The following is a 60,948-nucleotide window of genomic DNA, read 5'->3' as shown; positions in this document are numbered from 1 at the left end:
CCACGCTCCTGTCACCGTCAAAGCTAAACTCTTCCACACCAGGTATGTGGAAATACACCTTTTTGTTCTTGCAGTCTAAAGTAGCATAATGAGTTGCCAACCAATCCATTCCCAAGATTACATCGAAATCCATTACTGGTAGAGGAACCAAGTCTGCTGGGAGGATCTTTCCATCCACTACTACTGGGCTACCCGGAAAAATCATATCTACATCTACGTTGTCACTAAGCGGGGTAGCAACAGACAAATGGCATTCTAAAGTTGTAGGGTTTCTACCCAATCTCATGGCAAACACAGGGGAGACAAATGAGTGCATAGCACCCGGATCTATTAAAACACGAGCCTCATAGGAACAAACCAGAAGAATACCTGCCACAACTGCATTGGAAGCCTGAGCATCCTGGTGGGTCAGGGTGAAAACCCGAGCTTGACCCCTACCCTGAGTGGCAGAACCCTGATACTGACTTCTACCTCCTTATCTGCCTCCAAATCCACGTCCCCCTTATCCTCGGCCCTGTTAGCCACTGAACTGACTGCCTGCCATGCTGGAAGCACCAGGATACAACTGTCGAGGAACATTTGCAACAGAACCTTGTGGCCCCATCTGTGGCTCGCTGAACACGGGGCATTCCTTAGCAAAGTGACCTGGTTAGCCATGCCTGAAGCATATTCCTGAACCCATCAAACAAGGTCCTGAATGTCCTCTTCCACACTGTGCACAAGGTGCCAAGGAGGATCTGAACTGGACCAGGCTGCTGTACGACTGTGACCCTGCTGGATCCAGTATCACGGTGCGAACCCTCGAGGTTTGTGTCTAAAACCACTCTTCTTGTTCCTACTCTTTCCTCTGTAATTACTCTGGCCACCACTATCTGGAGTACCCATTTGGGGAACACCGGTAGAACCCTCTACTCTGTTTTTCTTTGCTCTTCCGTTGTCATCCACAGCATAGCTAATCTCAATCTGTCTGGCTCGATCAACCACCACATCAAAAGACTGATCAGACATCATGGCCGGGTTCGCATACCTCCTGTCAAGCCCCTTTAGGAATCTCTTCACCTTCATAGTTTCTGTAGCTACTGCTGTAGGGGCATATCTGCTCAATTCCAGGAATTCTGTAGCATATTCATCTACAGACCTGCCATTCTGTCTTAAGGCCTCAAAGGCCCACTACTTCTGATTTCTGAAGCTTTCTGGCACAAACCGATTGATGAATAGTTCCACAAACTGAGTCCACGACAAACCCTCCATTCGAGGTAATATGTAGTCATTCATCCATTGTCTAGGCATAGGCCCCATAACATGCTGCATACACTCTATAAGTCTTCTATCAGTCAACTGTAACTCTGTTCCTGCCTGTCTGTAGGAATCCAAAAACCGATATGCATCGTCTGACACATCATAAGTACCAGGCACCAACTTCTTAAAATTGATTATCTGTTTGTAAGGTTCCCCTCTTGGTGCGGTGGACTGCTGCTGCTGTGGAGGGTGGACCATATACTGCGCCATCATATCGATGGTTCTCTGCAAACCAGCTAGAGTAGCTGCCATGGGGTCCATGGGACCCTGTGCCATAAAAGACTGATCCTATACTGGTGGCAGCTGCTCTTCTACTTGAGCAGCTCTAGGCCTCCTACCCCGCCTCCTCGGGGCAGGCACCTCATCCTGTGCCGACACCTCGTCAGGCACATCTGGTTCTAGTGCAGTGGCAGCTCTCCTGCTTCTACGCATTTTCCTGAAATTCAGCAGCATTAGCCCACAAAATTCAAAACTGCACATTACAAAGCTCTATAGACTCATATTTATACACAATATATGGAGCAGAAACTAGAAGCAAAGATGACAATGCAAGACGAATGTGAACCCTATTTTCCGCATGTGACTCCTATTAGACTCTTCTCAACATTTTAGACAAACATTCCCTAAGAATCTGGAGCCTAAGCTCTGATACCACATTTGTCACGACCCAACCTATGGGCCGGACCGGTACTAGGACTTGGGCCAGCCTAAAGCCCACGAGGCTCATAGTAAGCCTAACTATTTCTTAACCCAACTCTAAGGCCCATTTGGGCCCAATTTCAAGAAAACAATCGGACAGAGTCCGGCCATAAAATGGACATTCCAACGGGGAGTTTTTGACTCACCCGACCTGTAAACAAAATAAATACTCAATTGGGGAGCTCAGCTCACCCTCCACATACTCATATCAACATAAAAATAAATGGGAGCTCAGCTCCCTCATCCAATCCATCAAACATGCATAGAATATTAAGTTTACAGGTCCAAAATAACAATTTAGTTTACAGACCCAATTCAAATAATATTTCTATCACATGCGGAAATTCTAGAAGTTTATAGAATTACCCAAACATAAATAGATGACCTGCGAGGGAGAAAAGCAGGTTAACCTCAAAAAAATATCCTCCTGTGGCCTGGAAAAATATTGAACAGGAGTGAGCGTTCGACTCAGAGAGTAAAATATCAATTTTAACCATAATCTCTATAACTATCTAAAACTAATGCAACCTGTAGAATGAGATGCAACATCAACAATATTTTCACATCATAACAGCAAAAAGGTAATTTGGAGCACTCACGCACCCTGTAACATCAATCATACTATATGGGAGCTGATCCCCTATACAGCTCTCTTAAATCTAACCTGGTGCCAGCGAAGAACTCAAGCTCGACTTTCGCTTAATAAACCAAATCGGGGCTCCCAGCGAAGAACTCAAGCCGTGACTACCCCGAAGGATCGGGTCCTAGCGAAGAACTCAAGCCGTGACTACCCGTCCTATCCATAGTCCACACCACATCACACGCACGCCAACGCACGCACACTGCTTCAAATTACCACAACAACATCCATGGCACGTTAACAGTTATGAATGCAACATAAATCGTGCCTATAGTTTAACTACATAAATATATGCATATAAGTGATGCATGGGCATGCTTGAACATATAATAATATTGAAATTACAATTAAAATTAATATTTTACTCACAGACTTGACGGTGGTCACTGAGGCGGCTGGGCGGAGGAAGAAGGCTGTCCCGGCTCATCTGACAATTTTATTACAATCATTTAATAAATTTGACTCAATACAAACAAAGAAAAAGATCAAATACGTCCTAAGTCGTGCCGAAAATCCGGCAGAGTCTCCCCTATACCTAGGACCTATCCAACCTGCAAAAGGGCTCAAAACACACTTCTATATTCGCAACCCATATATCCACAACTCAATCACATCACACAGCCCCTCCTGGGCCCATCAAATCAGTCATCCATCACAATATGTAAAATTTCAATTTAGTCCTTATAATTGATCATTTTTGCAAAAATTGCCCAAATAAGATTTAAAAATTCTTAAACTTTGCCCCGCGGTCCTTAGCAATATTACTAAACTATTGCAAAAAGAATCATAATTTTCTAAGCTACCAAGAATATCTTTTGGATTTTTAATCCTATTTAAGCACTAGAAAATTACGAAAAAGCAAGGTTCGGGTTTACCTTTGCCGATTCCAACTTCGGGATGCGCTCGGGATGTTTGACAATTGGGGGGTAGCCAAAACCTCGATCCAATTCGGAGACTTTTCCGGTGGCGGGTCTGTCTGGCCGGAAATTCACAGACCCGGACAACTGTCGAATTTCTGCGAATTGAGGATACCTACACGAAGCCCATAACACGGGGGTTAGTACATAAATTTTTCAGAATTTTCTAAGCTCATTAAATGCTCGGAAAAACACTGCGAAATTTCGTGGGACCCACCGAAAAACGGTGTCGGAAAAATTCGAAATTTATGTCGCCGCGAAGCTCTCGACGAGTGGAGCGCGCTGGTACTCTCCATTTTCTCGTGGGGTTCACGGTTTGTGAGAAATCTAGCCCAAAAGTCAAAATGGGCTAAAATTTCTCGGGCAAAAATTGGACAAATCGCTCGATGGATTTCGATGTTCTTGGCGTCTATGGAAAGCTCTCGACGAGTAGATGAGTTTAGACACAAGACCCGATCCGATTGGTGGCCGGATCGGCTGGATTTTGGCCGGGAAGTCGAAGAGTCACGCGTGTTGCGCGTCGCTTCTGGAGCCGTTTTTCGGCGTTCCAGGCGGCGGCCGGCCGTGGGGGAGGGGTGAGGCGGCGCGCCGGCGAGCTGGGGTGGCAGGGGAGGTGGCGGCGCGGCAAGGGGAGGAGGGAGGAGAGAGAAAAAGAGAGAAGAAGGGAGAGGGGTCGGACGCGCGCGGGGAGGAGGAAGAAAAAGAAGAAGACCGGTTCGATCCGGTCCGGTTCGATTCGGTCAGTTCGATTCGAAATATAAAATTTTGAATTTTTACTCTGCCTCGGGACCAAAAACGAGGTCCAAAAATTCCGAAAAAATTCCAAAAAAATCAGAAAAATTCTTAGACTCCAAATATATTTTTAGTTTTGCCACGTGGTCTTTAAATTAATTTTTAAAAATCATCACAGTTTATATTTTCAGAAAATCGAACCCGATTTTTTTAAAATCCGAAAAATCTCAAATAATTTCTTAAAATTTAAATAAAATTAAAATATCAAAAATGCTCATAAAATAATAAAATTTAAAATTTTGGGGTGTTACATTATATTTTTTAAATTTATTTAAATATTTTCATTTAATTTCTTAGTGTTATTTTTGTGTTTGTAAACAATACTTGATAGAGTATTATTTGATCTAAATCTTCAAATAATTAAAGCAATAATATAAAAAAATTAATTTTCAATAAAAAAATACAAAAATAATACTTAAAAATTTGAATAAAATTATATTTAGACAATTTAAAAAATATAAATTCAGATTTAATATCTATATAATAAAAATTCTATTTTTCATCTAAAAATATTTTTCAAGATATTATATATTTTAAAATATAAAGATAAATTAATTAATTTAAAATATATAAATCAACTAATTAGTCACTAAAATTAAAAGATTAAACAGTGATTTTATTAATATTAAAATCAATTGACTAAAAAAATTATATAAATGAATTAAATAGTTTAATAAAAATAAAATATAAGTATTAAATAATATATTTTTTAAAATATAAAAATAAAATAATTAATTTTATTAAAATATATAAATTAAACAATGTTGTTTTCCTTAATATTTTAAATTATTTTTATTCTCATTAAACTGAATAAATTAACTTAATACACATACGGTAATGGAGTTTTAAAAAATTAATTTTTTAAATATATTAATTAGAAATTTTAAAAATTAAATATAATATATTTTAATAAAAATTACTTAAAAATAAATAAATAAAATTTTAATTATATTAAATATTTAAAATAATTTTTTTCTCACAAAAACCTTTTTTTAAATAACTTTTTAACTACACTCCAAACAAAAACCTTAGAAGAATCTTTAGACGCCACCACATCAAGCAATATCATTATCATAGTTACGTACTTAAGTTTATTTACACTCTGTTTGGTAACTTTGTTAGAGATGAAAGACAATAATAGAGAAAAAATAAGGAGGGAAAATAAAAATAATGTAAAAGTTATTTTTCTTTCTTTGTTTGGATATTAGGGTAAGGAGGAAAAATAATTTTTTAAATAGTAAAATATTCACTTTATTCTTTTTATTTAAAATTAAAATAAATAATTATAGAAATAAAAAAATAATTTTATAATTTTTTCATCCACTTTCTCTTTAAAATAGAGAGAAAATAAATATTAAATACATTTATTATTTTTCACATTTATTTTTCACTCTTTTCAATTTTTTCTCATTCTCAAATAAGAGAAGAAAGAAAATATATTTATTTTCCTTCATAATTTTCTTTCCTCCCTTATTTTCCTCCGATCCAAACATAGTTTAAAAATGCTGCGTCGAGTCGAAGCGAAGTTAGAATCGGATTCTTCTTCATGGGCACAAAAAGAAGAAGACAGACAGAAGCCAGCGGCAGTGGTTCGCTTTTTATTTATTTATTTTCTTTTATTTTGTAGATAAATGAGCGTTAATAACTCGAAACTTTTTATTAGAATGAATTAATAAGATATTAGATTAAATATTTATATTTAAATTTATATATTTTTTAATTAATTATTATTAAATAAATCTAATAATTTTTTAAAATTATTATTTTTTGAGTGACTTTATCTTACAGATATACTTTTCTCTTATTAAAAATGCTAAAAAAATAAGTTTTGAAGTACTGCAAAAATAAAAGCTGTCCAGATACCGAAAAAAATTACACAAAATTCACCTCCCTTAAAGATTTTTAGCACAAAAAAAAAAATTTCTAAGCTGTTTTTTTTTTTTAAGAAATAGAAGAAAAATAATATTTAAATATTTACTTTAATAATTATTAAATTTATTATTTTATAAATTTAAATTTATTTTAAATGCACCGATATGGGATTAAAGGTGAATAAATTTTGATTTTAATTAAAAAATTAAATAAATCGATTTTATTTTTTAATAAGTTTGATTTTATTTTCTAATTTTAATGAATTAAAATTCAGTTTAATTTTTTTAAAATGTATTAAATTGAAACGAATTATTTATTTTTAAAATTAATTATTATTTAGTTTCATATTATTATTAAAAATAAAAATGTAATTAAAATTAGATTTGAAATACGTCAAATTAACCAACAAATTGAATCTAATCAGTTTGATTTAATTTTATTTTATTTTTTTATTAAGTTATATTCAATTTTATTTAATATTAATTTCAGTGTTTCAAATTTTTAACTAAATTAAATCAACCGATGCTCATTTGTAGAGATAATTAAAAATTAATCAAACATCACCTAATTATATAAAATAATTAAGATAAAATTAAGCAAGTTGGGCTCAGCTCAACCTAACACAATTTTTTATATTAAAAATATATATTTAATATGAATAATTGCATATTGTAATTTTACATTAAAATTATTTTTTTTTAATTTTAAAAAAAAATTATATTAAGCATGTTGGGATAACTTCACTTTCATGAAGAGCCCTTTAAAGTCTAGACTCAACTTGAATTTATGCCATATTTTGATGATAAGATTTATTTAAAAGTTAAATATCCAAAAAGATTTATTTAGAAGTTTAGATAAAAATTTAATTTAGTTCATTAATTAAAGGGAAGTGAGTTTTATTGGATATTTGGTTTAATGATTAAATGCAGTTAATAATTAATAAAATATTTAAATAATTAAATTAACTTATTTGATAAATTTATTATAAATATTGTAGTTTATATGAACTCGTATTTTAAGATTTTTTTTCATCGGTTAGTGGTAAGTATATTTTATTTTTTTATTTAGATTATATCATTCTTTGAAAACTTATTAATTATAAAATTTTTGTATCTTTAAATTCATTTTTTAAATTAACAAATTATTTAAATTTATAAAAACATAAAAAAATATTATAAATAGTAATTAAAATAGTTATAGTGTTTCTTATACGATAAAAATATGTATTGTAACTAAAAAAATTTATATTTTTAAAATTATATTTTTAATTGTTATATATCTTGTACAATAAATTAATATTTTATGTCTATTTTAATAATAAAATAAATAATATGATATACTTATTAGTAATTTTACATATAACGACAATAGTCACAATTAATTTTATCAAATATTTATAATATATCAATTACAATTAATTATCTAATTATCAATTATATACAATAATTAAATCAAATAAATCCTTAATTTTAAATTATAATTAAGAAAAATTATATAAAAAAAATGGTTTGTGATTTGAGTTATTTTTAAATAGGAATTTATGGTTTGAGTTTTGATAAATCAATACCTTTGATTAGGTCTATTTATAAAAATGGTAGAAGTACCTTAATATTTTTAATAATTGCGATATTATGAGTATGCCAATGGTTAATTCGATTCCAAATCGAATTAAAAAAAAAAAAAATTAAAGTACCAAATTCATAGAAAAAAAATTAATAAAATTGAATTGAGTAAAAAAGATAAACTAAATCAAACCAAAACATTTTGATTCGATTCAAAATCGTCAATTTGTCATCACTGCCCTCAAATGTAGCCGTTTTTAACTTGTCATCACCTTCCCGTTCCCATCTTTCCTAGTTCCCTTCCCCAAAACCAAAGTTCTTTAACTCAAAATAATAAAACAGAAATCACAAACACAAATCTTCAACAATTGAATAAATCCCACAACAATAACAACACCCAACAAACAATCCAGATCAAGAACAAAAAATCAATAGCAAAATCTGAGTACCCATCAAAATAATAACAACCATTGCAGTTACGGAATGAAAGGGAAGAATTAATGCCAGCAATAAACCCAATATATCAAAAGGGGAGGGCTGAGACTTGAGAGTCTGCGATAGTTTGTTGGGATTTCAGTGAAACTGTGTCTTCATGAAGCTGTAATGAGGGTGGCTCCTTTGACATTGAGGCTTTATCAAGTTAGGCATCATCGTGATTTGAAAAGAAAAACTGAGGTCTGTTTAGTTAATAGTTAAATACAGCCGATAATTATCTGATAGTGATTATTAATAATTATTATTAATATATAAAATGATCAATAAAAATATAAATTATATAATTTATTTTATTATTAAAATAATTTATTAATTTATTATATTATATTTTTTATTATTAAAATAAATATATAATTATTGATTTATATACACAGCAATATAGCAACTCACGGCGAGATGTGCAATTTTCTACATGCAAATTGTTTAATTAAAAAGAAAAAGGGATTTCGACTATGACCTCTAAAGTCCACAGACAAAAAATATATCCAGCACACAGCACAATGTGAGCTTGATTGGACGGATGAGCTGAGGTTATTTTTGTCGTCAATCAATAAAAAGTTTGCGACGTTGTTTATCAACAGCTATATATAAAGTTGGTAGTAGGGGTGGCCACTATTTCATTTTGAATAGAAGCTGAATCGAAATTGATTTGATCAAAATTTGATTGAAATTGGTTAAAATTGAAATCGATTTTGAATCAAATCGAAATTGTCTTTCTACGATATGGTTCATGTTCATATTTTTTGGAAACGATGAATCAGTGAATTCAAACCGAACAAAATCGATAATTTAAATATAAAAAAATCAATAAATACCTAATTTCACTCATAATTCACATATATATATATATATATCAATCATTAATTCTCTACATAACTATTCTCTACACTCTCTTTAATTCTTAATACTCTTTCAATTTCTCTCAAATTTTCTAAATAATTATTTTCTACACTCCTTTTAATTCTCAGTATTTTCACAATTCCCCTACTTTATTATTTTATATGCTCACTGAAATTTTTAATACTATCTCAATTACTCTGTTATTATTTTATATTTTCAATAAAATTTTCAATACCCTCTATTTTGATTTTTTTTTCTTTTATATTTTTTTAATTATCAATTATCATATAAATTTTTAAAAAATGGCAAGTAATACTCAATTCAACTCAACTTAACTCAACTAAGTTTTTATCCCAAAAATTTATTTGGGTTGGCTATATGGATTTTCTTTCTCCACTCTAAACGATTTTGGGTTAAATCATTGGAAATGTGTAATGCTTATAGGTCATGTTGTACTATTCTCCTTCAAGTCAGTTTAGATCTACCTATTTTTTTTCTTCTATCCTATAACCCAATGTGCTATACTTGTCTAACTAGAGCTTTCCTATGTCTACGCTTCACATGACCAAACCATCTTAATCTCCATTCTCTCAACTTATAACTAAAAATTTTGATTTCTTTAAATCCTAAAGGGATACATAGGCAAAATTAAGTTTATGCACATTTTTCTTTTTTTTTTTAAATTAATTTTATCTCTAATTTTTTAATAAGTTCAAGTATTTGCTTATTAAATTTCTCTTAAAAATAAGTTATTTTTATTCTTTTTTTTCTTATTTTATTTTGATTGAAAGAGTTCTAAGAAAAATTAAAATATTTTTACAAATATAACTTAAATTTTAAATCAATAAAATTTTCCTCTAATTTTTTCATTTAAGTCACTCTTCAACCGCCCCTAAACCTCTTCCAAACAGTCATGAACTGTCATTTTTCGAACCGTCATTTAAATCATTTTAAACCGAGGCTCAAACCAGAACTCGCGGCTTAGGAATCGTCTTCCAAACCGTCCTATAACGGTTTGGTTCATGTTTATGATTTTATTGAACCTAAACCGACGGTTTAGAAGCCATGGCCACCCCTAGTTGGTAGAAAATATAGCTAATACATTCTATCGACCATCAGTTACTTTTTTAAAAGGTTAATTAAATATATGGATTTAACTATTTGAATCGCTATCAACTATTAGCCGAATCAAATAGCACCTAAAGACGCAATCGGGGTAGATACGGCTTGAGTTCTTCGCTGGGACCCCGATTTGCTTATTAAGTGGAAGTCCGAGCTGAGTTCTTCGCTGGCACAGGTTGGATTTAAGAGAGCTGTATAGGGGATCAGCTCCCATATATTATGATTGATATTACTGGGTGTGTAAGTGCTCCAAATTACCTTTTTGCTGTTATGATGTGAATTTATTGCTGATGTTGCATTTCACTCTACAGGATGCATTAGCTTTAGATAGTTATAGAGATTATGGTTAAAATTGATATTTTACTCTCTGAGTCGAACGCTCACTCCTGTTCAATATTTTTCCAGGCCACAGGAGGATATTTTTGAGGTTAACCTGCTTTTTTCCCTCGCAGGTTGTCTATTCATGTTTGTGTAATTCTATAAACTTCTAGAATTTCCGCATGTGTTAGAAATATTTATTTGACTTAGGTCTGTAATATAATTATCACGTTGGACCTGTAAAATTATTATTATATGCATATTTGATGGACTGGATGAGGGAGCAGAGCTCCCATTTATTTTACGTTGTTATGAGTATGTGGAGGGTGAGCTGAGCTCCCCAGTTGATGATTTATTGTGTTTACAGGTCGGGTGAGTAAAAAACTCCCCGTTGAAATGTCCATTTTATGGCCGGACTCTGTCTGGTTGATTTCTTGAAATTGGGCCCAAATGGGCCTTAGAGTTGGGTTAAGGAATAGTTAGGCTTACTACGGGCCTCGGGGGCTTTAGGCTGGCCCAAGTCTTAGTGCCGGTCCGGCCCATAAGTTGGGTCGTGACATTATATATATATATATATATATATATATATATATATATATATATATATATATATATATATATCCAAAACTTAATCTGATACGTCCATCAAGTATCTTTATACAATTAGAATTGTGATTTACTTTATGTAACATCCAAAAAAAAAAAAATGAATGACGGGGTTTTAGCGTGTGACAGTGGGTTTCCACTGTTACAGCCAGCCTTTTTAATAATAAAAAAAAAAAGTTCAAAAACGGGAGGAGGAACCCCCCCCCCCCTTTTCTCTTCTCTCCTCTCCTCCCCTCTCTTCTTCTTCTTTCTTTCTCCGGTGACCGGCCGGCGACTTCCCAAGCGGCTCCCCACCCAGCCAGCGACCCTCCGGCGACGGCCAGAACCACCAGAAACGGCGGCAAGAGAGGGAGAAGAGAGAGAAAACGCACGCACAGTGGGCAGCGGCTTTCCGACGCGATTCCGGCTTCATCCAATGTCCGATCGAGGCGATTCAGATGGCGTTGGAAAGCTTGTTCCGAGAGCTTTCTTTTGATACCAATTTTGCAGCAAATGGAGGTCGGATGAGTGAGATATGGAGGAGAGAAGTTTCGGGTTTTTCAAGCTTTTTCGTCAGATCTACGACGATCCGACCGTTGGATCGACGATCCGAGACCACCTATGGACTGAGGAAGAGGAGAGGAACATGGTGGTATGATCAGATCCGGCAAATGTCGCTGGCGACCGGCGGCCGGCCACAGTGCACGGTGGTTCCGGCGATGGCTCCGGTGGGCTATGGAGATAATTCAACTTCCAGAGGCTTCCTCATAAATTTTTGAAATTTTTGAGGCACAGATAAACTTCGGGTAAGACAATTTCTATTATTTCTCTGTCTGTGGAGCATAAATACAGTGTTTCTTAAACAGAAAAAATTAGAGAAAAATTCTAAGAAAAATATATAATGAAAGTAAAATTATTTGGAGATATTCTATGGTGTTTGTTGAATTTTTGAGTGATTGTAGAATATTTTTGAAAAATATAGATGGATTTTAGTTAGATTTTTAGCATATGGGCATATAAGATTATTTGAAATTAAGATAATTAAGTTTTATATAATTGGTTGAAGCCTGAGGATGGAGGTTTAAATATGTGAATATTTAATTAAGTTGAATGAAGAATATGTTAGATGTTGGAAACTTATGGAATCGAGTAAAATTCTTGAATAAAATATTCATGGGTGATTAGAAAATTACAATTCATTTTGCAATAGCCTTATAATATTATTAAGGACCGCGGGGCAAAATTTTAGAATTTTTAGAGCTTGTTTGAGTGGATTTTTGAAAAATGTCAATTATAGGGACTAAAACGTAATTTTTAAGATTTTGAGTATTGTCTGATTTGGAGGGTCCAGGAGGGGCCATGTGATATTGATGAGATGTGGTTGTGGAAATTGAGAACTTAGAAGTGTTATTTGAGCCTTTTTGCAGGTTGGGTAGGTTCCAGGTATAGGGAAAATTCTGCCGGATTTTCGGCACAAATTAGGCTGTCTATTGCCTCTTTAGAGTTTTATCTTAACTTAGTACTAATAAATTTATAATTTAATTATTAGGTGATCGAGGTCAGCTATTTTTCTGCATCCAGCAGCCACAATAGTCATCGGTGTACTGTGAGTAAAATATTAATTTTAATTGTAATTTCGATATTATTATATGTTCAAGCATGCCCATGCATCACTTATATGTATATATCTATGTAGTTAAACTCTAAGCACATTTAATGTTGCATTCATAACTATTAAAGTGCCATGGATGTTGTTGTGGTAATTTGGAGCAGTGTGCGTGCGTGTGATGTGGTGTGGACTATGGATAGGATGGGTAGACACGGCTTGAGATCTTCGCTGGGACCTGGTCCTTCTGGGTAGACACGGCTTGAGTTCTTCGCTGGGACCCCGATTTGGTTATTAAGTGAAAGTCCGAGCTGAGTTCTTCGCTGGCACAGGTTGGATTTAAGAGAGTTGTATAGGGGATCAGCTCCCATATATTATGATTGATATTACTGGGTGTGTGAGTGCTCCAAATTACCTTTTGATGCTATGATGTGAAATTATTGCTGATGTTGCATTTCACTCTACAGGGTGCATTAGCTTTAGATAGTTATAGAGATTATGGTTAAAATTGATATTTTACTCTCTGAGTCGAACGCTCACTCCTGTTCAATATTTTTCCAGGCTACAGGACGAGATATTTTTTTCAGAATAACCTGTCCCTTTCCTCTCAGGTTATGAAAAGATTACTTGATTGTATTATTATTCTCTAAATTTGTAATTTAGGACTCCGCATGTACTAGTAGTAGCATTAATTCTGTCAGAGACTGCATGAATTTATGTTTTTGTTAATAAATGAAAAATTTTTATGAGTTTTAAATAGTTTGTAAATGATATAACAGGGTTGAGCTGGGCTCCCCAAATTTTAGTTTCTGATAATTTATGGGCTAAGTTGACCCGAAATAAAATTATAACAGTTTAATTTAAATTATTTTATATGCATATTGGGCCTAAATTGTGGGCTTGGTTATGGGTTGAGGAATAGTTAGGCTTACTACGGGCCTCGAGGGCTTTAGGTCGCCTGTGTCCTAGTCTTGGCCGCCCATAGGTTGGGTCGTGACAAAGTTGGTATCAGAGCTTAGGCTCTAGATTCATGGGAAAGAATATACGTGGGAGTGTAAAAGGAGTCTTGTTAGGATGTTACATGCGGAGTATAGGATCCTATTTTGTCTTTTCTGTAATTCTTTGTTTTTAAATTCTGCGTTATACCTCGGGAAATATAAAAGTGCCTCAGTTAGTGTCTTAATTTTCGTGGAGTACATAGAAATGTGAAATAGAGTTAGCAGACATGTGGAGGTTTATCATGAGGATACGTACTCCAAGAAATGCTATGTTTCTGTCTGTATGGGTTTAAATGGTGTGCCCATTTCGTGCAAGGCACGAGTACATAAAAGTGAGTCTTGAAAGTACATTTACCCTAGACAAGGATGAGAATACCACTACTGGCAGTCATCAGTGGATGACCCAGTCAGAATAAGTTTATGATAATAGAAGATTCAAAAGAGATAAGAAATTAGGAGACCTAGTCGGTCAGGACGTATCGTAGTAACTATACAATGTTCTCGATATCTGCTCTGTAGTCGCAGACACTGTCTTGACATGAGATTATTGTGTAGAGTCTGTGCATCCCCGTGGTGCTCCATAATGAGGGTGTTTGAGATGGCTTCTATTTTGGTACAGTTATGCCAGAACAGAGTTCTATATTTGCAAAGGAGTTGGGAACTCCTGGTTAAGAGTCTAGAGTTAGAATATTGAAAGGTCACAGTTGGGTGATAACTAGAGTCAGTGACTCAGTTACCCCAGCACGAGCTAGAGTTACATCAAGAGTTGCCATCAGACCAGAGGTTTCGGATTAGTTGCAAAGTAAAGGTGACACTTATAGAGTGAGATCATCTAGTCTTCAGTATGAAATTTTGGATCATTTTTGTAGTACGGCAGACGTTTTGCTTATAGCTTAGTGAGAATAGTATACCTTGTGTGTATCAGTATGGAATAAAGTACAACCCTACTACCTAGGGAAGGTCGAAACTATGAATTGATGATTCACAGAGCTATGATATGATAGGAGAGTCATTAATTTGACATGTTTGGGCAAGGTGGTAAATGTAGTACCTTTGTTGCAGCAAGTTAGGGTATAGTCCTATCTTTTCAGAAGGAATCAAAAGTTATTACTAATAATGGTGACCAACAAAATAGTGCCCCAGATGGGACTGTAGGGTGTGGTAGAGAGTAGTTGGCTCGGGTATCTTGCAGAGGATACAAGTTTCATTATAGGAATTATATATAATCAGATCACGATGGATGTAAATCCTTTGAATTGGATGACGGGTTTAGGTGCCCGAAATCTTAAGTTTTGGCTAATTGAGTAAACATGAAAAATAATAATAATAATAATAAATAAATAAAATTACTGCAGAATCAGTTCTTGAGGTAGTAAGGGTATTATGTAAGCTATAGGATAAGAATAGAAATCATACGATAAAGGTATGACTGCAATTTCCTGTGTTCCTTTCTAACTTCATATTGTTCAAAACAATAGTATAATCTAATTATAATAGTGTTAAGAGTAATAAATTAGCGAAGATAAATTGTAGAAGGCCAATGGATAGAGAAAGTGCAGAATGAAGGCTTGGACAATTGGTGCCAGATGCAATATAATCTAAATGCCAGTAGAAGTACTAGCTAGAGTGGTCAAAGGACCAAATATGAATAGCACAAATATGTGATAACGTGGTAGAGACTCTGAAAGATATAGTTAGCAGGTACAGCTGTCATGTTAGGAAGAAGAATGGAACCAGGGATAGAATAGTTAAGTTCTATTTTGGGTAAGACAAAGGAAATAAATGAAAGGACAACCTGAAGGGCGCATAATAAAAGGAACAAAGTTAAGATATAGGGTAGGCTAAGTGTTATTCTTGGCAAGGTAAATGACAAGGATGGAGAACCCGAAATGGGACCATATTAGTGAGAATAGTGATGGAGGTATGGAATCTAGGAATGTGATACTCATAGCATGATGTAGTTGAGATTGTGACAGGGGCTAAAATATAGAGCTTGGAGTTACATGATTGGATCATACTTTATTTATTCCCTATTTCTAAAGTGAAGTGGATAGTAATGGGGCAAGATTCTTTTAACTTGTTAACAGTATCAAGAAGATTAGGCGAGGAATACAATAATAATGAGCAAAAAGTAGAAGGTGTGCGATGATATTGCGGACTATCTAATTAGGCAGAGAAAAAGAAGTTAGTAAGTAGTAAGTTGAATAAAAGTTAATCTAAGGGATCGAATAGGTATGATGAGTGGAAAGAATTATAGATAATGGCACATAGGCTTTAGGTTAGACTTTTGAGATAGTGAGAAGGTAGTTAGAGGTTCGTTATGAATGTCAGGCAAACGTCTTTAGTGTGATCAACAGAATCACTTTGCAGTGAAGCAATAACGACAGAACAACAGTAGCGGTAGAACGAGAAGTGACAAGTCTGGGTGGTTATAAATCACTAGAAAGTTCAAGCATCAAATTAATGACCATAGATAAGGGTGGAATTAGTGTTGGAAGAATCTATTAGTAAGAGAAATCTTTCAGGAATCAACAAAAGTTAAGGGCACAATATAAACGATGATAGATATGAATCATAGGTCGAGTATAAGTAAAGTTAATAAATTATAAAATATTATATCAGGAAGGACAATGGTACGGTAAAGGGTTCATGCAGATGATGCATTATGGGTAGAGCACAATTGTGCTAGGAGATGATGAAATTTGGAGAGAAAGGCCAAGAAACATAGGTTAAACGTTGTTATATGGACAATCGGGCGTAATTAAATATAAGAGGATATTTTTCTTTCTTTTCAAGTTTAGCTTGTACTTTTGGTTCTAGAGGGTTATATAAGGAACAGAGACTGAATCAAGGAGACCTAGTTATTTGAGAGTTTGGTAGGCACCAATTCATACACAATTTCCTGATATGAGAATGACAGTAAGTGCATACCTAGTGTTAAGTATGAAAGGACGATCAGAGTAATAAAAGGAGTCAAATTGAGTTAGCTACTAAGGCTAGTGACTATTTTAAATTATGAGCTGGAGGAAGTGCTAATTGCTAATGAGTTACAGTGAATAGAATTGTTGCTAATGGGAAAAGTGGAGACTGAAGTTTGGAAAGCTATGGGCAGTATATGTGATTATATTAAGGAGAATGAACATGTGAAGTATTTTGTTTAGAATTAAGGCATGGCACACATTTCCCACAGCCGTGTTAGTTCAGATAGAACTTATAGTTTCTGGGGCTCATATCCATCCAGGATAAGCAATTTCCTACTAAGGCGGGTAGGGAATGATAATGTTCTGATAGTTAAGTTGGAAAAAGGGGATACAAAAAGAATTTTCTATGGTTAATTATAAGTGTTACAAAAGGTGAAGAATGTGCTGGTAGGAGTAAATCGTAAGGTTAGAATTCCCGGAGTAATAGAACTAGTAATCAAGATAAGACTAAGAAATAAAATGAAAGTTAAAGTTGGTGATGGGATGGACATTCTTGAAGGAAAAGGTGTAAGGGTGAAATAGGATTAAGATTTAGGAATAGGTGCAGCAGGTTGAAAATATATCAATAACAGCAGAAATAGGAAAAGGAAGTGGATAAGATCCAAAGGATAGGAAGAAAGCTCGGTAGAGCTAGTTATAATGATGAGGATAAGGAGGAATAGGTATGCTAGGAACACACTAAGAGATGTTTAAAACAAATTATTATGAGATGATAGATTAAAGGAGTAGTAGAGCCTCGATCTGAGTGCTAATGTGTCAGAAGTAGGCCACATACTAAGAAGCTATAGGAAAAAGTCTAGATATTCTCATTCCAGAGGAGGAGTGAGAATCGATAAAGTCGCATGGATTGAGTTGTCAGGGAATATAAACACTTTTGTTACCTAGAAGGAGAGACCCAGTTTACTTTCCAATGTTGATAAATGATACACTTGGCCCTTGGAGGAGACTCTAACTGACTAGTTACATAAGATGGACAGAGGTTGGTCTAAGTACCTTAGTAATGACACAAAAGAGATTAAAAATTTGAAATATCATGGGAGTGAGAAGATTTATAGGTATTGACCACTGAGGTCATAAGAAGAGTGAGGATCTTGAACAAGATGCCTAGATTAGGTGCTACAGGAAAGCTACTCATAAGATACCATGGAATAAGGAACATAAGTTATGTCATTGGGGAAAACAGAGATTATTGAAACAAAGGGATGAGGACTAAAATCACCAAGAGACACTTTAGGGCGTAATAAAAGTGAGGTAAGCGCCAAAGTTAATTAAAGTTATCAGATATCAAGTCGAGAGTAATGGAGTTATAATGAATACCTAAGATGTTAGAAGCATGGTCAATGAATAGCCAAGAGATAAGAGCATCTCTAGATAGAGATGATGACAAATAGGACACTATAGTAGAATCAGAGAGTGGTAGAATGTCATATATAATATACGAAGAGTTTGAAGAATAAATGTTTTACCAATCTCTGCATAGTTGGAGGAGTAATGATTGAACTTGTTCTAATAATCTTCTTTTCCTTATTTCTTTGCTTATTCGAAAATTCGAGGACGAATTTTTCTTAAGGGGGGAAGAATGTAACATCCAGAAAAAAAAAAAAAATTGAATGATGGGGTTTTGGCGTGTGACAGTGGGTTTCCACTGTCACAGCCAGCCTTTTTAATAATAAAAAAAAAGGTTCAAAAATGGGAGGAGGAACCCCCCCCCCCAATTTTCTCTTCTCTCCTCTCCTCCCCTCTCTTCTTCTTCTTTCTTTCTCCGGTGACCGGTCGGTGACTTCCCAAGCGGCTCCCCACCCGGCCGGCGACCCTCCGGCGACGGCCAGAACCACCAGAAACGGCGGCAAGAGAGGGAGAAGAGAGAGAAAATGCACGCACAGTGGGCAGCGGCTTTCCGGCGCGATTCCGGCTTCATCCAACGTCCGATCGAGGCGATTCAGGTGGCGTTGGAAAGCTTGTTCCGAGAGCTTTCTTTTGATACCAATTTGCAGCAAATGGAGGTCGGATGAGTGAGATATGGAGGAGAGAAGTTTCGGGTTTTTCAAGCTTTTTTCGTCAGATCTACGATGATCCGACCGTTAGATCAACGATCCGAGACCACCTATGCACTGAGGAAGAGGAGAGGAACATGGTGGTATGATCAGATCCGGCAAATGTCGCCGGTGACCGGCGGCCGGCCACCATGCGCGGTAGTTCTGGCGGTGGCTCCGGTGGGCTATGGAGATAATTCAACTTCCAGAGGCTTCCTCATAAATTTTTGGAATTTTTGAGACACAGATAAACTTCGGGTAAGACAATTTCTATTATTTCTCTGTCTGTGGAGCATAAATACAGTGTTTCTTAAACAGGAAAAATTAGAGAAAAATTCTAAGAAAAATATATGATGAAAGTAAAATTATTTGGAGATATTCTATGGTGTTTGTTGAATTTTTGAGTGATTGTAGAATATTTTTGAAAAATATAGATAGATTTTAGTTAGATTTTTAGCATATGGGCATATAAGATTATTTGAAATTAAGATAATTAAGTTTTATATAATTGGTTGAAGCCTGAGGATGGAGGTTTAAATATGTGAATATTTAATTAGGTTGAATTAAGAATATGTTAGATGTTGGAAACTTATGGAATCGAGTAAAATTCTTGAATAAAATATTCATGGCTGATTAGAAAATTACAATTCATTTTGCAATAGCCTTATAATATTATTAAGGACCGCGGGGCAAAATTTTAAAATTTTTAGAGTTTGTTTGAGTGGATTTTTGAAAAATGTTAATTATAGGGACTAAAACGTAATTTTTAAGATTTTGAGTATTATCTGATTTGGAGGGCCCAGGAGGGGCCATGTGATATTGATGAGATGTGGTTGTGGAAATTGAGAATTTAGAAGTGTTATTTGAGCCTTTTTGTAGGTTGGGTAGGTCCCAGGTATAGGGGAAACTCTGCCGGATTTTCGGCATGAATTAGGCTGTCTATTGCCTCTTTAGAGTTTTATCTTAACTTAGTACTAATAAATTTATAATTTAATTATTAGGTGATCGAGGTCAGCTATTTTTTTGCATCCAGCAGCCACAATAGTCATCGGTGTACTGTGAGTAAAATATTAATTTTAATTGTAATTTCGATATTATTATATGTTCAAGCATGCCCATGCATCACTTATATGTATATATCTATGTAGTTAAACTCTAGGCATGTTTTATGTTGCATTCATAACTGTTAAAGTGCCATGGATGTTGTTGTGGTAATTTGGAGCAATGTGCGTGCGTTGGCATGCGTGTGGACTATGGATAGGACGGGTAGACACGGCTTGAGATCTTCGCTGGGACCCGGTTCTTCGGGGTAGACACGGCTTGAGTTCTTCGTTGGGACCCCGATTTGGTTATTAAGTGGAAGTCCGAGCTGAGTTCTTCGCTGGCACATGTTGGATTTAAAAGAGCTGTATAGTGGATCAGCTCCCATATATTATGATTGATATTACTGAGTCTGTGAGTGCTCCAAATTACCTTTTGATGCTATGATGTGAAATTATTACTGATGCTGTATTTCACTCTACAGGATGCATTAGTTTTAGATAGTTATAGAGATTGTGGTTAAAATTGATATTTTACTCTCTGAGTCGAACGCTCACTCCTGTTCAATATTTTTCCAGGCTACAGGAGGAGATATTTTTTTCAGAATAACCTGTCCCTTTCCTCTCAGGTTATGAAAAGATTACTTGATTGTATTATTATTCTCTAAATTTGTAATTTAGGACTCCATATGTACTAGTAGTAGCATTAATTCTGTCAGGGACTGCATGAATTTAAGTTTTTGTTAATAAATGAAAAATTTTTATGAGTTTTAAATAGTTTGTAAATGATGTAACAAGGTTGAGCTGGGCTCCCCAAATTTTAGTTTCTGATAATTTCTGGGCTAAGTTGGCCCGAAATAAAATAATAACAGTTTAATTTAAATTATTTTATATGCATATTGGGCCTAAATTGTGGGCTTGGTTATGGGTTGAGGTATAGTTAGGCTTACTACAGGCCTCGGGGGCTTTAGGCTGGCCCAGGTTCTAGTGCTGGTCTGGCCCATAGGTTGGGTCGTGACACTTTAATTAGAGTCATCCTTATACAATTAGGATTTATATTAATTAAAATAAATATCAATTAATATTGAGCCACATTAAAGGAATTGATTTTAGCTCATATGTAATATTAATTACTGGACAAAATTTTACAAATAATCGTTACATTTTCATCTTCTTGTGCTATATGTAGTCATTGGTGGAGTGTTAAACTAAAATTTGATTCAATTTATGAAGTAAATCATGCACCAAAGAATGGGAATACACACAAAAGTCCAACTAAGTAGCATAAGCAATTTGATTCCTTGAAAATGTTTTTAAAGATTTGAATAGTCAGAAATTTTTAATTCATGTATAACTGAAAAAATTATAAAATATATTTGATATACATAAAAATAATAATACATTATTATTTAATTTTTATATTTTAATAAAATTAATTATTTGATCATTTTATTTTAAAAAATATATTAATTAGTCTCTTTATATTTTAATACTGTTTATGTAATTTTTTTCTAATTTAATTATTCAATCTTTGTAAATTAAATAATAAAATTATTTAATTTCGTAATTTTATATTTATCAACTATTAAGTCCCTGAATATAACTATTATCTTTTCTTTGATTAACTTAACTAATTAGAAAAGTTAACAGTAAACTAAATAATTCATAAACTAAAATTAAAGACTTAAATAATATATTTTTTAAAATAGAGATATTAAATATTTAATTTTATTAAAATATAAGAACTAAATAATAATTTTTTTTTTTATAAATAAGTAAATTCCCATTAAACATAAATAATTGATCTACATAACAATTGAAAGCCCTATAATTTTTTGAACTCAGATGCATTACCTTTTACATATTGTTGAAAAGATATGATAAAGAGTTCAACAAAATTATTAATTGGATTGGACTTTGTGGATAGTGGATGCTCACTATAAGTTCGAACTTACATATATATAAATTTATCAATCAGCAAATAAATATTTATATCTATATTCGCATATTTTATATAAATACTTTAATTAATTTCACATATTTTAATATAAATATTTAATTTATTAATTAATAAAATTATTTTCATAGAAGCCCGAACTCAACCAAGGCAACGTTTGGTGCACCAAAACAAGAAAAATGAAACTAGAAAGTACAATGAATTGTCATGTCTTGCCCTGCTCCATCTTGCCCACCACACACACAAATGGAATCCTGAAAAGTATAAGATTATTTAGCTAGGAAAGAAAAATTATCAGAAGAAAAGTAGTTTTCGGGAAACAGTAGTGAAAACAATTAAATGCAATAATACCAATATCAACCATGTACAAATCAAACAAATTTGCATTTGTTGATGTTTAGCCAATGTTTCAACCCTAGGTGTCCCTAATCAAGACTTGACCAATACCAGGTTTACTTCCTTGACCCAGTCCTGCTCGTTTTCTCGTCATTATACTCGTTCCATTCTAATTGGTGAAGAACTATTAATATCAGACATTTACAAGAGAAAGAAACCACAATTTCACTCAGTCCCAAGTTTTTAAGAGTCACGGGTCAGAAATTGATCACTAACCGACATTACTCCAAGTTGTTCTCCAATAGATCCTGGAAGCACAAGAAAAATCTCATGGTCAGAATGGGAGTCAGAAATGGTTTGGCAAGCCCACTACAATGCATGAGTTAACTCTAAGATGTTATTTTAGCAGAATTACACTACAATGCCAGATCAGGATGCCACTTGAAACTTAACAGAGCTCTCTTTGATTGGGATGGGTGAATACTTCTTCCGATAGATATAGGTGAGTTAGAACTACATTCTCATGTGATAAATTGAGTGTCGTGTGTTCTGGTTAGTTCTTTGGATCTGTTGGAACACCTGGCTGACCTAGCAAGATATGTAGTTTAACAAAGAAGGTCCAGGAGGTTTGGACCTTCATTTATGATGCCAGTCCATGCTAGGCTTTACTGTCCATAAGCACACTAGTAGCAGATTTAACAAGATCACTCCAATACCAAAAATTGAAGCCAGCTTCATCCACTATTCTCCTTCATCACTATCCATATTCTGAATCACCATCTTATAGGTTTGGAACCATAGCAGACACGTTCATTTACTCAGCATGCTAGACGTCTCCATGAGCTTCCATACCTGAATCACAACATTTATGCCACAAACCAAAACTCATCAGGACAAATTTGATCGCATAAAAATAGGTATAGTGACTTTTCTGACCTAACACAGATTAATGACATAAATGGAGGCAGTTTGCTGCTCTCCATCACCATCAGATCCACTAGAATGAAGAAAAAGTAATTACCGTAGATAACATTTTTTCTTCAAAAAAACTTGAAATATATGAGCCAGAGCTTTTGAGAATCGTCCATTCTATGTATTTGCCTGTCAGTACTCAGATATCAGACAATATGTCAATTCATGGCTTTTCAGAAAGAGACTTGAGCAATAAGAATTAAGAAGGTTAATTACACTTGCAATAATATAGTAGTCTTAAATATGGCTCCACCTGTGGTTAAAGAATATTCATTGTGAATGACATCCATCTGCACATGGAGACTGTTCTGTAGGACCAATATTGTCGTTTCTCACACAACCCAAAATGCACTCCTACAAAGCAAGACATGGAAACTTTCTCTCTGCTGGGACCACAGCACAGTGTGGTACAAGATTCTTGGCTCCTCTATATTTTGGTGACTATCAGTGACACTGTCAAGCTGTAACTTTGACAAATACGAATTTAATAATGTTGTTTGAAAGCCCTGTCCACTTTCCACCCTGGTGCTAGGTGCTCCCCATTCTCTCCATAAATCCTATCAGAAGAAGGGGAAAATGAAAAGAGAGTAACAACAAGAATTGATATATAAACACAAGACAAACTTAAATCAAGAATACTGTTGACAGCATTGAAGATGAAGCACCCTACTTGTGTGAAAATCATGTGCTAAAGAAAGAAATAAACCATATGAAAGCCCCTAAGTAGCGTGCTTGGTTTAGCTTATAAGTCAAGTAAATTTACTTATAAGTAAAAATTGTAAGTAGATTAATGTTTAATTTGACTTATGAGTTACAAATTACTTAAAATAAGTCACAAGTCATAAGTAAGATATCATTTACTTATAACTAATCTATTTATTTTAAAACTACTATTTGACCAAGTAAAAGACTTAATTATCCTAATAATTTTTAAAAATATCAGCACTATCCTCATTTTAACAACCGCAACACTCAATTACATATCATTTCTGGTCATTTTAACAGACTAAGTTATTTTTAAGCACTTTTTAACAAAATATTTAAACTATTTAAAAGTTAATTTTAATTAGTTTTACCAAACAATTAAATACTTATTTTTAAATTGACATATAAGTTTAAAATACATTTTAAATCAAAATTTAAAATAAGTAATTAAATCAAACACTCTCTAACCTTCATACTTTTATGTTGACCTATTAAGTCACTTGACTTTTACTTTCAATCCTGTTCAAACATGTCAGCACGTGTGCTTGACATGTACACTAACTAATGCATCATAAAAAATTAGCTAGAACAATTTGCTGATGTGGCATTATTTCTCTCTCTAGCCAAAGGGTAAATAGTCTTCTTGATAAGCTCAAGTTGACTGAAGGTCAACCCAGCTGGATAATATGGGTTCTGTGACTTTTGTAGAAATCCTGATAAAAGAACATTCTCTCTTCAATCCATTTCAAACCAACACATTATCAATAAAAAAGTAATCATTCTCTTTTAAACCAATGAACCAAACACCTAAAACTGAATCAAATCATATGCCAGAGGGTTTGATTGCCTTATACACCTGGATTTCTATCTGCTTGTGCCCGCCGCCCTCCTTTCTTCTCCTCCTTTTGTCCTCAGGCCTCAACAACAGAAGAAGAAGAAGACATAAGAAAGTAACCAGAAAGAAAGAGGATATGGAATCCTATTGTGGTAGTAATTGCGGTTGCGGGAGGCCAACATCTTCATCTGGTGTGCTTTCCCTTGCTAACTGTAAGGTAAGATGCATGTTACTTCATTGTTCAGTAAGACAGTCAACAATGGATTTAAACAACAGCTAACTAATGGCTGTTAAATATCGAATTTTGGGGTTACCACTACTGCCAATGCAATGGATTTTTTTTTTTTTGGATAACAAATAGTAAGCCTTTATGGCTGCTGTTACCATATAAATTGCAAGCAATAGGCGGCAACAGCAGCAGTAGCGGCTATCGCAAGCTTCCAGTCAACTCTCCAATCCAAAAAACCTACTTTCAGCCTCCTTATGTCTCAATACTTCAAATTAACTCTTCATTTTACTTACAATCAAACTATCAGTAAAAGAGGGAAAAAAAAAAACTACTGTCTTCACATTTTACTTTGAAAGACAAGCTAAATTTTTTTTTTTTTAATTGTTTTCTTTTTTGCTTATTTGCATTTGCAAATTTATTGATGAAACATGTAATATATGCTGTAGTTATGATAGATCTACAAACTTCACTCATTAATTTGCTAGATCTACAATTCTTTCAAAAAATTTTCAGATATTTAGAAGATTTCTTTCAATAAATTACATATAATCATATATAATTGAAATTTAACCATAAGTTAGAAGTTTAGCTTGATTCATATTCAAAATGTATAAATCTATAAATTAAAAAATGCATCAGTAAGTTAAAATGTAACAAAAATAGTTTATGTATAGTGGATTTATGCTCACTAGTCAGTTGAATTTCTTAAATTTAATTATTCTGTTAATATTTATTAATTTACTTCATTTTGCAAATTTCGTTTAAACAATTTTCGCATTGTTACCTGTGACAACCCCAATTCCATTACACATGATCATGACCATTATTGCAGCCACAACAGCAATTTCAATCCATATAGTCAACTCTAAAACTTTTTGCCTTCTTACTTTTGAGGGAGAGTTGATTAAGATGGTTTGGTCACGTTCAACGTTGAGCATGGAATGCCCTAATACGGAAATGTGATAGGCTAGTAGTGGAAAAAGTGAGAAGGAAGAGGGTGACACTAAAATGGTGTGGAATAGTATCAAAAGATTTACAATTTTTAATATCGACACAAAATTGGTCTCAAATAAAGTTGAATGGCGAAAAAGAATTCATATGGTCGACCCTAACTAGTTTGGATTAAGACTTATTTGTTATTGTTGTTACTTTTGAAGAGGCATTGAGATATAGGCAAAGGATGATATTTTATGGTGAAGGTTTTATTTTTTTATTTTTTTATTTTTTTTTTAATTTCATTGATGACACCACTGACTTTCTATAATTATTTGTCCATATATTTTTTTTCTTTTTTTGAAGAATGACTTTTTTTAATAGCACTGATTTTTCTTTTATTTTCTTTATAGATAACAAAAACATGAAGTGGAAGATAGGGAATATAGTAACGATTAAGTATATCACTTTTTTTTTTTTTTTGGAAATCTGGATTTTGATTACTTCAGATTCATTCTCTTCAATTTTAATTTTTTTTTATTTTTTCTTTTATTCTTAACACATTTCTACTTCTGTAGTTTTTTTTTTCTCCCCTTTTAATAGAGCTGAATAGCGACAAAAAAATCGACATAGCTAATCCCAATTAGTTTGGGATTAAAGCTTATTTGTTGTTGTTCTTTAATATTTAATGGAGTCTAGCAATAATAAGGTAAGGATATGACGAGTACTATCCCAATCCTATCAATTTTTTTTTTTTTTTAATCATGCTTTTGAAACATTGCATGTATTTTGACGTGCATTGTTGACATGTCCAAAATGGACTTGATCAATAGAAGTTAAGGGACTCAATAGGTTGATATAAAAGCAGAGAGATCAATCGGTTTTTCTTCATGAAGTTCAAGGGCTTCCATATAGATTATTCCATAAACAGAATACAAAGGGTACACTAGTTCAAAAGAAAAATACTTCCACTGAACCAGTTAAAATGAATCTAAAGTGTATACACAGCATAAAGAAAATGCTCTTTCAAAACTATCCATAGCAAGCTTACTAACTACCATGGTATTGGTATCTTTTTCCTTTCCCACAAAATGAGAATAACAACTGACAGAACATACTCACATTAGTTGTTGCACTAATGGCTGCAATACTTCAGATTTTTCCCATTTCTTGTTTTCTTCAATCCTATATTACACCAGGAAATTTCAACGAATGAGAAAAATATTAGAAGAAAAAATATTCAATTAATGAGAATAGTTCTGCATCAAGATTGCGTATACCTGAATTAAAAGATAGAATCTCAACTTGCACTTATCCCAAAAAAAGCATAAAATGATTTGCTAAAATCAGTTCAATCATATGTCTTCGCCATCCATCTCCATGCATGGGATGTGTACTATCAGGGGCCAGCATATGCCTTTCTTTGGGAAGCACTGTTGTTTTAGAAGTGGACAGTCCCTAATGCTGAATCTTCCAAGTGTGGGAGGCATGCCTTCACTTGGTAAAGACTGAAGCTTAGGACAATCAACAATCTCTAGCTCTTCTATAGATGTGAGACTTTGCAGCTGCATGGATAGGGATTCCAAATTTGGGAGCCCTCCAATATAAATAGACATTAGAGATGGAGGAAGCAGAAACTTCTCATTAGGAAAGGAAACTGTATTTTTAAAGCATCCACCAGCAATGCTTAAATCTCTAAGATGGGTTAGACTTTGGAAGTTCCACTCTGACATTGACAGTTCAATATTTCCACAATCCCAAATTTCAAGGGACATTAGATTTGGAAGCAAATCCCCTTGCGGAAAGGACACAAGACTTGGACAGTTGCATACTGCTAGCTCTTGAAGAGACATTAGGCTTCTCATCTCACCAGCAAGAGTTTTCAGATTGAAGCAATCATAGATATTCAATGTTTTGAGGTCGGGGAGGGACAGGCCCACTTCAGGAAACGACCTTAGACCAGAGCAATAATTTATAGATAATTCAGTGAGACAGGAGAGGCTGTAAAGGCACTCAGGCAAGCTTTTCAGAATGGTACAGCTCCAAATATTATTGTATTCAATTGATGTATTGTCGTGCAGCATCCTTTTTGGAAGTGGCTCCAGTTGTGAGCAGTCTGAGATCTTAAGTGTTTTAAGTTGAAAAGGTAATTTTCCTGAAGGGGAGGATGTTAAAGATGGACAACTAATGATCTCCAAGTGTTCCAGATGAGACATGTTATTCCTGCTTATTAATCCCTCAGGCAGAGACTGGAGTTTTGTACAGCATCGGATTTTCAACACTTTCAGCGTCATGGGTAACTCGCCTTCTGGAAAGCACTCAAGCGAAGGACACTCTTCAATCTCCAATTCTTCAAGAAGACACATATTAGTTCTGCAACTGAACCTCATCATACCATCAGGCAGGGACATCAGAGCTTCACAATTCTTTAACACAAGACATCTTAGTGAGGACAAGACTCCTGCTTCTGGAAAAGAAGCAAGTTTTGGGCAAGATTCAACATGCAGATCCTTGAGAGACTGGAGACCATGCATCCCACATGGCAGTTGCTCCTCCTTATTGCAGACTGATAATTCCATATTTGCACAACTATACAACATATCATTGGCATTCTCTGTTAATGACACAAGTTGAGGACAGTCCTTAATTATAATGCGTTCAAGACCGAACACTTTTTCTAATCCAGTTATCTGATTCCACAGAAATGTTAGCTTTGTGCAATTAGAAATAACCAGAACTTTAAGTGCTACCAGTGACTGCACAAAAATGTCCTGCAAACAAGAAATATCTGCCATGCTCCTGATCGTCAGTGTTGTCAAGGAAGTGTTGTCAACCATGTGTTTTAGTACCACCTGACTGCACTCTTCTAACTTCAGCTCATGAAGGGATGGAAGGCTTATAAGTGAATTTTCCAATATTGGGCAGTTGCATATTGTGAGCTTTGCAAGTGAACAAAGGCGTTTAGGTAATTTCCCAGTTAACTTGGGACAATTCAATAATGTAAGTTCTGAGAGACGGGGAAATATATTGTCGGGTTCTTCATTGTCTCCATTAGAAGACAACCACAATTCCCATACCAACATATCTTCAAATTTCAGTGTCTCTAAAGATGGAAAAGGCACAGCCAAAGGAGAACCTTCTCCATAAAAGTCAAAATCAACAGTCTTTACTGCATCCATACCTTCTATACAGAGACTCCTAAGTAAAGGTAGTTTACCAAGAGAAGGTAAGGAAGTACAATGTCTACAACAAGAGAGTTTTAGTTGCGATAATTTAGCAAATGAGGGATCCCCTATCCACAATGGGAATTTTGCACCTCCATAGAATGAAATGCTGAGAGCTCTAAGACTCGTGCAAGGTTTTAGCAAATTAAGAACTCGCATTTCACATTCCTTTTTTCGAAGATCATGAAAGTTGCAGCTCCATTCCAACCCTAACTCAACAAGATTGTGCTTTTTTCTTATATTAGCATCAAATGCATGTCGACCATCTGCCACATTATCCAATCCCATAATGGAAAGTTTCCCCTGAAGATGCTTCAAATCTTTTAGTTCACTAATCCTGTACCCACAACCTTCTCCCAAGATAAACTTAGACAATGTCTGAAGACTAGTCAAATTACCTATCTGCAAAGGCATCTCATGCAAATTGTGAGTATTGGTAATATCTAGATGACAAAGGTTAATCAAATTCCCAATGCCTTGCGGCAACTTAGTAAGCTCTGTGCAGCCATATAATAACAGTGTTTCTAAGTATAAGAGAGTGCTTAAGGATTCAGGTAACCATTTAATTTTGGTGCAAGACATATTGAGATACCGTAAATGCTTCAAACTAGAGATTGAATCTGGCAGCTCGCTAATTTGATAACCACTGAATGATAGAACTCTTAAGCATCTTAATTTTGGCAGCACGTCATGTAAGACTTTCTTGCTTAAGTAGCAACATGCCCAAGGCAATGTACGAATTGGTAAGGCAACAAAAGTTCTTAAATGGTTCATTGTACCTAAGACCTCAAATCTGTTCCACACTTCATATGGACGACGAATGAACGAAAAGTGGCGAGCCTTTTCAACAATTTGATGGAGCTTGTTATCTTCAAATTTATCATTTAAATTCATGCATATTTCTCCAGCAACTGTTTGAGCCAGATCATTGATAAGATCATGCATCACAAACCGCGGTTTCTCAATGCTTGATCTCTGAAAAAGTGACCTTGATAATAGTTGATTAAAATAAGAGTCTAGCTCTTCCACCGGCTTCTTTCCTTCTAGTTCTGGCAGAAAACCCTCAGCCATCCATAACAATACCAATTCATCCTGATAGAACTCATAGTTCTTTGGAAATATTGAGCAAAAAGCAAATAATGGCTTCAAATAAGAAGGAAGATAATAGTAACTCAATCTCAAGGCTGGAAGAATGCCACTCTTGTCTTCTGGCAAATGCCAAATCTTGCTATTCAATACACTTTCCCATTCATCCTGATCAGTATTCATGTGCAACAAACTCCCAAGTGTTTTTACAGCCAACGGCAGTCCTCCACATTTCCGAACTATCTTCTCACCAATCTCCTTTAGATTCAAGTGACCATCAAAGTTTCTTCTTCCTAATGCATGCATTGCAAACAAAGACAGACAATTGTCAACTGATAGCTCCTTCAAAAAGTGACCTTCAACGGTACCCATAATTGCTGCAACACCATGATTACGTGTAGTGACAATAATTTTACTGCATGGAGATCCCACTTGGAAAGGCTGACGAAGCACAATCCAATCCTCATACTTCTCACTCCAAACATCGTCTAAAACAATCAAATACCTCTTCCCCCTCAATTGTTCCCTCAATGCCACTTGAAGCAAATTTAAATCCTTTATATTGAAATCCTTCATAGTTATGGCCTCAAGAATCGTTTTTGTCACCCTAACAACATCAAAGTCCTCAGAAACACAACACCAAACTTTTAAATCAAACCAATCCACTACTCTGCTGTCATTGTAGACAATCTAAGAAAGAGTGGTTTTGCCCACTCCGCCCATGCCAACTATAGGAATCACACAAACCCTATCATCACAACCTTGTCCGCTCAGCAGCAACTGAATAATCTTCTCTTTCTCCTGTGCCCTACCACACACTACACGTTCATCTACCAAAGAACTAGTGGGTAATCTTTTCAACGATTTACGACTCCCATCATCGGCACCATTCTCTCTCAGCTCTAAACTATTCTTTTTCTCAATAAGTTCTTGAAATTTAGCGTTAATAGTCTCAATCTCAGACTTCATTTTCATATTAAAAAGGACACGATGAGTATTCAAATGATCCAAAAATCTAAGCATAACACTCCACACCTTACTCGAGCTCCCTTCTCCTCGTCGCTGCTCAACTTGTTGTTTCCGTCGCAAAACCTCGAAACAAAACTCGTCGAGGATGTCTTCCGCATCGTAAGTCAAGTCTCGAAGCTCTCTCAGCCAAATCTTAACGAGACGGTTACTAATCTGCTTATCTTCAGCATCTGCCAGCACCGCCTTTACTTTGGAAAGCGTTTTCTCCATTTTCTCGAGTTCCACTTGGACCTGGGCTCCACCGGCGGACTCTAGGATGTCCGAAGAGGTCAATTTGTTGATCACGCAATCGATTGCAGCGGAAACGATCATATCTGCCATTAACAAGCAGCTCCCTTGCTTCCAGATAGGGTGAAAAAAAAGAAAAGGCTTGGGTCGCTTCGACGTTGCTTTCCTTTTCGGGAAATGGAAGAATGGAACGATTAAGGAAACGCTGTGATGCGAAAGACCGCTAAAGCTCGTAGCGGAGCTTTTACTTCAATTTTGTCTTTAAAATAAAATTAAAAATTAAATATGATATATTACTTTAAAATAATTAAATAAAATTTAATTACTTTATTAAATATTTAAAATAATTTTTTTAACTATACTTTTGGATCTGTTTAGTGTCATTATTAAAATTTTTATTGAAAAAAATATTTTTTTAAATATATTATTTAAAAAATAATTAAAAATTAAATTTAATTAATTTTAATTATAAAAATATTAAAATAATAAAATAATTTTTTTAAATTATTTTTTAATAATATTTAAAATAATATTTTTATTCAAAAAGGTAATTCCAAATTTTGAAATTCAATGTGAAGTAGGGCTAACCAAACAAAACCTCAGAACTATCTTTAGGCCCACCAGATCATAGTTACGTTACGTACTTAAGTTGTTTAAAAAGCCTGCTTTGAGTAGACGTAAAGTTAGATCATTTCAAATAAATTACTTTTTAATTAAATAAGTTATTTTTTTAATTTTTTTATAATTTAAAATTTATTTTTATATTAATTATAAATTAAAAATAATTTTTTATTAAAAAATAATTGAAATAAAAGGATAACGTCAAAGTGATTATTATTGTTATTATTGATCACTTTTAATGAAGATAATTATTTATTTAAAAAATTTTTTTAGTTTGATAATTATTTAATTTTTTTCATATTTTTTATTTAATAAATTTTAATATCAGTTAAATTATTATTTAATTTAATTTTAATAAAAATAATTAAATAATTTTTATATTTTTAAAAATATTATTATTTAATTTTTTATTTTAATAAAATTAATTAATTTTATATTTTAAAAAATATAATTCTAGATAAAAAAATAAAAATTTTATTATATAAAGACTATCAAACTAAATCTGAATTTATATTTTTTAAATTTATTTAAATATTTTCATTTAATTTTTTGGTGTTATTTTTGTGTTTGTAAACCATACTTGATAGAGTATTATTTGATCTAAATCTTCAAATAATTAAAGCAATAATATAAAAAAATTAATTTTTAATAAAAAAAACATAAAAATAATACTTAAAAATTTGAATAAAATTATATTTAGACAATTTAAAAAATATAAATTCAGATTTAATATCTATATAATAAAAATTCTATTTTTCATCTAAAAATATTTTTCAAGATATTATATATTTTAAAATATAAAGATAAATTAATTAATTTAAAATATATAAAATTGACTAATTAGTCACTAAAATTAAAAGATTAAACAGTGATTTGATTAATATTAAGATTAATTGACTAAAAAAATTATATAAATGAATTAAATAGTTTAATAAAAATAAAAGATAAGTATTAAATAATATATTTTAATAAAAATTACTTAAAAATAAATAAATAAAATTTTAATTATATTAAATATTTAAAATAATTTTTTTCTCACAAAAACCTTTTTTTAAATAACTTTTTAACTACACTCCAAACAAAAACCTTAGAAGAATCTTTAGACGCCACCACATCAAGCAATATCATTATCATAGTTACGTACTTAAGTTTGTTTAAAAATGCTGCGTCGAGTCGTAGCGAAGTTAGAATCGGATTCTTCTTTAGGTACTTAAAGTTAAAAATATTTACTTTAATAATTATTAAATTTATTATTTTATAAATTTAAATTTATTTTAAATCCACCGATATGGGATTAAGGGTGAATAAATTTTGATTTTAATTAAAAAATTAAATAAATCGATTTTATTTTTTAATAAGTTTGATTTTATTTTCTAATTTTAATGAATTAAAATTCAGTTTAATTTTTTTAAAAATATATTAAATTAAAATGAATTATTTATTTTTAAAATTAATTATTATTTAGTCTCATATTATTATTAAAAATAAAAATGTAACTGAAATTAGATTTGAAATATGTCAAATTAACTAACAGATTAAATTTAATCAGTTTGATTTAATTTAATTTAATTTTTTTTATTTAGTTATATTCAATTTTATTTACTATTAATTTCGGTGTTTCAATTTTTTAACTAAATTAAATAAACTGATGCTCATTTATAGAGATAATTAAAAATTGATCAAACATCACCTAATTATATATTAAAAATTGATCAAACATCACCTAATTATATAAAAAAATTAAGATAAAATTAAGCAAGTTCGGCTTAGCTCATCCTAACACAATTTTTTATATTAAAAATATATATTTAATATGAATAATTGCATATTATAATTTTATATTAAAATTATTTTTTTTTAATTTACAAAAATATTTATATTAAGTATGTTGGGATAACTTCACTTTCATGAAGAGCCCTTTAAAGTCTAGACTCAACTTGAATTTATGCCATATTTTGATGATAAGATTTATTTGAAATTCATCTTTTAAATTAATAAATTATTTAAAATTATAAAAACATAAAAAAATATTATAAATAGTAATTAAAATAGTTATAGTGTTTCTTATATGATAAAAATATGTATTGCAACTAAAAAAATTTATATTTTTAAAATTATATTTTTAATTGTTATATATCTTGTACAATAAATTAATATTTTATGTCTATTTTAATATTAAATTAAATAATATGATACACTTATTAGTAATTTTACATATAACAATAATAATCACAATTAATTTTATCAAATATTTATAATATATCAATTACAATTAATTGTCTAATTATCAATTATATACAATAATTAAATCAAATAAATCCTTAATTTTAAATTATAATTAAGAAAAATTATATTAAAAAATGGTTTGTGATTTGAGTTGTTTTTAAATAGGAATTTATGGTTTGAGATGTGCAATTTTCTACGTACAAATCGTTTAATTAAAAAGAAAAAGGGATTTCGACTAGAACCTCTAAAGTCCACAGACAAAAAATATATCCAGCACACGGCACATTGTGAGCTTGATTGGCGGATGAGCTAAGGTTATTTTTGTCAATCAATAAAAAGTTTCCGACGTTGTTTATCAACAGCTATATATAAAGTTGGTAGTAGGGGTGGCCACTGTTTGGTTTCGAATCGAGATCGAACTGAAATCGATTCGATCAAAATTAGATTAAAATAGGTTGAAATTGAAATTGATTTTGAATCGGATTAAAATTATCTTTTTACGGTTTGGTTCAGATTTATATTTTTTAAAAACGGTGAATCCGTAGTTTCGAACCGAATCAAATCGACAATTTAAATATAAAAAAATCAATAAATACCTCATTTCACTCCTATTGATTTATATATATATCATTAATTCTCTACATAATTATTCTCTACACTCTCTTTAATTCTTAATACTCTTTCAATTTCTCTCAAATTTTCTAAATAATTATTTTCTACACTCCTTTTAATTCTCAGTACTTTCACAATTCCCCTACTTTATTATTTTATATGCTCATTGAAATTTTTAATACTATCTCAATTACTCTGTTATTATTTTACATTTTCAATAAAATTTTCAATACCCTCTATTTTGATTTTTTTCTTTTATATTTTTTTAATTATCAATTATCATAAAATTTTTAAAAAATGGCAAGTAGTACTCAATTCAACTCAACTCAACTAAGTTTTTATCCCAAAAATTTATTGGAGTCGGCTATATAGATTTTCTTTCTACACTCTAAATGATTTTGAGTTAAATCATCGAAAATGTGTAATGCTTCTAGATCATGTTGTACTATTCTCCTCCAAATCAGTTTAAGTCTACCTATTTTTTTCTTTCTATCCTATAACCCAATGTGCTATACTTGTCTAATTGGAACTTTCCTATGTCTACGCTTCACATGATCAAACCACCTCAATATCCTTTCTCTCAACTTATAACTGAAAATTTTCATTTCTCTAAATCCTAAAGGGATACATAGGCAAAATTAAGTTCATGCACATTTTTCTAATATTTTTTTAAATTAATTTCATCTCTAATTTTTTAATAAGTTCAAGTATTTGCTTATTAAATTTCTCTTAAAAATAAGTTATTTTTATTCTTTTTTTTCTTATTTTATTTTGATTGAAAGAGTTTTAAGAAAAATTAAAATATTTTTACAAATATAACTTAAATTATAAATCAATAAAATTTTCCTCTAATTTTTTCATTTAAGTCGCTCTTCAACTGCCTCTAAACCGCTTCCAAACTATCTTGAACTGTCATTTTTCGAACCGTCATTTAAACCATTTTAAACCGAGGCTCGAACCGAAACTCGCGGTTCAGGAATCGTCTTCCAAACCGTCCCATAATGGTTTGGTTCATGTTTATGATTTTATTGAACCTAAATCGGCGGTTCAAAAATCATGGCCACCCCTAGTTGGTAGAAAATATAGCTAATACATTCTATCGACCATCGGTTACTTTTTTAAAAGGTTAATTAAATATATGGATTTAACTATTTGAATCACTATCAACTATTGGCCGAATCAAATAACACCTAAAGACGCAAAGACAGAACAGGGAACAAAGGCCAAAGGCAAGAAGGGCATAACAATACATGCATGCTCTATCAAAACTTCATTATTCGGTTCAAATCGAATAAATCGAACTGAATTGCCTTAATTTGATAATTCAATTCGATTTTTAAAATAAATTGATTTGGTTTGATTTTATATTATAAAATTTCGATTATTTCGGTTCGGTTTTGAAGAAAAAAAATCGGTTAAATCGAATCAAATCAAATAGTAATTTTATATAGTCAAATCGAACTCAATCAAATCGAACCGATTTTTGAATTGATTTATTTTATGGGGAATTTATAAATTATATGTAAATATATATATATATATATAAATATATATATATATATATAAATATATATTGCTTAATTTCATTGATTAATGGTTATTAAGTTCAAACTAAAGTCAAAATTAGACCAAATAACTTGAAAATTAAGTCTAAATTAAAAAAATAATCAAAATCAAAACCGATTGATTTGAACCGAATCAAACTGAAATAGAGCGGTTCGATTTAATTCGATTTTTCATTTATTTTAGTTTGATTTGATTTTTATTATTTAATTCGATTTTATTCGATTCGGTTTGAACCGAATGCTCACGGTTCACCATGTAAAACTACAATCCAATTCAGATGACCGGTATCATAACTGCCTAGTAGTGTCGAAGATTAAATATATCAGGATTTTTGAATTGATGCAGTGCTGGAAAGGTATGAGATTTTCAGATGAAACATATGCACTTATAGTCGCATAAACAAGACATAAATAGATGCCATCTATGATAAATAACCAGCACGATGGATTGTAAGGGGGGAAAACTTTCATTTTCCCGTGTAATGGATGCATGATAGTTTCTCTTTGAACCATACACTCACAACAAGTTGAGGAAGTTCAGATATCACATATATAGTAAATTAGGCATATTAAGCTTATGTGCAGTTGAGCATAATTAGTAAATCTTGCCATCAGTTCAACCATTATGCAAATGGACTCCGATCATTTTGCAAAAAGTAGAGTAACTCTGTCAGACTGGATGTAAACCTCATTTGTCAGTGGCCCCAAGAATTGAAAAATAATTGGCAAAAATCTAAGTTCTTTAAGTTCTCATGAGAGATGTCTCAGCAGCTGGGAGCTGGCCTCATTTTCTGCATTTTTCAAGCTCAGACCATCCTTATGGAACCATTTCATAATTCTTGTTGTTGAGAGAATACTTGAATCCTACACAATATACCATGTAAAATATTACTCAATTTGGGGGTTACAATGACATCTCCTAGGGCTGGGGCCAATCTAGCTTAATCACAAGCTTACCTCTAAACATAAGCAAATCAATAACGGTTGAACTCTAGATGGATTGGTTCTTAACTGTTTACATCAACTCTAAGCTCAATCCAAATTCCCTTTTGCTGAAACCAAAAGGTGACATGCATAGTTCATTAGTTCTTCAGGCCTCCCAAATATGGCCAAAACCTAAACGAAAAATTTGTTATCATTAGAACCAAAGTTAGGCAAACAATAAAAGGAGTCTACACAGAAACTTAATGATGAAGAACAAAAGTTGTCATGATTAAACATCTGTTAACCAAAATTTCGTATGCAATAAAAGGATTTCAAGAAGAAACATAATGATGAAAAATAAAAGCTGTCATGAATGAACATCTGTGTATCCAGTCCTGGCATTAGCAAGATGTAGCATAATAACTGATCTGCAGTCCAATTGAAGGATTCTTCATCAATAGAGAAATTTTCACTTTTGCATGGTCAATTAGCAGTTTAGCACCAAATAAACATAATATAACTATGACTATATGACCATTTAATGAATTACAGGTACTTCTCTAAAATTAAAAAAAAAAAAGTTTATTTTCTTATGTTTGAAACACCATACAACTGAACAGAAGTGATTATTAGTTTCAATTTTAGGCCAAAAAATTGCTCCACATCAAATACAATATAGGCTGGAAGTCAGATAGTGTAAAGAGAAATACCTCATTTGTGGAGTGCCTTCGTCCTTCATCATACCGTCTTTGTTTCTTGAGGCAGAATCCTATCTGGATTTTTATTTAAGAGACGTCAAGATAGGGAATATTAGCAATAAATGGCCAATGCTTTCCTTTCTTTTTTGTGTAACGTTTCTGAAGAAGAGGGCACCCTGTGATACACAATAATCCAAGTGTGGCAAGAAGGCCCTCTTTTGGCAAGGATCGGAGTTTATCCATAATCTTTCAAGTGAGGTGAGGTTGTGAAGACCCCTGGATATGGATTTCAGATTCTCAAGACGTTGGACTGAAAGACTGGTGAGGGAAGAGGGAAGCAGTTTTCCCTCTTCATCTGGAAAGGAAACCATATCTGTACTAGGACTTGTACCTATGATTGTTAAATCTATAAGTGAGGAGAGTCTTTCAAGTCTCCACTCTGACACTGGCTGTGTCAGATTCTTGCATTCACAAATTACAAGATTGATTAGGTTTGGGGGCAAACCCTCTTTTGGAAACGACACCAATCCTCCACAATTCACCATCTCTACAGATACAAGAGATTTCAGATTTTGCATCTGATTAGGTAGTGACTTCAAATTCTCACAACATGCAAAGGAAAAAGAGCGAAGATTGGGGATGGCCATATACATTTATTATTTTTTATTATTTTATTTTAATTAACTAATAATAAATTAATATATTTATAAATATATATATATATATATATATATATATTTTATTGGATAGTCTGCTTATTTATTTTTAAATATATATATATATTATTTTTGAAATTAAATATATATCTACAATATGAACAACCCAGTTCAATAATAATTCTTATCCCATTCTACACCTAATAGAACTTGAAATATATATATACCCTACTCATCTATTCTGCTAAACTTTGCTCTCAAAACCTATTTGTCACCTCTTTTTTTTCTTTTTTTTTTTCTCTACCAAATACTCTCAACAGAGAATCCCTAAATTTTTACTTTTCTATTCATCACATTCGATTCTGTTTTCAAGGTAAAAATTCTCATTTTTTGTTCAATAATGGGTGAATTTGATTTTATTTTCTTTCATTGATTTGTTACAACTACCCTAGAAATTTATTTCTTTGATCATTAGTATTGAATTGAGTTGATCATAATTATTATTAGACAATAATTAATTGTTATATATATATATATATATATATATATATTATTTAATATTTTTTTCTCTTTATTTTCTTTCTTATATTTTGGGTGTGTAGGAGATTTGAATATTCAATCAGTCAGTTTAAATTGTCTCTCTTCCATTGAAAATAACTATTGTCTTGGAAGTTCCAGGTGAGTGGTAATTATAGTACATAGCACCGTTTTAGTCCCTTTTAAAATTTATTAGCATTAAGTTTGTTATTAAATGAAATTTTAAATCAATATTTTAATAATTATTTTATATGTGATTTTCTAGAGTTTTATTTTATTATTGAATTTTATTTCGATTTTGATTAAATAATTGATTTTGTCAACTATCTTTACATTAGACCCATTAGGATTCCGGGAACAGTCCTTTAATGTATTTATATTGATTGATATTTGACTATAAAATTTACCGATATGTTACTGAATTGATTTGAGATTGATTTGATTTTATTGACTCTCTGAAACTATTGAAATACTTTATTGGAATTGCACTATCAGTTATTATTTGCTATCTGAAATTTTTTTTTATTAATTTTGATTGATTTGTACAAATTGATTTTCTATTTTGAATTGGTACCTGTGCCCAGTATCTGTTTTTGTTATCTGGCCCCGCCGTGTGGACTACCACGGTATTAGGTTGTATTGTCGAGTCATGCATCATTGCAGTTTATGGTTTGCATTAGTATCATATGCATTGATATCTGCGAAGAAAGAGGAAGGTATTTAATATCTGGTAGCGTGCTTACCATCTGGCCTTTGTTGATGTGGGGTATCATCACCCTGTTGCACTGTACTATAAAATTTTTATTGAATGAATTTCTTTTATATATATGTTTTATGAAGTAATTTTATTAATGATTTTGACAGCATGAGCATGATTTAATTGAATAGAAAATTTATTGTGAAATTAATCAAGCGTCTGCCTGTTCCTATTCCATTGTGTGCTATAATTATCATTCACTGAGCATCTAGCTCAAACCACGTTTTCTCTGTCTGTTATCTGTTTCAGATCAGTAGAATTCTACAGCTAATCCAAATATTCAGTCTATTTTCTGGAGAGGGACTACTTTGATTTGTTCTCATGATATGTCCAAATTCGTGTTTTCTCGGGCTAATAATTAGTTTGGTTTATTGAACAGTTTAAGTTTTTATTGAAATCTGTAAAGACTCCGCAGTTTACTTATGGGATATTTATGATGTTTATTCAGCATTTTGTTTATTTGATTTTTGTCTATTTTTGAGATTAGTAAGTGACAATATATTCATTCAAGATACTCTGATAAGGCTTGCATGATTTAAGAATACTTAAATTATGCGCCGGTCACGATTCAGAATTTTGGGTCGTGACAGACTCTAACTTGGGAGAGCCGAATATTACTAATGTAGTGAGGTGAGAGAACCCATCATCAAGCGACTCCAATAATTGTGTTGTCCAATAGCAAAATTCAATACTCTTAACTGAACGAGGAAATTCACCAACTGGAATGGATGTAAGAGACGGACATCTCCTGAAACTCAAATTCTCGAAATAAGTTTTCTCATTGCCAGTATTACTGACTTGCATAATGCTCTCCGGCACGGACTCCACAGACTCACAAAATTGAATATGGAGACTTTTAAGACTACAGGGTAAACCTGCAGCTGGAAATGACACAAGTTTTGGACAAAAAATGATGCTCAAATTTCTGAGAGATGTGAGGCTGTGCAGCCTATATGGCAGATTCTCTAATTCAACACAATTACTTAAGCTCAAAACTTCAAGATTACAAGGCAAAAGCCCTTCCTCTCTTGTTACCAATGACACAAGCTTTCTACAGTCTCTGATCCGCAAATTGCTCAGACAAGAGAGCTTAATTTCATGCCATAAGTACATCAGTTCACCGCAATCATCAATCACCAGATCTTCGAGTGCCACCAAGGCCTGTGTAACCATTTCATCTAAACTTGCAAGCCCAGAAATTCTCTTAATTTCTAAGGTTAAAGCCGCACGATGCAAGGGTCACTAGAAGGCTAAAGCCACACGTTTTGGGACAGCCATGTCCACTTGGTTACTTTCCTTTGCAAGCAAGATAAGAAAGGAAAGTTATGAGGAAAGAGGATCTTTCATTTAATATTGGAAAAATTATTATTTAATTTAAATATTTTAATAAAATTAATTATTTTATTTTATATAATTTAATTTTTTATTTTTAATTTATAAATTATTTAACCTCTTCTGTTCAATATTTTGGTAATCAAGTTAGTTAAAAAAGAGAAATTTTCTAATTTTTTATTAAATTAGAATTCGAGTATGAGACTTTATAGATTTAAAAGTAATTTTAATATTGTTGTATTAAAAGTTATTGATAATAAAGCACACTTTATTAAATGAATTGACTAAATATATAATTAAGCACAAATAATTGCTCACTAATTATGTAGAGCTCAACTAAAGCAAATTCTTTTTTTATTTTTCTTGTTTATGTAGGAAGTCCTTCTCTTTATATTTATATTACTCGCTCTATCTATTTTTATTTATTATATATAAATTTTATATGATAATTAAAAAAAAATTATCAGATGATCTCATTTTTATAAAAATATATTAATAATTGATTAAATTATTTAGAAAATTTTATAAATATTTATTATAATATTAATAAAAGGTAAAATTAAAAAAAATTAATAATCCTTATTTTTTAAATTTAAATATGATAAGTAAGTTAAATAAAGGAAAAATCAATAAAAATGGATAGAAAAAATATTATTTTTTATTTCTTTGGAAGTCAAATAGTATTTAATAGGGGAAAATGAAGGATTTAGGGGTTTGGGACATAACAAGAAGCTTCAAATTGAGGGCTGAGAACACAATATAACTGCTCATCATCAACTTTTATGCTGGTGAGTATGCTTTTGCCCACTGACTTTGGCCAACAGTTTTTGCACCCTCTGGATGATTGCTCCATGCAAATGGAGTGGAAGCAACTATTTTATGTATAATTAGGGATTTGATGAAATTGAAATTTCTATATAAAATTTTCCAAATTCCCAATTTTCTTTCTAGGACCTCAGTCATACTTGTGTGACCTCAATTAATTTAAAATTAAAATTTATTTTTTATTACTACTTATAAAATTATTATCCTGACCACTAAAAATTTATGATAATTAAAAATAAAAACAAATATTATCTTAATGTAATAATTTTTTTTTTATTTTTTATAATTAATTTTGATTAGAATTTAAATTCTATAACTATTATGAATATGTAAGTATAGAATTTTCAATCGAAAAAAGATAAAATGAGCGAGAGATATTAAATAAAAAAGATTCAAAAATTCAATATAAGTGAATATTTTTTTTTATAAGATTCATCAAGAAAAATTCTTTGAACGTCAAGTTTAGTCAACATTTCAATGATGAAACCAGCTCACATCCTTAGGATCCTTAGTATAATGAGGTTTGATGATCAAGTTTCTTCATCATAATGAAAAATATCATGCTTATGGTCATTTTTTATTTTTTATTTTTTTTTTAAATTCATTGACTAATAGCCAGATAAATGGAAAGAAAATTAAAGGTTTGTTTATCTTTGAATTTTGTTTTATTTTTTTGAAAAACTTTAATTTTTATTTATTAAAAGTAAAGAAAATATGAAAATATGTTAAATTATGAATAATAGAAAATAAATATCTAATTTAAAATTAAAAAATTATTCATATCTTTTCTACTAAAGATATTATAAAATTTATTTTACTTTTATTTTGTTAAAGTTTATTATCTATTTTATAAAAATATGATTAATTTATTATTATTAAATATTAAATAATTGTAAATTTTAATTATTTAAAATTATAATATAATTTTAATTCCTTTGATTGAGTAAAATTACCACATTAATCCCTATATTATTAAAAACACCTTATTGTACACGTGCATGGCTTAATTTGCTTGAACATGTCGGCCATGGAAAGCAGCTTTCTCTAATAAACAAAAGGAAAAATTACGTCATTTCCCATAAGTGACTGCAAAAAGTAATTATTAAGATTATTATTTTCTCAATTAAAGTAAATGAACTACAAATTAATACTTAATTTAATAATTAAAAACAATAATTTGACAGCTAAGTAGCTTTGATAAGAAATATATTTTTTTTAAGTCTATGGTTAACAGCTTATTTAACAATTAAAATAATTTATTTATATAGAATACATTATCACTTTACTACTAAAGATATTTAAAAAATAATTAATTAAAATTTTTAATATAAAATTATACTAAATATAAATTATATAAAATTTAATTAAATCTTCACCTAATTTCTCTCTTAGCCCACCGACTATAAAGATTTTGAAAGAAAAATTTTATCTAAATCTGATCTATTATAAATTTAAAACATAAATATATAAAATCTATATATTTAATTGATAAGTCCCACTATATATTTTATATTTTGAATTCATGTTAAATCGGATTTAAGATAAGAAAAAATTGATTTTCGAAGTGTTGAGTCAACACTAATTTTAAAAAAAAAAATAAAAATTCATTGATTAAAAATAATAAAATAAATATATTATAATTTTTTAAAAAATATAAATATAGATAATTAAAATCTTATATTCAAAACTAATCTGTGTAAAGGAGATTAATGTAAAATAAATCTTAATAGATCATAATAATCATAAACATAATGTGAATCATAAATGTAAGATTCAACTATCACCCTAATAATGGATCTTGAATAAATAAATTCTCACAGATCTAGAAAATGTGCCTAATGTGGAGTTTTACTTTAGTCATAGTAGTAATTGAGATAGACCATTTGATTCAACAAACTGATTTCTCCCTCTTGATTTACACACAATACTTTAGCGATGGAAGACTTTCTTAAGATGACCATAATATCTCTGATTTTATGAAAGAGAATGTGTGTAGTATTTTTGGTAGAGAGATGACCAGCTTATATATATATATATATCGAATACTTAATCTGATACGTCCATAAAGTATCCTTATACAATTAGAATTATGATTTACTTTAATTAGAGTAATCCTTATACAATTAGGATTTGTATTAATTAAAATAAATATCAATTAATATTGAGTCACATTAAAGGAATTAATTTTGACCCATATGTAATATTAATTACTAGACAAAATCTTACATTCTCCCACTTGGCGCAATAATTAAATGATATAAACTTTAATAACATAAACATTAGGCGCGCATAAAATAAACAAATCCTTTCTATAATATACTTCATACCTTCCTATAACAAATTACTAAGTATGGGTTATGGCGGTTGTACATTGTTTAATCACACACTTCCTTCCATATATCGCAATACTAGCAACTTACCATAGTTGGTACATAATGGATATATGTTTATCACATCATGGTCCACAATAATGTCTCAAAAGACTTTTCCTATTATCATTCACTCAAAATATTATGTGTACATAATCATGAGAAACAGGAAACACTTCAATATATATTTGAAATACATCAATGAGCTCAGAGTGTCAATGCCAATATATTATACATTAATACAATCAAGACCCATTATAAGAAAATATTCTTTAAATGTCTTAGGTTGTGAACCCTTAATTAACGAATCTGCTATTATGAGATCAATACTATTATGCTTAATAGATACTCTTTATTTCTAAACTTTCTCCTTAATAACAAAATACTTTCATTCCATATGCTTGGTACCTTTGGCAAAGTTGTCGTTTATGGAGAAAATACTATTACGAAATTATCAGAATAAATTCTTAGCGGCTTGCTAACAGTGTCAACTACCTCAAGTCCTGAGATAAATTCCGAATCCATATGTATGAATTGTAACTTAAAAACATACCATAAATTTTGCTGTCATAATGGATGAAATAATGACAGACTATTTTTCGGCATTTTTCCATAATACTGCTCTTTTAGCTAATAAGAACAAGTAGTCGAAATAAACTTTATTATCAACACATCCAACTAAATCTGAATCTGAATATCCAATTACTTCTAAATGATTAGATGTCCTGTAAGTGAGTATGAAATCTTTAGTTCATTGCAGGTACCATAAAACTTTCTTTGCAGCTTTCTAGTTATCAATTATAGGATAAAGAATTATACAGGTTTAAGCATACATCAAATTGTCCACAATTAAAGCATAAGGAATTAATTCCATTTCTTTACGTTCCATATCATTCTTTGGACATTAATTGAGACTGAATTTGTCACCTTTTTGTATGGGAATAATTCATGCTGAATATTTATGCATATTAAATCTCTCTAGAATTCTATCAATATAGGCTTTCTGAGACAATCCCAACAGTCCTTGTGATCTATTACGAAAATCTTTAGTCTCACGTAATATGCCCAAATCATTTTGCAGCAAACAAAATATCATCAACAAACATAATTAAGAAAATAAACATACTCCCACTGATCTTAAGATATGTATATATCAATTAATAACTTTTTCTTTAAATCAAAAGACTTTATGGTATCAGTGAACTTAATATACCACTGGTGGGAAGCTTACTTAAGTATGTATATTGATTTATTAAGTTTACACAACACATGGCATTTTCCTTCAACTGATAAACCTTTAGATTGGTCCATACAAACTTCCTCTTCAAGTTCTTCATTTAGAAAGCCTGTTTTCACATCTATTTGGTGCAACTCTAAGTCATTATAAGCCACCAATGCTATGATAATTCTTAATGAGTCTTTCTTTGAGACTAGTGAAAATATTTCTTTATAGTCAACACCATCCTTCTGAGTATAACCCTTGGCAACAAGTCTTGCTTTATATCATTTGATTTTGCTATTCGAGTCGCACTTGGTCTTAAAGACCCATTTACACCCAACTCGTATAGATCCTTTAGGCAATTCGACAAGATCCCATACTTTTTTTTCTTTCATAGATTTTAACTCATCTTTCATAGCATCTAACCACTTATCAGACTCATACTTTCTATAGCTTGTGAAAAGGAAACTGGATCTTTATTAATTCCTATGTCAAATTCCTATGTCAAAATCTAATTTTTGCAAGTAAACCACATAATCATTAGCAATTGCCGATCTCCTTTCTCTTTGAGATCTTCTTAATGGCATTTTTTGTGGTTCACCTTCATTAGCTCTTTGTGGGTTAGCTTCTTCAGGATGTGTTTCATCATTATGTTGTGTAGCATTGTTAGGTCCTTCAACAACTGCTGGAACAACATGTGGAGCAAGAGTGGATATTGGAACTTTAATAGGCACATGAAAATCAACTTTATTTTCTGGTATATCCACATCCTGTCTCTCAACACTCCCACTAACTTCACCATTCTCAAGGAATCTTGCATTACCAGTTTCCACAATTCTTGGACTATGGTTTGGAACATAAAACCTATATCCTTTAGATTTCTCTGGATAACCAATAAAGTATCCACTTATCGTTCGAGAATCTAATTTCTTTTCATGTGGATTATAAATTCTTACTTCCGCTCGACAATCCTAAACATACAAGTGCCTTAAACTAGGTTTCCTTTCAGTCCATAATTTACAAGGTGTTTTTGAGATTGTCTTACTAGGAATCCTATTTAACAAATATATAGCGGTTATAAGTGTATATATCCACAAAGATATAGGTAAAGAAGAGTTACTCATCAAACTCCTAACCATATTCATTAAAGTTCGATTTTACCTTTCCGCCACCTCATTTTATTAAGGAGTACTTGGCATAGTATATTGTGCACATATGCCATAACTTTCTAAGAACTTTATAAATAGACCATGACATTGTTCCATTTTAGTGTGTTTTCCATAGTATTCACTACTTCTATCTGACCTTACTATTTTCACTTTTCTATCTAATTGCCTCTTAACCTCATTTATGTACACTTCAAGTGCATTTATTGATTGAGATTTTTCATTAAGCAAATAAATATGTTCATAACATAAAAAATCATCAATATAGGTAATAAAATATTTTTCTCCACCAAAAGATAGAGTATCAAAAAGCCTACATATATCAGTGTGTATAATTTCAAGAAGCTTACTGCTTCTTGTGATTTCTTTCTTATTGTGTTTGATTTGCTTTCTCTTAATGCAATCCACACACATCAAGATCAATAATATCTAAACTCGGTAGAATCCCATCCTTTATTGACCTTTCTAATCTTTCTCTGGATATGAGACCCAAACGCTTATGCCACAAGAAAACAGAATTCTTATTTAGTCTACTAGGCTTAATTCCAATGTTGCTACAAGTGACAAGCAAGGATTCAGCAAAATTATCACCAAGTTTCAGTATATATAGATCATCAGTAAGAATTTCAAAAACAAAAATGGAATTATCATTATTATTAAATAAACTGAAACATCTATGCCCAAACTTAACATTGAACCCAAATTCATCAACAAAAATGACATTCTTAGAAATTAAAAGCACATAGGAGGTTTTTAATAGGTCTAGTTGATAGTCATTATCTTAGACCAAATGGTAAGTCTCTATGCCTTCAATTAGAGCCTTCATATGGTTTCCCATAAATAGGAAGTCTTAGTTGGGTTTTCTGTTTGGACGATAAGGAATTTTTTCATCACATTGGAGACATAAATAGTAGCATCAAAATCAAGCCATCAAATATTATTAGGAACTTCAAATAAGTTTGATTTGAAACATACATAAGTATAAAGATTACCTTTCTTTTCAAATCAAGCTTTATTTTTCAGGCAATCTTTTTGATAGTGTCATACTACCATTTATTCCTTTCCTTAGCTTAAGTAACATTTGAAGATCCTTTCTTTTTCTTCGTAAACTTGTAAGCTTTAACTTAAGTCCCTTATTAGCTTCTTGACCTATAATGTTAACAGAATGAGTCCCTTGATTTTTTAACCTTATTTCCTCCTAAACTAGCTTATTGGCCAATTCATTACCATTCTACTTATCCTCAATAGTGTTATAGTTAATTTGAAATGGCCCATATTCAAGAGGTAATGAATTCATAATGAACTACACTAAGAGGGAATCATCAACCGTCATCCTTAAAGTCTTTAGCCTTGCTGCAATATCACTCATTTCAATAATGTGTACTCTTTGATCCATCATACTTTATGGTCATAAGTTATGCCAATAGAGTATCAGTGAGTGACTTAGCTTCAAAATAAAACATATATTTCATAAGTTTAGGGTATTCTTTTGCATTTTCAGTTTGTGGAATTATAGTCTTAATGTCATTGGCAATAGTAATTCGCAAAAACATAAGGCTCAATTTGTTTACCAATTCCTATTGCTTATGGTATAACTTCTCTTCCTCATTACTTGTATCCATAATAGTAGCGAGTTAACTTTTCAATAATGCGAAGTCAAGGTCCAAGACACTTAAATGGAACTTGACTTGCTCACACTATTCAAAGAAGTTCAACCCATTAAAACAATAACATATTAAGCTTGCGAATGAAGAGAAAAGCTGCAATATTATATTTATATGCTCAAAATAGATTCAAATAACTTTAATAATTAGAGTATATTATAGTTCTCCTTTGGGTAGATACTATAATATACTATCCTAAATTAAATGCCTTTAAACTTGATTGGATAATAATTAACTTACATCAAATATACATGTTGTCTTTAGACATCCAATATATATTTGATAAAATATTATTGTCCTCATAATTCTCACTATCATAGAATAATTGATTTACTTTTGGGTAAAATCCTTAAGTTCTGATGACTAATGGGTATCAATTAATCTATTTTTCATCATAAGCATCTATTAGTATGGATAATTGATAATTTTTATATGCAGGTAAACATCATTCATAATTCGGCCACTTTGGTGACTAACAAACTATTATTTTTATTTTGTTTTAATTTGGCCACTTTGGTGACTAATAAATTAAAACAAATATCATAAGGCATGCATATAAATTATGTATCTTAATAAACTTAATATTTATTCATTTATTATGTTTAATTATAAATCTTAATTAGATTGGGTAGAAAACATATTTTTTTTTATTTCTTATTATTTATTTCTTTTGAGAAAATATAATCTTAAACTCAAATCCTTTTATAACACGATTTTTCGTCGTGTTAATAATCTTCATGCCCAAAATTTAATTGGGCCAAATTTTAATAATATTATTTTAATTATTTTAATCATTAACATTAATCATAAAACTTTTACGATCTATACTTTAATCCTACCTATATCTAATAACAAGTAAGATCTTTAATATTATGTTCATCACCATAAATTTAATGGAGAAATTTAATTGTTCAAAACCTAGTGCTCTGATACCACATGTAAAATAAATCTTAATAGATCATAACAATCATAAACGTAAGATTTAACTATCACCCTAATAATGGATTTTGAACAAATAAATTCTCACAGATCTAGAAAGCGTACCTGATGCGGAGTTTTACTTGAGTCATGGTAGTAATTGAGATAGACCCTTTGATTCAACAAACTGATTTCTCCCTCTTGACCTTTCTTGATTTACACACAAGACTTTAGCGATTGAAGACTTTCTTGAAATGACCATAATATCTATGACTTTATGAAAGAGAATGTATATAATATTTTTGGTAGAGAGAGGACTAGCTTATATATATATATATATATATATATATATATATATATATATATATATATATATATCCAAGACTTAATCTGATACGTCCATCAAGTATCCTTATACAATTAGAATTGTGATTTACTTTAATTAGAGTAATCCTTATACAATTAGGATTTATATTAATTAAAATAAATATCAATTAATATTGGGCCACATTAAAGGAATTGATTTTAGCTCATATGTAATATTAACTACTGAACAAAATCTTATAAATAATCGTTACATTTTCATCTTCTTGTGCTATATGTAGTCATTGGTGGAGTGTTAAACTAAAATTTGATTCAATTTATGAAGTAAATAATGCACCAAAGAATGTGAATGCACACAAAAGTCCAACTAAGTAGCATAAGCAATTTGATTCCTTGAAAATGTTTTTAAAGATTTGAATAAGGATATAGAAACAAAAATTAGTCAGAAATTTTTAATTCATGTATAACAGAAAAAATTATAAAATATATTTGATATACATAAAAATAATAATACATTATTATTTAATTTTGTATTTTAATAAAATTAATTAGTCTCTTTATATTTTAATACTGTTTATGTAATTTTTTTCCAATTTAATTATTCAATCCCTGTAATTTAAATAATAAAATTATTTAGTTCCGTAATTTTATATTTACCAACTATTCAGTCCCTGAATATAACTATTATCTTTTCTTTGATTAACTTAACTAATTAGAAAAGTTAACAGTAAACTAAATAATTTATAAACTAAAATTAGAGAATTAAATAATATATTTTTTAAAATAGAGATATTGAATATTTAATTTTATTAAAATATAAGGACTAAATAATAATTTTTTTCTTATAAATAAGTAAATTCTCATTAAATATAAATAATCGATCTACATGACAATTGAAAGCCCTAAATAATTTTTTGAACTCAGATGCATTACCTTTTACATATTGTCGAAAAGGTATGATAAAGAGTTCAAGAAAATTATTAATTGGATTGGACTTTGTGGATGGTGCATGCTCACTATAAGCTCGAGTTTATATAAAAATAAATTTATCAATCAGTAAAAAAATATTTACATTTATATTCGTATATTTTATATAAACACTTTAATTAATTTTATATTGTCACGACCCAACCTATGGGCTGGACCGGCACTAGGACTTGGGCCAGCCTAAAGCCCCCAAGGCCCGTAGTAAGCCTAACTATTCCTCGATCCAACTCTAAAGCCCATTTGGGCCCAATTTCAAGAATTCAACCGAACAGAGTCCGGCCATAAAGTAAACCTTTCAACGGGGAGTTTTTGACTCACCCGACCTGTAAACACAATATATAATCAATTGGGGAGCTCAGCTCACCCTCCACATACTCAAATGTCATAAAAATAAATGGGAGCTCAGCTCCCTCATCCAGTCCAACAAACATGCATATAATAACAAGTTTACAAGCCCAACATGACAATTATATTACAGTCCCCAAAACAAATAAATATTTCTAACACATGCGAAAATTCTAGGAGTTAATAGAATTACACAAACATTAATAAACAACTTGCGAATGAGAAAAGCAGGTTAACCACAATAAAAATCCTCCTGTAGCCTGAAAAATAATGAACAGGAGTGAGCGTTCGACTCAGAGAGTAAAATATCAATTTTAACCATAATCTCTATAACTATCTAAAGCTAATGCACCCTGTAGTGTGAAATGCAACATCGACAATATTTTCACATCATAACAGCAAAAGGATAATGTAGAGCACTCACACACCCGATAATGTCAAACAATATATATATGGGAGCTGATCCCCTATACAGCTCTCTTAATCCAAACTGTGCCAGCGAAGAACTCAAGCTTGGACTTCCACTTAATAAACCAAATCGGGGTCCTAGCGAAGAACTCAAGCCGTGTCTACCCCGAAGGACTGGGTCCCAGCGAAGATCTCAAGCCGTGTCTACCCGTCCTGTTCATAGCCAACACCACACCACACACACGCCAACTCACGCACACTGCTCCAAATTACCACAACAACATCCATGGTACTTTAACAGTTGTGAATGCAACATAAAATGTGCCTAGAGTTTAACTACATAAATACATACATATAAGTGCTGCATAGGCATGCTTGAACATATAATAATATCGAAATTACAATTAAAATTAATATTTTACTCACAGACTTGACAGCAGTCACTGTGGCTGTTGGGCGGAGGAAGAAGGCTGTCCCGACTCACCTGACAATTTTATTATAATCATTTAATAAATTTGACTCAATACAAACTAAGAAAAAGACCAAAGACGTCCTAAGTCGTGCCGAAAATCCTGTACAGTCTCCCTTATACCTAGGACCTACCCAACCTGCAAATGGGTTTAAAACACACTTCTATATCCACCAACCATATACCCACAACTCAATCATATCACACAGCCCCTCCTGGGCCCATCCAAACAGTCATCAATCACAATATGTAAAATTACAGTTTAGTCCTTACAATTGACCCTTTTTGCAAAAACTACCCAAATAAACTCTAAAAATTCTAAAACTTTTCCCCACGGTCCTTAGCAATATTACTAGGCTAATGCAAAAAGAATCATAATTTTCTTACCTACCACGAATATTTTATGGATTTTTAATCTAATTCAAGCACTAGAAAATTAGAAAAAAGTAAGGTTCGGGTTTACCTATGCAGATTCTGACTCCGGGGACGTGCTCGGGACGTCTGACAACAGTGGGATAGCCAAAATCTCGACCCAATTCTAAGACTTTTTCGGTAGCCTGTCTGTCTAGCCGGAAATTCACAGACCCGGGCAACCGTCGAATTTCCGTAAATTGAAGGTACTTACACGAAGCCCACAATACGGGAATTAGTATATAATTTTTACGAAATTTTCTAAGCTCATTTAGTGCTCGAAAAAACACTACGAAGTTTCGTAGGACCCACTGAAAAATGGTGTCGAAAAATTTCAAAATTTATATTGCCGCGAAGCTCTGGTACTCTCGGTTTTCTCGTGGGGTTCACGGTTTGCGAGAAATCTAGCCCAAAAGTCAAAATGGGCTAAAACTTTCCGGACAAAAATTGGGCAAACCGCTCGATGGATTTTAGTGTTCTTGGTATCTATGGAAAGCTCCCGAGGTGTAGATGAGTTTATATATAAGACCCGGCCCAAACAGTGGCCGGATTGGCCGGATTTTGGCCGGGAAGCCAAACCGGCGCGCTGCGCGTCGCGTGTCTTCGCGCGCACTTTCCCGGCGTTCCAGGCGGCGGCCGGTGAGGGGGATGGTTGCTGGAGGGGCGCCGGTGAGCTGGGAAGGCTAGGGCGGTGACTGGCCAACGTGGGGAGGAGGGAGGAGAGAGAAAATGGGAGAGAGAGGAAGAGAGACGGGACGCGCGCGGGGAAGAAAGAAAAGGAAGAAAGAAAAGGAAGAAAGAGGAAAAGGAAGAAAGAGGCTGGTCCAATTCGATCGGTCCGATCCGATCCAGTTCGATTTGGCTGGTCCGATTAAAAATACAAAATTTTAAATTTTTACTCTGCCTTGCGACCGAAAACGAGACCCAAAATTTTCGAAAAAAATTCTAGAAAACTCAGAAAAATTCGTAGAGTCCAAATATATTTTTAGTTTTGCCACGTGGTCTTTAAATTAATTTTTAAAAATTATCAAAATTTTATAATTTCGAAAAATTGAACCGGATTTCTAAAATTCGAAAAATTTTAAATAATTTCCTAAAATTTAAATAAAATAAAATATTAATATTTCTCACAAAATAATAAATTTAAAAATTAGGGATGTTACACATATATTTTAATATAAATATTTAATTTATTAATTAATAAAATTATTTTTATATAAGCCCGAACTCAACCAAGGCAACGTTTGGTGCACCCAAACAAGAAAAATGAAACTAGAAAGTACAATGAATTGTCATGTCTTGCCCTGCTCCATCTTGCCCACCATACACACAAATGGAATCCTGAAAAGTACAAGATTATTTAGCTAGGAAAGGAAAATTAAATAATATATTTTTTTAAATAAAGATATTAAATATTTAATTTTATTAAAATATAAAAACTAAATAATAATTTTTTTTCTTATAAATAAGTAAATTCTCATCTACGTAACAATTGAAAGCCTTAAATAATTTTTTGAACTCAAATACATTACCTTCCACATATTGTCGAAAAAGTATGATAAAGAGTTTAAGAAAATTATTAATTAGATTGGACTTTGTGGACAGTGCATGCTCACTATAAGCTCGAGCATATATAAAAATAAATTTATCAATCAGTAAATAAATATTTACATTTACATTCGTATATTTTATATAAACACTTTAATTAATTTTACATATTTTAATATAAATATTTAATTTATTAATTAATAAAATTATTTTTATATAAGCCCGAACTCAACCGAGGCAACGTTTGGTGCACCAAGACAAGAAAAATGAAACTAGAAAGTACAATGAATTGTCATGTCTTGCCCTGCTCCATCTTGCCCACCACACACACAAATGGAATCCTGAAAAGTATAAGATTATTTAGCTAGGAAAGAAAAATTATCAGAAGAAAAGTAGTTTTCGGGAAACAGTAGTGAAACCAATTAAATGCAATAATACCAATATCAACCATGTACAAATCAAACAAATTTGCATTTGTTGATGTTTAGCCAATGTTTCAACCCTAGGTGTCCCTAATCAAGACTTGACCAATACCAGGTTTACTTCCTTGACCCAGTCCTGCTCGTTTTCTAGTCATTATACTCGTTCCATTCTAATTGGTGAAGAACTATTAATATCAGACATTTACAACAGAAAGAAACCACAATTTCACTCATTCCCAAGTTTTTAAGAGTCACGGGTCAGAAATTGATTGTGGGCTTGATTTCCACTAACAGCACTAACCGACATTACTCCAAGTTGTTCTCCAATAGATCCTGGAAGCACAAGAAAAATCTCATGGTCAGAATGGGAGTCAGAAATGGTTTGGCAAGCCCACTACAATGCAAGAGTTAACTCTTAAGATGTTATTTTAGCAGAATTACACTACAATGCCAGATCAAGATGCCACTTGAAACTTAACAGAGCTCTCTTTGATTGGGATGGGTGAATACTTTTTCCGATAGATATAGGTGAGTTGGAACTACATTCTCATGTTATAGATTGTGTGTCGTGTGTTCTGGTTAGTTCTTTGGATCTGTTGGAACACCTGGCTGACCTAGCAAGATATGTAGTTAAACAAAGAAGGTCCAGCAGGTTTGGACCTCCATTTATGATGCCAGTCCATCCTAGGCTTTACCGTCCATAAGCACACTAACAGCAGATTTAACAAGATCACTCGAGTACCAAAAATTGAAGCCAGCTTCATCTACTATTCTCCTTCATCGCTATCCATATTCTGAATCAGCATCTTATAGGTTTGGAACCATAGCAGACACGTTCATTTACTCGGCATGCTAAACGTCTCCATGAGCTTCCATACCTGAATCACAACATTTATGCCACAAACCAAAACTCATCAGGACAAATTTGATCGAATAAAAATAGGGATAGTGACATTTCTGACCTAACACAGATTAATGACATAAATGGAGGCAGTTTGCTGCTCCCCATCACCATCAGATCCACTAGAATGCAGAAAAAGTAATTACCGTAGATAACATATTTTCTTCAAAAAAACTTGAAATATATGAGCCAGAGCTTTTGAGAATCGTCCATTCCATGTATTTGCCTGTCAATTATCAGACAATATGTCAATTCATGGCTTTTCAAATAGAGACTTGAGCAATGAGAATTAAGAACGTTAATTACACTTGCAATAATATAGTAGTCTTAAATATGGCTCCACCTGTGGTTAAAGAATATTCATTGTGAATGACATCCATCTGCACATGGAGACTGTTCTGTAGGACCAATATTGTCGTTTCTCACACAACCCAAAATGCACTCCTACAAAGCAAGACATGGAAACTTTCTCTCCGCTGGGACCACAGCACAGTGTGGTACAAGATTCATGGCTCCTCTATATTTTGGTGACTATCAGTGACACTGTCAAGCTGTAACTTTGACAAATACGAATTTAATAATGTTGTTTGAAAGCCCTGTCCACTTTCCACCCTGGTGCTAGGTGCTCCCCATTCTCTCCATAAATCCTATCAGAAGAAGGGGAAAAATGAAAAAGAGAGTAACAACAAGAATTGATATATAAACACAAGACAAACTTAAATCAAGAATACTGTTGACGGCATTGAAGATGAAGCACCCTACTTGTGTGAAAATCATGTGCTAAAGAAAGGAATAAACCATATGAAAGCCCCTAAGTGGTGTGTTTGGTTTAGCTTATAAGCCAATTAAACTTACTTATAAGTAGAAAATTGTAAATAGATTAATATTTAATTTGACTTATGAGTTACAAATTACTTAAAATAAGTTACAAAATATAAGTAGGATACCATTTACTTATAACTAATCTACTTATTTTAAAACTACTATTTGACCAAGTAAAAGATTTCATTATCCTAATAATTTTTAAAAATATCAACACTATCTTCATTTTAACAACCACAACACTCAATTACATATCCTTCTGGTCATTTTAACAGATTAAGTTATTTTTAAGCACCTTAATATTTAAATTATTTAAAAGTTAATTTTAATTAGTTTTACCAACCAACTAACTACTTATTTTTAAATTGACACATAAGTTTAAAAATACATTTTAAATCAAAATTTAAATAAGTAGTTAAAACAAACACTCTCGAAGCCTTCACACTTTTATGTTGACCGATTAAGTCCCTTGACTTTTACTTTCAATCCTGTTCAAACATGTCAGCATGCGTGCTTGACATGTACACTAACTAATGCATCATATAAAATTAGCTGGAACAATTTGCTGATGTGGCATCATTTCTCTCTCTAGCCAAAGGGTAAATATTCTTCTTGATAAGCTCAAGTTGACTAGACGTCAACCCAGCTGGATAATATGGGTTCTGTGACTGTTTGAGAAATCCTGATAAAAGAAAATTCTCTCTTCAATCCATTTCAAACCAACACATTATCAATAAAAAAGTAATCATTCTCTTTTAAAACAATGAACCAAACACCTAAAACTGAATCAAATCATATGCCAGAGGGTTTGATTGCCTTATACACCTGGATTTCTATCTGCTTGTGCCCGCCCCCATCCTTTCTTCTCCTCCTTTTGTCCTCAGGCCTCAACAACAGAAGAAGAAGAAGACATAAGAAAGTAACCAGAAAGAAAGAGGATATGGAATCCTATTGTGGTAGTAATTGCGTTTGCGGGAGGCCAACATCCTCATCTGGTGTGCTTTCCCTTGCTAACTGTAAGGTAAGATGCATGTTACTTCATTGTTCAGTAAGACAGTCAACAATGGATTTAAACAACAGCTAACTAATGGCTGTTAAATATCGAATTTTGGGGTTACCACTACTGCCACTATGCAATGGATTTTTTTTTTTTGGATAACAAATAGTAAGCCTTTATGGCTGCTGTTACCATATAAATTGCAAGCAATAGGCGGCAGCAGCAGCAGTAGCGGCTATCCTAAGCTTCCAGTCAACTCTCCAATCCAAAAAACCTACTTTCAGCCTCCTTATGTCTCAATACTTCAAGTTAACTCTTCATTTTACTTACAATCAGACTATCAGTAAAGAGAAGAAAAAAAAAAAAAAAAAACTACTGTCTTCACATTTTACTTTGAAAGACAAGCTAACTTTTTTTTCTTAAAAAAAAAAATGTTTTCTTTTTTGCTTATTTGCATTTGCAAATTTATTGATGAAAGATGTAATATATGCTGTAGTTATGATAGATCTACAAACTTCACTCATTAATTTGCTAGATCTATAATTCTTTCAAAAAATTTTCAGATATTTAGAGGATTTCTTTCAATAAATTACATATAATCATATATAATCAAAATTTAACCATAAGTTGGAAGTTCAGCTTGATTCATATTCAAAATGTATAAATCTATAAATTAAAAAATGCATCAGTAAGTTAAAATGTAACAAAAATAGTTTATGTATAGTGGATTTATGCTCACTAGTCAGTTGAATTTCTTAAATTTAATTATTCTGTTAATATTTATTAATTTACTTCATTTTGCAAATTTCGTTTAAACAATTTTCGCATTGTTACCTGTGACAACCCCATTTCCATTACACATGATCATGACCATTATTGCAGCCACAAAAGCAATTTCAATCCATATAGTCAACTCTAAAACTTTTTGCCTTCTTACTTTTGAGGGAGAGTTGATTAAGATGGTTTGGTCACGTTCAACATAGAGCATGGAATGACCTAATACGGAAATGTGATAGGTCAGTAGTGGACAAAGTGAGAAGGAAGAGGGTGACACTAAAATGATGTGGAATAGTATCAAAAGATTTACAATTTTTAATATCGACACAAAATTGGTCTCAAATAAAGTTGAATGGCGAAAAAGAATCCATATGGTCGACCCTAACTAGTTTGGATTAAGACTTATTTGTTATTATTGTTACTTTTGAAGAGGCATTGAGATATAGGCAAAGGATGATATTTTATGGTGAAGGTTTTTTTTTTTTTTTTTTTTTTTATTTCATTGATGACACCACTGACTTTCTTTAATTATTTGTCCATATTTTTTTTTCTTTTTTTGAATAATGACTTTTTTTAATAGCACTGATTTTTCTTTTATTTTCTTTATAGATAACAAAAACATGAAGTGGAAGATAGGGAATATAGTAACGATTAAGTATATCACTTCTTTTTTTTTTTTGGAAATCTGGATTTTAATTGCTTCAGATTCATTCTCTTCAATTTGAATTTTTTTTTATTTTTTATTTTATTCATAACACATTTCTACTTCTGTAGTTTTTTTTTTTTCTCCCCTTTTAATAGAGCTGAATAGCGAAAAAAGAATCCACATAGCTAATCCCAATTAGTTTGGGATTAAAGCTTATTTGTTGTTGTTCTTTAATATTTAATGGAGTCTAGCAATAATAAGGTAAGGATAGGACGAGTACTATCCCTATCCTATCATTTTTTTTTTTTTTTGAATCATGCTTTCGAAACATTGCATGTATTTTGACGTGCATTGTTGACATGTCCAAAATGGACTTGACCAATAGAAGTTAAGGGACTCAAAAGGTTGATATAAAAGCAGAGAGATCAATCGGTTTTTCTTCATGAAGTTCAAGGGCTTCCATATAGATTATTCCATAAACAGAATACAAAGGGTACACTAGTTCAAAAGAAAAATACTTCCACTGAACCAGTTAAAATGAATCTAAAGTATATACACAGCATAAAGAAAATGCTCTTTCAAAACTATCCATAGCAAGCTTACTAACTACCATGGTATTGGTATCTTTTTCCTTTCCCACAAAATGAGAATAACAACTGACAGAACATACTCACATTAGTTGTTGTACTAATGGCTGCAATACTTCAGATTTTTCCCATTTCTTGTTTTCTTCAATCCTATATTACACCAGGAAATTTCAACAAATGAGAAAAATATTAGAAGAAAAAATATTCAATTAATGAGAATAGTTCTGCATCAAGATTGCGTATACCTGAATTAAAAGATAGAATCTCAACTTGCACTTATCACAAAAAAAGCATAAAATGATTTGCTAAAATCAGTTCATATCATATGTCTTCGCCATCCATCTCCATGCATGGGATGTGTACTATCAGGGGCCAGCACATGCCTTTCTTTGGGAAGCACTGTTGTTTTAGAAGTGGACAGTCCCTAATGCTGAATCTTCCAAGTGTGGGAGGCATGCCTTCACTTGGTAAAGACTGAAGCTTAGGACAATCAACAATCTCCAGCTCTTCTATAGATGTGAGACTTTGCAGCTGCATGGATAGGGATTCCAAATTTGGGAGCCCTCCAATATAAATAGACATTAAAGATGGAGGAAGCAGACACTTCTCATTAGGAAAGGAAACTGTATTTTTAAAGCATCCACCAGCAATGCTTAAATCTCTAAGATGGGTTAGACTTTGGAAGTTCCACTCTGACATTGACAGTTCAACATTTCCACAATCCCAAATTTCAAGGGACGTTAGATTTGGAAGCAAATCCCCTTGCGGAAAGGACACAAGACTTGGACAGTTGCATACTGCTAGCTCTTGAAGAGACATTAGGTTTCTCATCTCACCAGGAAGAGTTTTCAGGTTGAAGCAATCATAGATATTCAATGTTCTGAGGTTGGGGAGGGACAGGCCCACTTCAGGAAACGACCTTAGACCAGAGCAATAATTTATAGATAATTCAGTGAGACAGGAGAGGCTGTTAAGGCACTCAGGCAAGCTTTTCAGAATGGTACAGCTCCAAATATTATTGTATTCAATTGATGTATTGTCGTGCAGCATCCTTTTTGGAAGTGGCTCCAGTTGTGAGCAGTCTGAGATCTTAAGTGTTTTAAGTTGAAAAGGTAATTTTCCTGATGGGGAGGATGTTAAAGATGGACAACTAATGATCTCCAAGTGTTCCAGATGAGACATGTTATTCCTGCTTATTAATCCCTCTGGCAGAGACTGGAGTTTTGTACAGCATCGGATTTTCAACACTTTCAGCGTCATGGGTAACTCGCCTTCTGGAAAGCACTCAAGCGAAGGACACTCTTCAATCTCCAATTCTTCAAGAAGACACATATTAGTTCTGCAACTGAACCTCATCATACCATCAGGCAGGGACATCAGAGCTTCACAATTCTTTAACACAAGACATCTTAGTGAGGACAAGACTCCTGCTTCTGGAAAAGATGCAAGTTTTGGGCAAGATTCAACATGCAGATCCTTGAGAGACTGGAGACCATGCATCCCATATGGCAGTTGCTCCTCCTTATTGCAGACTGATAATTCCATATGTGCACAACTATACAACATATCATTGGCATTCTCTGTTAATGACACGAGTTGAGGACAGTCCTTAATTATAATGCGTTCAAGACCGAACACTTTTTCTAATCCAGTTATCTGATTCCACAGAAATGTTAGCTTTGGGCAATTAGAAATAACCAGAACTTTAAGTGCTACCAGTGACTGCAGAAAAATGTCCTGCAAACAAGAAATATCTGCCATGCTCCTGATCGTCAGTGTTGTCAAGGAAGTGTTGTCAACCATGTGTTTTAGTACCACCTGACTGCACTCTTCTAACTTCAGCTCATGAAGGGATGGAAGGCTTATAAGTGAATTTTCCAAT

General features: G+C 32.1%; 2 protein-coding genes and 1 long non-coding RNA gene across 10 annotated transcripts in view; all 3 read right to left on the bottom strand.

The window, feature by feature from the left end:
* Nucleotides 1-22,423: 22,423 nt before the first annotated feature.
* On the bottom strand, nt 22,424-31,585 carry LOC131182216 (putative disease resistance RPP13-like protein 1). The gene is made up of 5 exons (XM_058150996.1): nt 27,047-31,585; nt 26,889-26,951; nt 23,318-23,621; nt 23,114-23,193; nt 22,424-22,944 (listed from the first exon to the last, which is right to left on the bottom strand). Exon 1 carries the CDS (start codon nt 30,650-30,652, stop codon nt 27,122-27,124), a length of 3,531 nt encoding a protein of 1,176 aa, XP_058006979.1. The 5' UTR covers nt 30,653-31,585; the 3' UTR covers nt 22,424-22,944; nt 23,114-23,193; nt 23,318-23,621; nt 26,889-26,951; nt 27,047-27,121.
* A 5,216-nt stretch (nt 31,586-36,801) lies between these two features.
* LOC131182217 (uncharacterized) lies at nt 36,802-38,098 on the bottom strand. Its single transcript, XR_009150493.1, has 2 exons — nt 37,992-38,098; nt 36,802-37,473 (listed from the first exon to the last, which is right to left on the bottom strand). It is a non-coding gene; the product is annotated as an uncharacterized LOC131182217 (long non-coding RNA).
* Nucleotides 38,099-54,185: 16,087 nt separating this feature from the next.
* The window catches only part of LOC110667978 (putative disease resistance RPP13-like protein 1), a 9,673-nt gene continuing 2,910 nt past the window's right edge, over nt 54,186-60,948 (bottom strand). The window contains exons 1-7 of one of the 8 annotated variants that reach the window (XM_058150985.1): nt 59,312-60,948; nt 59,154-59,216; nt 56,885-57,073; nt 55,581-55,884; nt 55,384-55,463; nt 54,997-55,214; nt 54,186-54,255 (exon numbers count right to left, since the gene is read on the bottom strand). The exon at nt 59,312-60,948 is cut by the window's right edge and continues 2,910 nt beyond it. In XM_058150985.1, coding sequence (XP_058006968.1) covers nt 59,388-60,948 — 1,561 coding nt within the window. In that variant the 3' untranslated portion in view covers nt 54,186-54,255; nt 54,997-55,214; nt 55,384-55,463; ... (2 more) ...; nt 59,154-59,216; nt 59,312-59,387. Of the gene's footprint in view, nt 54,256-54,327; nt 54,670-54,777; nt 55,215-55,383; nt 55,464-55,543; nt 55,885-56,884; nt 57,074-59,153; nt 59,217-59,311 lie in introns of those variants that run through there. The other 7 variants (XM_058150984.1, XM_058150982.1, XM_058150980.1 and 4 more) reach the window with 7 other exon arrangements.

The sequence above is a fragment of the Hevea brasiliensis genome, chromosome 8 (genome assembly GCF_030052815.1).
Source record: "Hevea brasiliensis isolate MT/VB/25A 57/8 chromosome 8, ASM3005281v1, whole genome shotgun sequence".
Lineage (NCBI taxonomy): Eukaryota > Viridiplantae > Streptophyta > Magnoliopsida > Malpighiales > Euphorbiaceae > Hevea > Hevea brasiliensis.
This window is presented reverse-complemented; position numbering and strand designations above follow the sequence as displayed.

What these genes read in the sequence shown, in the direction of transcription:
- LOC131182216 (XM_058150996.1), bottom strand. Translation starts at nt 30,652, where the DNA reads ATGAAGGATTTCAATATAAAGGATTTAAATTTGCTTCAAGTGGCATTG.